Genomic DNA, 72,089 nt, shown 5'->3' with positions numbered 1-72,089 from the left:
ATACTGAGCTTCTTATTTCTCATCCTTAATCCCCTCACTCTTGCCTTTCTGTTGCTATGGACAACAGCTCCATCCTGCCAGTAAGGCTCACAATGTGCAGTAAAGTCTTCTTATTCCTCCACATCCTGACTTGGCTCTGAGTATCTCTGCTCCTTCTTTCTGTACAATTAAATACATTTCTTCTGTTGAAAGGTTAGCATATCTTCATATATCTTTCCTTCTTTGATATAACTTCTTTTCTTGCAGCCTGCTTAGGAGCTACAACACCCCACTATACCTGCCACTGCTTCCTCTCTTTTCTTCTCCACCATATGTTTTAGTATCTCATCTTTATCCCGAAGGCCCTTGCATCCCCATCTCACTCAGCAGTCCAGTCTTTTATCTTGTCACTCTTCACTCCAGAAACAGCTCCAATTTTTTCTCTGGGTTATTTTCTTTTTTTATGCCTGTCTGCAGGATTTCTGCATTGTGTTTTTGTAGCCAGTCCTACTGTTAAAGATTCCCTCTATTCTTGCATCAGAGCCTTCATGGAGAGCATTATACTTTCTGGGATTTCTGGGATGCTGGCGGATACTGGGTAAAACTTCACATGCTACCTTACCTGAGTTCTTAAAAGAGGTGCTAGTAAAAAGCCTATGTCCTGTCACCTATGCTTGTCTCTAGGACTGCAAGCTTTGCAGACAAGGACTGGTTCTGAGCATTCTCTTGTAAGTTAACTTTTCATGCCACAGAAGTAACTGTGAGAAATCTGATAACACTAAGATACAGACTATGCTTTTGATTATGTAAAATACCTGAGGAAATTTTTTTCATAATGTTAGATGGCATATCTTGCTGTGCTGAGAGAGTTTGGGATGAAAATACAGACATGGTGAACATTTCAGAATCAATGTTTTACTATCTAGTTGATGCTTTGGCAATATCCTTTAATCTCAGGGCTTTTTTTCCACTCTAAACATTCTAGAAAAGGAACAGAGAGATCTCTCACTGATATATAAGATACCTTTACACTGGGGGTGAAGTCTTCTGATATTGCTTCCCCATTGACTCTACTGTATGTGAATCTCATTGCTGATGAATCTGTTCATTAAGGAAGACGTACTGGTCTCATTTGTAGTTAATATGATGAACGCTGTGATTTCAACTTATTAAAATATTGTTTAATTTCTTTGCCTATCATTTGAAAGTAGCATGATGAGTGCATGGTGGACCCTGGTGACGACTGAGGTACAATATCCAGTTGTGTTCTGCAGTCTGGGAAAGCATTAGTGTTTTCACCATCTGTTCTCGGTTTGATTGTAGCATTTTGCCTACCACATAATATTAAAACACTGACAATCTCAAGCAAAACATGGACTGAATGTTTGTTCCCAGTCTTATCAAGCTCAAACAGAACCACTTGCATGTGGTTCTTATTTCACCATCACAAATTGAAATAATACATGTTGATTTAGCTGCAGCATTCTCCTGTTGCTATGCTTTTACCTGTAATGTGCCTGGTAAAACAGCACTTAATGAAAATTCAACTGTATAAAAAGTGCTGTATTTATATGTTCTGTTGAGGAACAAATAGAAATTTTAGCAACAACCACAAAAGGCAGCGTTGTGTGCAGCTATAGACAAGAATTAAAATGCACTGTATTTAAAAATATGTTTATACGTGTGTGTTTTATACATGTGTTATGTTATACACGTTTTATATATTATGTGTTATATAAAATATACCAGACATTTCTAATATTATGTGTATTGTGCCTCTTAAAGAAGAAAACAATAATAAAATCTTAAAGCAGTAAATAATGAAATATGTTCTTTACTACATGCTGTAATACAATTACAAAATCCTGTCTTTCTCTGCCTGGAGGGTTGCATTCCCAGAGCAGTATGGCTGTTCCTTATGGGCCAGTCATTACCTGTGAGCAATAGCTCCTTACTTCACAATGCATAAAATCTGGAGCTCACTCTCATTGAAGCATGCAGTTTATACAAACTATAAACTACTATAAACAATTTTAAGAAATTGAATGTATTTCCTACCTGCACTTTTCTTAGTTTTGGAACTATTCTTTAACCCTAGTACTTCCCAATATAAAAATGCAGAAAGGATATGATGCTTGATGTTTGCTATTACTTCTGTGAAAATCCAGATGAAAGTTAAACTCCGTATATGAGAGAGAATATATATAGTGCTTGTCATACAAACTCTGCTTGTCTGTACGTGCATTATGTTGGCTTGACCAGACAGGGATTACATGTGGGATTATACTGCCAGCTTGTGAGGAAAACTGGGAAAGAAGGACAGAGTTATTTAATCAATGCAAAATAATTTATTGTACAAACAAGCATCTCTCCTTAGTCCAGATGGCTTTTCCTTATGGAAAGGTGGTGACGTAGCCTCCCTTTTTGGCAGATGGGGTGATCAGGCTGATCTGGTTTCAGAAAATATGAAAAACAAGTCTGCAGTTGTCTTTCTGTCTTCTTTTGGCTGGTTTTGGCTTTCTATTCTTATTAGAGTGTGCACATAGAGGAGCGTAAGTATTGCTCAGTGATAGAGCTTTATGAGGAAGGGCAATCAGATGTTGGGGAGGAATTGAGTGCCAGGCTAGTAACTTTACCTTTTCTTATTACCATAATGCTTTCCAACAAATGGAAAACCAATACCTATCCTAGCACCTCCTTTTGCTTTCTTTACCACAGGCAGCAATGTCCTGTAAGAGGCAGCAGAAGACCTTTGCCAGCTCAGGAGTAGTGTGATCCTCACAGGTTGACTTCTACTCCAGGCTGTGGCTATATCCAGATCTTTTCACTCACAGCCCTTCCCTTCTTTGCCTCCAACCTTGTCCTGGGAGCAGGAAAACTGTGGTGCCTCATTCTGGATGCCTAATCACTGTGGAATGGAAAGTGTGAAAAAGTCTGTTCACACTGGTGTATTTTCAACATTATTTTGTTCATTAATCCAAAACAGCACCATAAGCTCTGAAGGAAACTAACTCCATCTCAGCCAGACCAAGTGCAATACCTTATCACTGTGGGTTTCTTTTTTTTTTTTAAGATTTACATTTGAATTTTGTCTTGGTCAAAAAAAATGAGGAGGGTTTTTATTATATTAGGAGAAAATTCCACATTTTGTGAAATATGGTCTGTCTGGATCCTGCTGTGAGGAACAGAGTTGATTGAGAGTCCTACAGCATGGAAGTATCCTTGGCTTTGTATTTCTATTGGAAACCAAAAAGACATAGGTTTGGGCATAGTCAAAGTGATGTCTGAAATGGAAGATTTGTTACCTAGTGTGCAGTAGGCCAGTCTCACATACAGAAATGGGATATTGATTTATTGTAAAGTTGCACAAATTTGGGTGCTAGGTGGCCTTCCACAAAGCTAGTACACCCCAGGATTTTTGTGACACGTTTTTATTCCTACTCTTATCACTTGACCATTACCCTGACACAGCCTCTAGCCTCTAATTGGTCAGCTAAAGTTAGGGCTAATCTTCCTGCTGGCTAGCTAGACATGCTTATTAACCATAAGTTTTCTCAAGATGCTCATATCTACAAAGACAATTTTAGTTTTGGCACTGTGATTAAGAGTTCCTCTACTTAATCAATTTAGCAGCTTCGATGGTAATCCTGATTTAAATAAAAGTATATGTTTGCTATATCTAAGGATATGCATACAAAGATTTGTATGCAAGATTCTGTGATGTTTCTTACTCTTTCACTTTTCTTGCTTCATTTATCTGAAGAATACTAAAATACAAATAAAAGCTGGTAAGTTTTGTTTACCTGCTCTGTTTGTATTGAAGGGATTTTTCTTGAAACACAAATCTCCAAATTCAGAAGGGTATGCTCAATTAGAAGGCAGATGTGGCTGGACATTAAGTGTCTAAGTATTTTGAAGGACTTGGAGCACGTAAATTTTTTTGTGCAGATTTTAAATTAAAGAATAATTGAAGAAATGAAGCTGTGTGGAAAGTAGGATAGAATGTAATACAAGATTACCAGGACAGACAGCATTAGGATGTCTTGATAGCTCATTTTACTTTTTTAGAGAAAGTTATAGGGCTCTCCTAGTGCTTTCTGCAATCACTGCATTGTCAACTCATTTCTTTTGTGTAGTGTGCTTGACATTTCTGTTTAAGTTGTTAAATTTTAGATGGATGGATGCTGTCAGGGTTTATTAATCAAGAGTTCTCGTAGTCACCCTCCTATAAGCCCTCCTATTACATGGGAAATTACTACCTGAGGAATAGAAGATGGGAATACTAACTTTGCAAGAAATACACATAGAAATGCAATACATACTATTATAAATATGCCTCACATCCCAATAACTTTTTTCTCTTCTACATGCTTATAGATGCTTTCAGGCTATTTGCTGAAGAGAGTTTTCCCCTGACTCTACAAAGCTGAATCTTCCGTGTTCCAGGAGTTGTTTCTTCCCAACTGCAATGCACTGAACTTCTGCAGAACTACAGAGGGGCTGCTGCATGTGGGATGGGGAGTGGGAGCACAGAGTGATGTGCTGCACACTGGGCAATGTCAGGGGCTGGTGGCAGGGTCCACTGTCAGTGCCAGAATCAGCAAGGAATGAGCCAGGGCCGTGGTGCAGTCAGCATGTCTGTTGAGCAGCTGAAGGAAGTGGGATCAGAGACAGGCACGTTTAAACTGTTGACTTGGGCAAGGTCAGAGTGCCCAGGCTTGAGCTGAACAAAAGGTCCTGGAATCTAGCAGTGGGAGCATGGATTGGTGTCCCTGGTGAGGCTGCTCTGCGCAATTAAAGCCTGATAGTGCCCTCAGGGCTTTCACAGTTTTCTGGCTTTTTGATTTTTTAATTCACCCATTCTGTTTTCCTCTATTTTCATCCTTCTTCCCAATGTTCACTAAGTTTGACTAGAATTTTACTCTTGCCTGCTTGAACAGGAGTAGTATAGAATCATAGAATCAAAAGGTTGGAAAAGACCTCGAAGATCATCCAGTCCAACAATCTACCTATTACCAATATTTTCCACTAATGTCTCTCAGTATAACATCTAAATGTTTCTTGAACACAAGCAGGGACAGTGACTAAACTACCTCCTGGGCAGTTCCAGTGTCTGACTATTCTTTTGGAGAAGTTTCTCCTAACGTCCATACTGAATCTCTCCTGATGCAACTTGAAGCCTTTCCCTTTAGTCCTGTCACATTAGTTACATGGGAGAAGAGGCTGACCCCAACCTCACCACCACCTCCTTTCAGGTAATTGTAGAGAGCTATAAGGCCTCTCCTGAGCCTCCTTTTCTCCAGACTGAACAATCCCCGTTCACTCAGCTCTTCATAAGACCTGTGCTCCAGACCCCTCACCAGCTTCATTGCCCTTCCAGGGCAATGGACATGTTCCAGGGCCTCAATGTCTTTCTTGCAGTGAGGGGCCCAAAAATGAACACAGTACTTGAGGTGCAGCCTCATCAGAGCTGAGTACAGAGGGATGATCACCTTCCTGCTCTTGGTGCCAGCACTATGTTTGACACAAGCCAGGATGCCATTGTCCTTCTTGGTCACCTGGGCACACTGCTGGCTCATGTTCAGCAGAGCATCAACCAATACCTCCAGGTCTATTTCTACCACACAGTCTTCCAGATACCCTGCCCCAAGCCTGTATCATATGGTTGTTGTGGCCAAAGTGCAGGACTCAGCACTTGGTCTCGTTGAACTTCATCCCACTGGTCCCCATGCATCTATCCAGCCTGTCCAGATTCTTTGTAGGCCTTCCTACCCCCAGTCAGATCAACACTTCCTGCCAGCCTAGTGTCATCTGCAGGTAACTGCAAGTTTGGTTTCATTAAGTTTCAAAGTAAGGAATACCTAGAATTAGTTTGTAAGCATACATTTTCTCTGTTCATAACTCACATTCTTTACCATATAAAATGTGTTATTGAATATTATTGGTGGAATGAGAAGTTATTTATTCATGTCTGTATTTCTCTCCGTATTGGTATGTGATCAGAAATTGCAAAACTCCATGTAAGTTTAACTATTGAAAGATATCCTAGAGAAATTTGGAGGAGTTAATTTTTTTTTTTTTTTATCCCTATTTGACTTTTGCAATCACAATGTATTTTTGTCATGCAGAGAACAGAAAGAGAAATAGCAAGAGAATAGCAAGAGAAACTTTGCTAATGAGCATTTTCTCTGTTTTAATGGATTTTCATCCATGGCAGTGTTTTTGTTCATCAAATCTTCATTATATGCAGAGTGGATATTATCTGCACTATCGATTCTTGAAACATTCATCTTAACATTCAGATATGTATCAATGCACAGAATTAGTTGGCTTGAACTAGAAACATCTATTTCTAGAAGTATATACTCTTTCTCTTTGAAGCATCTCTTGGACTAAGATACCTATAAACAGTTCTCTCAGCAGTTGACTTAATATTTCAGGCATTTTTGGGGTGATGTAGGACCAGAATGATGGTGATTTACTCAAGTTAACCAGCAAAACCATAAAAGAGAGGAAAATTGTTCAAGAGTTGTATATCTGAGAAAAAATTTCCTCTGTTTTCCAGGCACATAAGTGAAAGGGGAAATTGCTCAGGAGTGCTATTTAGGTGGTGAGTCCTGATGTTCACCAGGTCACAGAAGGACTTATAGAGGTTTATGAAGTTTCAAAATGCTACGATACGATAGACACACACATTTAAGAAATTGTAGTCAGTATTCAGGGGTCCCACAAGGACAGAGGATCAACAGAATTCTTAAATATTCTGCTTTAGTAACTCGATAGTGCATTGTTCCTTCTTGTGCTTTTTCATTGCACGCTTTGAATCCTGCTTTAAACCACATCCTTCAAGCAGTGCTGACACTGAAACAATTGCTATTTTTGATGTAGTCACACGATGCAGTGGGATGGCTCTTCAGCCACTTCTAATTGCCCTCAGAAGACATAAATATCTCTTGATCATCCATGCCACTTATACATGATGCAGCTGTAAGACATTATGTGGAAGCAGCTGTGGCTAATGAGTATTAACACCAAACAGAAGGGCAGGATCCCAGGCCTTGTAGGAACTGTGTTACACCTAGAATGCATTCATTGGTTTCATCTCAAGAGATAAGGTCTCACCAGGGTGGTCTGCATTCATGCATTCAAGTATTTTTATGTTCTTCCAGCTTCCCACACCATCAGCACAGTCAAGGTCTGATTGCCCTTCCTGTGCTTGTACCATCTGCCCTAGGTGGGCCATATTCCTGGCTCTGGCACTGCAAAATAAGAAAGACGGGTGTAGGAGAGGGCTTTAGGTGCTCCCAAATCTCTTCCTATCTCCTGTCTCTCTATTTATACTCTGTGGGACAGGATATGATATTTCAGCAACGAACAGCTTTCTGTGCCTTGTAGCAAGACACGTGAATTCTCCACAAAGATGATGCATGTGGTTTTTCAAAAATACTTTGCAAGTGTGACACTGAGGCCAAAACATATTCTCATTCTCTTTCCTCTAAAAGGAGAGTAAGTAAACAACTACACAGATATAAGCAGTGTGATGCTGAGAATCATTCCATGGCACACAAGGATAATTTAGCCACAGATATTGTCCCAAGAGTGATTATTATTCAGGCCATTTACAAGAAATCTGTTACAAGCACAGCATGTAAGTTATTTTCATTTGTAGGACGGCATGATGAGCTTTTAGAAAATAGCTCTGAACTAGACTGCATTTTCTTCTGTGAAGAAAACAGCTGTTGGATCTCAAATTTGGTACTTTAGCTTCCCACAACTTCAGCGTTTATGATTCTTACTGGTACCAGTATATGCAATTCTCTGTTTAATTGCTGAGCTGGAAATGGAAAGGGAAGTGACATCCAAGAGACATTTGTTCATTGTTTTGGGAACTGCAAGGAAATTATCTTAAAAGAAGTCTAACAAGGGATGTAGCTCTCACATAGCTTGCATTATTTGAAAAAAAAAAAACCCTTTACTTAATGAAATATTTTAATATAACACATCGCTGGCAAGGTTAATACTCATTTGGAAATCTTCACTATCAAACTGCGAGCCAGTTTATAGGAAGAGTAGAAAATTCTGGTGTGTTTTCAGAATGAAATTACAGTATCTATCATCAAGGAATTTTCAGCCAAACCCTTATGCAGTCCTGTCAGAAGGAAGGGACTGGATGTGAAAGGCTACGGAGAAACCACCTGGTTTAGGCTTGGAAACTGGTTGTAAGCACTCAAATAGTAATCGTATTTTCTACTATTCTGAAATGGCTTAGGACAGGCAGAGATTATCTTTTCTTATTAACAAGCAAGTAAATTTCACCAGTGTCAAATTCAAAGATATAACTGTAAACTAAAATACTATCCTCACATCATTTGAAATCTCGGATATTACAATATTACAACATTTTCACTGAACACTGTAGTGTAATGAATCCTCTGAGTGTTGTTGATTACAGACTTGGGATGTTATATCAAAACATTCAGCTGACAGCCAAAACCTAGAAAACAATGACAAGTCTATCCTGCATAACTGAAGAATCAGCTCATGCAAATATCTAACCTTATGTGAAAGAGACACTTATTACTGTCTTGTAAATGGTGCTGCTTTAAGAAATAGCTAATCAACAGCTGTATTATATGTCCAGAACAAAGGGCCAGAATGGATTCCAGATGCAGTGGGGGTGGGAGGTCTGAGAAAATAAAAAGCTTCTTGAATTTTGGAGAAACTAGTAGTGTCAGCACAAGTTACTGATTTTTAATTGCATTAAATGTTCAAAGTGTTTATTTATGGGTAATGAATGATTTGTTCTAATGGCACTGATCCAAACAAGCTCTTAAAGAAAGGGAAACCACATATTTTAACTCTACTGTCAAAGTTCAGAAAAAATGATTCCTTTTAACTTTGTTTTCAAACTGTACCTATCCTAAGGTATCTGCTTCCTTTTCAACAAAGTCTCCATTGCACCAAAGCTCAATTCTGCTTAAATTAATAGGGACTTCAACATTTACTAAATGAAAAAAATTAACTAAAATGTGGACACATTCATGGGGGAGTTCAACTGCAAAATTAGAGAGCCATGCTACTCTAACTTCCACCTTGACTTTGACCACTTATGAAAGCAGAAATTGGTATATTATATGCATGGGCCATAATTACCCATTCAAGCCTTTTCTTCTTGCTCTTTTCATTGAAATTGGTATGGATTTGGCAAAGGAGGAGATGGTTGATGTTCCAGCTGGCATTTTAATCACAGAATCACAGAATGCTTAAGGTTGTCAGTGTTCCATCATTCTCACAGTACAGAAGTGCTTCCTGATGTTCAGAGGAAACGTCTTGCATTCCAGTTTGTGCCAGTTGCCTCTTGTCCTGGCACTGAGTACTGCTGAAAAAAAGCATGGCCCTCTCTCCTCCATGGGGAAGAAAGAATTCTCCAATTCACTTCCCACACCTCTATCAGTGACTGACATTGTGGCAGTTTTCCACAGTTACTTCCTGATTGCACATCTGTTAGACATTTTGTTTTGATCAAGAGGATTATCAACGATCAAGCTTTATTTACCAGCAATCTGAATTTCTTTATTGAATTCACTATAGCTTAAATTCAACAGTTTGGATAGAAATATGGTTAAGGTTTTGTTCTATTCCAAAAAAAAAATAGATCCCTCAAATTCTAGTTTAGCACTGGTCTGACTCACTGAATGCAACTGCTTTCCAGCTGGCTGACAGTTGTAATATATTTGAAGCCTTCACTATTGTACTCTACTACTGGCAGGAGTTTAGCAAATATTCTAGTTGGAACCATAGCAAACTAGTTTAGCAATTCTGATAATACTCAGAGCATTCTATCTCACATCGCTGGTCTGTTGGGTCCCATGCTGCTGGGAACTCCTTCAGGATGCTGAGAGTCATTCCACAATATCACACATTAGATCAGAGAATTCCTCCTGTAGGCTACTGAATCTACTGAATCACTGATCAGGTTTCTTCAAGACTGTTCCTGAGTTTGTTCACCATTAGACATATTTCATAAGCTCAGAGAATAGGGTAATTTCATTAGATGTCTGAAGGCAGAATGAGGAAGAACTGTTAATGCTTTCTAAATATTCATGAATAAATGTGCTAAGATGTATATATAACCAATTGCTAAATATACCCTCTTGTCTGCTAGGTGTCAGACTCATTCCACAAGATCACACGTTAGACCAGAGAATTACAACCAATCATTACAAAAAATGTCTTCAACCCATGTGTTTCTGCAAGGGCTGCTCCAAAAGTAATGCCTCCTATTTTATTATGGTGTCCCACGACATCAGAGTTGGATTTTGGTGGTATGGCAGTAGAGGCTGAACCTTTCTGTCAAAGTTCTGTTACATTTTGTTGCTGTGGAGCAGATGGTAGCAGAGGGACAGTCTGACAAAATGGCTCCTGACATGGAAGGGCATACAGAGTAAAGGCGTGGAATTGAATTCCTCCATGCAGAAAAAAATGGCATCCATTGTCATACACTGATGCTTGCTGAACACTTATGGAGTCCAAACACTAAATGTCAGCACAGTGAGGTGGTGGGTGGCGCATTTTGGCAGTGGGTGACAGTGACATGAAAGACAAGCCACATCAGACAGCCATGCACATTTTTATAAACATGGCATGCAGGCTCTTGTTCACTGCTGGCAAAAACGCACAGCTAACTGTAGTGACTATGCTGAAAAAGTGTTTTGTAGCTGAGATTTGCTTTATTGGAACAAATTTTTTTCCTGAATCAGTCCCTTTCTTGAAGTCTTTCTTTCTCCTCTCTAACAGACTTGGAGAACGCTCCGGCACCTCTCCCCTAAATTAAGGACTCTCTTATCTCTTTCACAAACAGAGGTCATTTTGGCAGATATTATGTCCCATACTTGACTGACCGATGATATTGGCTCTTAATAAAAGAGTAAACATTCCCCATGCTGGGTGAATTATTTTCTTAAGAATATAATGCTGGGTGCTGCAGAGGAAGGTATGCAGGAAATTACTAAGAGTTTAGAATCTAAAGCTCTTAAAGAGATTCACGGTTCAAGGAAGTGGCTGAATATATTTGCTCTAATGCCAAAACAGTCATACAGGAAGAAATGGTAATGACTTTATTTCATCTAACAAAGACTTTTGTATAATATATATGAAGACTGTTATGCAGACGACAGAACCTACTTTTGGGTACACTATCTATGGCATATTCCATCTGTAAAGTAATGCAGTGATAATTTAATAGCTCAGCACAGTAATTCAATGGTGAACACTGTACATTAGATTGGTAAAATCTAGTTGTATTCTATGGATTTTTTTTAACGTCGAAGTGTGATTTTTTTTTTTTTAACACTTGAAAAAATCTTGTGAGATTTATTAAATCGTCGGTTCATCATTGTCTCTGTCTTCTAATAGTTATTTGCGCTGTTCATTTTGTCATCCCATCATTTTAACTTCACTTTCTGGTGAAGTGCGTTGTTCATGCTGTGCTCTGTTTGGGATTGCTAAATATTTCCTGCGTGAGCACACTATTTTGTCAACTGCACTTCAGTTTACACTGGTTAGATGCTGTGATAAGAAATCACGCTGTACTGTGGGAAAGTTGGAGCAGAATACACAAACCGTTCTTCAAAATTCTTGTCTAATTAATTCTACAGAATCTCTTTTCAGATAAATGCTGAGTCACAGTGGCAAAATGTGAGGGATGGCATATCAGAGATTTCTCCTCTGCTAACAGCGTGGGAGGGAAGAGCTGTGGCTAAGTAATGATGTGGTTCAGACACAACCTCTGCAAGACAGGAAGCTGGAGAAATTCCCTTATTTCTGTCCTTCTATTTCCCAGGACTGTTAATTGCACTTTCTTGTTATCTTCTTTGCATTTTCATTGTTTAATAATGTTTTACATATATTAGATACAACTCTCTTCTCTTTGTGATACCCTAAAATCAGCTCAACCTAACTCCAAGGTTGCATTCTCAAACGGATGAGTCACTGACCTTCTGTGATTTGTGCTTATGTCCTTGGGGCCTGAGCCTCTAGTCTTAAATCCTTTGTGGTTATCTTGTCCTGCGGTCTTTGCTTTGGTTCTGTGAAATCCAATAAGACTGTGGCATACAGTGCCAGATCTTCAAAGGAGAACAGCATCTCAAAGCTCAATATTAACATAACAAGCAAACCAGATCTCCCAGGCTCCCACCACAATCATTGTAGAGATAAACTAACTCTCCAGAAATTCCAAGTAGGAAAACTGGAATTTCATTTCCTTCTTAACTTCTTTCTGAAGGACCCCATCTCCAACTGTGGATGCTAGAAGGAGCCCAAGAAATTCAGCCTCACTCAGTTACATCAGCCCTTGAATATATTGCCCTCCATCCATCATCCCAACTCATTGCTCCACAGCCTTACTGAGGAAGCACAACTGTCTTGAGTGTGGAAGTGTGCTGCCATAAACTCCCATCCTCCCATAAACTTGTTCAGCAAAAGAATTGAACTAAGTTATTGAAAATAAGGAGAGGAACAATAAGATTTGAATAATACACTTGAATCTCAAAAAATCAAAGGAGTGAGTTTTTTTCACCTAGTAAGGTTGTAGTAGCATTGCAGTCTTCGTAAGTTTTTTTCAAGAACCACTAAAGAAAAGAGGTTTGCCTTAACTGTTCTCACCAATCATCCATTTTACTCCTGCATCTGAAAAGATTTTTTGGACAGACATTCTCTTTGAGCTCTTCTTACTTTACCCATAGCTTACTTTCTTAAAGAGCATTTATACCACTGCTGTTTATTCCTACGTTTAATTAATGAACTTGTTTCTGACTATCGTTTTTAAAAAAACTTTTTTTTTTTTTAAATTAACATTTAAAATTAATCTTTGGATCAGTTCTTGTGGGATATAATTTTATTTATTTCTTTCTAGTGGAGTAATTCTGTAAAAAAAAAGGCAGTATTCATATTATATAAAATGTACTAAGTGGATACACTATTTGCTGAACATCTGACCCAGATATCTATGGGTAACTTTTATTCCTGTGTGCTGGAGAGCCCCAAATACTTACAATCTTGTTACCTCCATTTTTAACATACTCATTCTGCTTGTGGCGTAACAAACCTGCTTTTTTTTTGTATCAAATGCCTACTGCTGTCTTTGATGGTAAAATCGCCATCAATATATTTCAGTTAGTTATATTTCATTAATTCCTATCAGCAGCTCTTCATTGCTTCCATCGTTTCTTTCTGACAGAGTGGAAGATCACTTGTACTGTGAATCAGCCTGATCTATTTAAAATGCAAGCACATCCCTACAGCTTCCTGAGAATATACAAATGGCACACTGCGCCAAAGGTCCTTCTAACCAGCGATGGGCTGTTACCAACAGCAGATGCTCGGTGAAGAGTACAAACCCAGGAAGCACGCAGTGGCATTTATGAGTGGTATTCATCTGTTTCAATCACTGAATCCATGTGCACTTGTACTATGAACTACACTATGTCACTACAGTTCTTGCAGCTTACCTGCTTGTGTGAAAGATCACCTCCTTTTATTTGTTTTGTATCTGCTGCCTACTTCTTTCATTTGAGAATAATATCGTTGTCTCTTGGATTGTTAGAAACAATTGTTCTCTATTTATTCTCTGTGTTGCCAATGGCAGTAGAGGTTGCTATTGTACTCCCTTCTTAATGGTTTATTTCTCATGCTAGCAAGTGTTTCCCACAGAACCGGTTCAGCTTCTGATAATCCCCACTGCCCTTCTCTGAGTCTGTTCTAGTGTCTGAGATGGGAGAATCATAAAAGCTGAGAGTACCCAAGGTGTGGGCACACTGCTTCCATACAGAAAAAAGTAATGTTCCCTGGTCTATTCTGTGTTCCTTTCTTTGTCATTTATAGCATTTTGTTTTCTGACTTGACCATTTGAACACTTCATTAAAATTTTCCTAAAATTCTCACTTATAACACATATCTTTTGTCTGAAAGTTAGCAGCAGTCAGGCTGTTATTTTAAATGCACGCTTTACCAGTGAGTAATTTGATCATTAATACTTTCTTCACTCTTGGTTTTTTTCCCAGTACACCTGGCCTTTGTTACCAATAACTCAGCGATGACTTTGAAAGCCTTGTTTTGCTTCAGATCATTTTCAGCAGCTGCCTGCTTCGCGTGTTGGAATTTCATATCCAATTATTTGATGTAAATCAAAGCTTCCAGGCTACTACTCAATTTAAATTCTGCTTCAAAGCCATGAGTAATTTGAAAAGAAAAAGTTAATATCCCCTTTTTGTATTCAGAGATATGTTTTAATTCAACATGGTTCTTATCACACAAAACAGTTGTATGTTTTCTACCTTAGATGATATGCATATTTTTAGAACAATGTACTCTCACCCTTTTTCTCACAAAGAAATGTACATCAGTGTTTTTTCCCTTTTAAGTTAGTCTCGATCAGATCTATGATGATTTATTTTGATCCCACATTGTGTTTCCTCATTCCTGGGAAATATTTCTTCATTATCCACTTTTCTTTCTAGGACATGTATATTGTCTGTGGAATGTACTAGATATTCATTCAGAGCTTCAAAATGTCCCGAATTTCTGGATTCTTATTTTTTTACATAATGTTGTCATCTGACAAACTACTCTCAGTCTTGTTGCATTTATTTTTTGAGATTCAGATGTCTTACTATGAAAACATTCAGAGTTCACTGCCCTGTACAACATTCTAAGCTATCTAATTCTAATTCTAATTCTAATTCTAATTCTAATTCTCCTGCAATGGCTGATTTTTGGAGCTTTTGCAAAAAATAGTAATAATTTATAGGAATCAATGGTTGCTGACTATTGCACTATAGCTTTTATTTTTTTTTTTCTTTCTTTTTTATGAGCAGGACTCCCAGAAACTCTCAGTAACAACTCAAAAGTAAACTTGTGCCTTGATTCTAGTGGAAAACTGCTTTTTAATGTTCTATGCCTGAACTCAAGATCTTATGCAGAACAACTATTCTCTTTCAGGACTTTGTGAAATAAATTGACTTTAACTCAGGGACATGCTTTCTATACCAGTGCAGAATAAAAGGAAGTACAGTAAAGTGACAGCATGAGGAGCATCTCTATTGAAATGTGACTGTTGTTGGTTAACTTTATATGGCATATTTTCCTAGAGCGGCAGTAGAAATCTATATCTTTCTTGAAAAAAAAAACACAAACACCAATGTGCAGCTGCTAAGAAATGCATTCTAGCCTTGGAATTCCAATTTGACGAAAGATTTACCTGTTGTAAACCTCATTATTTTACAAATTGCTTACTGCAACTAAAAATATCACTAACGATGCCTGTTGCGACATCAAATTGACTTCAAAAAGCCAAATAAGCTCATTATGTCTATACCAAAGACTGGCTGCATACATTATCTGTTCAAAGTCTACTAAATGACTTTTATTTTAAAAACATCCTTTCTAAAACCACGCACATTTTCTTCAGTGATGATTACATGACTAAACATACATAAAAAGTAATTATAATTTAGAATACATTTATATCTAGGTCTCTTCTCATCAAAAGCTGCTCAGATTTATTTTCTTCTGATACAACTGGTAAGGGATGAAAAAAAACCAACAAAAAAACTAATGGTATATTGGTCATCAAATACAGAGGTCTCTGAGTATATAATATGCTGCAAGTACCATTTTCCACCCAATGTGATCTGAACTGTCCAGACTAATACGATTAAATCAGAATTAGAAAGGTAATTCTGGAACCCAAGAGATGTTTCAGTTATTCACCTCAGCTCTCACAAGGACCTCTTATGCATGGTGTTTTGAGCCTGTCTATGTAATGTAAGAGATTTAAATCTCCAAAGGCTGGGGGTAAAAGTAAGTATGTGGTGCTGAAAAGAGGTTATACTAAAAAAAATTATTTCTTAGCCTTGTATAAAGTAATTTGCTGCTCACCACCTTTCTCTTCAAGGTACATTTAAAATAAAAATGTCTATAACCGCAGTGTGCAGGGAGCAAGTGTGACAGGATTTATCAGATCTAATTTCTGATAAACACTAGTGAAGATAACCCAAATTTGTAGCATTTAGTATGCTGTACTCAGTGCTTAACAAATTGTTTCTTAAACATGTGATTATCCAAAAGTTGTTAAGGCTCTCTTTTGGAGCTGTTTCGGCAATGTGAAGCAATGTTTCCTCCCATTATGCTTGGGGCTACATCTGAAGATCCAGGAATGTGGTAGTGTTTATTGTTTGACTGTATAAATATGAAATATTATTTTCTTCTTCCTTAACATTAGATTATAGAGAGTGCAGGATTACTATAAAAGATCAATGAAATTCTTTGAACAGAATTGGTAGCTCACTAAAAAGAGAGTTTAATACATACACGTGACTCATCAAAGTGGTATTTGATATGCATTTACTGCTAACGTTGCCATACTGGCAGAAATGTTAAAAACCTCATGGGTCTTGAGTATGGAAAATTTTGATTCTGCAGCATTTTTTAAATTTCAAGATCTTTTGCATCAAAGAATAAATGTGGAATAAATTCTACAATAGTAGACTTCTTGGAAAACTGCTTGAAAAATTACACTCTTTTTCTGACTTGTATCACAGGGATGTACATCAGCTGTCAGAAGTCTGAGAGATTTTCTAGCAATCTACAGGTTTGATAAAATGCTAAGACACAAGCTATATAAAATTTTAATCTTCTCACCTTTTCTGAGACATAAAAAGAAGACATGCCTTTTAAATGTTATTTTTGGGATGATATTCAGGATACGGCAGTTTTGATATCACATTTCAGGGCTGTATTGAAAGGCTTGTAAGTCATGAAGCACACACCGTACTCAGCTCTGTGCTGACAAAGCAGCTCCAGGAGTTTAAGGTGCTGAACAAGAGAAAGAGGAGCTTGACTGAAATAAGAGCTCTTTATAGACCCTGAAAAATGCCTAGTATTTCCTTATAGTAATTCATCACCTTAACAGTTTAGGAATTAAAACTAATAAATACAGACGTGAAATGGAAGCAGCATGGATGATCAGAGTTGTTCACAAGTGTACATAATGCCAAAAAAGCCATGACATGAATAAGGTGTGATTGTGAAGCGAGGGGTATTTTTCTACACTAGGCAAGACTTATAAAAGACTGTTGAAGAGACGTGGTCAAATTTTTGAGTTGAATACCTGGTTGAAACTATGCATTATATTCAGAAATTCAGAGGTAATATGCTTATGTTGACTGAAAATGGAGTTGCAAATATACAAAATATACAAATATATATGCAAATATTAAAAAAAAAAAAAAGATTTTTTTGGCGATCTTGAAACCTATTCTGAAACTCCTTTATCAAAACAGAAAGCATGGCTGCATATTTTTTGTTGTTCACAGGATTGTGTTTGGCCAGTGTATCACCGTGCACACAATTATTTGCCACAACTTGTGTAAGTACTGCATTGTGTCCTCCTCATGCTTTGGTTTCAGCCCAGACAGTGCTGTCCACACGACGATGTGTAGCTGGGGCTGAGCAAAGAGTGTGTGCCTGCAGTTGTGCCAGGTCAGTTGGCAGGGAAGTGCCACCACGATGGTGCAGGGCAGGGGATGGGCTGCACATTGGTCATGTCTGCTCTAGGGCTTTTCTCAGCTCCAGAGCAGGTAGCACAGTGCTAGAAGGGGCTCTGGTTCTGCTCCAGTCCCTTTGCAGGTGATAACTGCCTGTTGCCCTTTGCAAAACTGCCAATGTGAACTTTAAATTCATGATTTCATAGAATTTGTTGAAAAGTTGTTGCTGAATCTACCTCCTCCATTAGGTCAGTCCCAAGTTCTGCCCTGACTATAATCACCACTGGCTTCTCACTTCCTTGGGTTAACATGATTTGAGTTCAGTTGTTAACCTGATTTTCCAAGAGAAGAAATTTTATGTGGTCAGTCTCCAACCTTCAACCTCATGTTTATTGCCATAATTTTTTTATTTGCTTCCTAAATTAAGCAAATTGACAAATAAGTACAGACTGAGTTAATTGTAAGACTGTAAAAACTGGTAATTTGCTGGAGGAAGGAGAACTAAAACAACCTAATCAGTTAGTATCTGTTCTGCCTTCTGTTACTTGATGAGGTCATGAAAGCATGTTTTGCTTGACAGAAGCCAGAATGATGTGCTCTGATGTAGCTCAGGAACAGAGAGGAGTTAGGCTTTGTGCAAAGTTTTGGTGCAATGAAAGGAAATGCTCTCTCAGTTTGTGAGATCACAGAGAAATAAGGATGTAGGTGGAAATATTAGAAATGCAAAGCAAGAGAAGATAAAAAATAGAAGAAACTTGCATTTTTATTTTTTTAAGGATTGAAGTATAAATTTCCTTATCTGAAGGTAAATGACCACTGGGGGGTTTATAATGCACTTCAATAACAAAACAAAAAGGTAATCTTTATAGGGAATAGGAGCAGGGTTACACGTTGACCACTAGAGAGCAACAGATAACCAGTAGTTGTATTCTCAGTACAGCAAAATCCGAGCACTCTTCAGAGATGAAACGCTAAGAAATACATACGCAGACATTAACATCATAATATAACAGTATTCTCTTCCCACTTCTTAACAGTCCTAATGCCCTCCAATGAAAGAAAATAGCAGGAGTGAGCACTCTGGTAATCAGCAGCAACTTGCATCTGAAAGGTATCCTATAAAACATTCGCTTTGCTTACCTACTTAAATCAGGTACCGTAAATCACTGAGACCAGCTGCAGAAATGTTAAGCTGGTATCTTCTGTCTCTAAGTCTGAGCCTGAATTATGAGGGGGTGGGAAACGTTCAGAACTGAAACTTCTTTTGTTTCTATTTTAAATTCTCAATTTTGTTATTTGTGACTGCACATTTCAGAAAAGAAAGATTGAGTCTTCCTTTTCTAAGTGCTCTGAACTCTTATAATGTAGGCTATACATACTACATTATATTCTATAGTCTTACTACAGAAAATATGTTACAACACAGTATATGTTCACCCTAGAAGCCAGAATGTTCCTGTATTGCAAGTGTATGTTCAATTCTCCATATAATTCACATCTACAAAGTATGTTCAAAAAGGTCAACCAGGGAATCAGGCCCAGTCAGCATGGATTTATGAATGGTAGATCCTGTCTGACGAACCTGATCTCGTTCTATGACAAGGTGACCCACTCAGTGGATGAGGGTCAGGCTGTCGATGTGGTCTACCTGGACTTCAGTAAGGCCTTTGACACTGTCCCCCATAACATTCTTGTGGAGAAGCTGGCTGCCCATGGTGTGAATGGGTGTACGCTCCACTAGGTGAAGCACTGGCTGGATGGCCGGGCCCAAAGAGTTGTGGTCAATGGAGTTGGATCTAGATGGCGGCTGGTCACGAGCAGTGTCCCCAGGGCTCAGTACTTAAGACTTACTAAACTTAAGTGTTTAACCACTTTATTAATTATCTTGATGAGGGGATTGAGTGCATCCTCAGTAAGTTTGCAGACGACACCAAGCTGGAAGGGAGTATTGATCTGCCAGAGGGGAGAAGGACACTGCAGAAGGACCTGGACAGACTGGATCGATGGGCCAAGGCATGAGTTTCGATAGGGCCAAGTGTTGGGTCCTGCATTTTGGTCACAACAACCCCAGGCAACCCTACAGGCTTGGGGAGGTGTAGCTGGAAAGCTGCCTGATGGAATGGGACCTTGATGTTCTGCTGGACAGTCGGCTGAACATGAGGCAGCAGTGTGCCCCGGTGGCCAAGAGGGCCAATGGCATCCTGGCTTGTATCAGGAATGGTGTGGTGAGCAAGACTAGGGAAGTCATCCTGCCCCTGCACTCGGCATTGGTGAGGCCTCACCTCGAGTACTGTGTTCAGTTTTGGGCACCTCAGTTCAGAAAGGGCATTGAGATGCTGGAGCAGGTCCAGAGAAGGGCAACAAGGCTAGTGAAGGGCTTGTAAAATCAGCCCTATGAGGAGAGTCTGAGGGAGCTGGGGCTGTTTAGTCTGGGGAAGAGGCGGCTGAGGTGCTTACAGTGAGAGCGGGGTTGGTCTCTTCTCACTGATGACAGGTGACAAGATGAGGGGAAATGGCCTCAAGTTGCACCCGGGTAAGTTTAGGTTGGACGTTAGGAAACACTTCTTTACAGAAAGGGTGGTTAGGCTTTGGAATAGGCTCCCCAGGGAGGTGGTTGAGTCACCGTCCCTGGATGTGCTTAAGAGCCGTTTGGTTATGGTGCTCAGAGATATGATTTAGCAGAGGGTTGTTAGAGTTAGGGTACTATGGTTAGGCTGCGGTTGGACTTGATGATCCTTGAGGTCCCTTCCAACCTGAGCAACTCTATGATTCTATGATTCACAGAACACACATCCAAAGAAGCACTTTCCCCTCCATTTGCAGATTCAAATAGACCGTGCTGTTGCATTATCACAGCATATAGTGAAAACTTACCCATCTGACCATACATTTGATGAGAGAGGAGAATTGTTATGTGAGGGTGTTCCCATAGCTCAAGGGGAGATTCTGCATGTCTCCAAAACAGTGTCCTTTTTCATTGCCAACTTTTGTTATCACTACTGGTTTTCTCAGGTTTTCCAGTATATTTTTTTCCTGCTTTTTGGGACTTATGAGTTTAGTAATACGCAAAGCAAAACTGTTCCAAGAAAAGCTCTTAGGGCATTTATACTCTTTGTTCTCTTTCCTACTTGGCCTTCTCCAAGCACAGATATTTCATAATTTTGCAGCTGAGTAGCAAATCTATAGCTCTACAGCAGCAAATCTGTGCCACTCTGTTTGCAGCCCTCCTCAATCTACAAGCCATGATCAGCATTCTGTATCAGATAATCTTGTTACTGAGTGGAAAGAAACGCAGGTTGACAGCAGGACAATCAGCAGCAGCAGAGTTGTGGTGAATTACTGGTAGGTGGGTATCGCACAGTGACCAATAATGCAGAGGACAGTGGAGTTACGAAGAAATAATAGATGTTGCAAATGGTGGAAAGGCATAATCTCTTTGCTGCAATAACTAAAACTCACTATGAAATAAGGCACGCTACTTGCTTGCCATTACTAAGAAATGCCCCTTGCTTTAAGGTCCTCTGTGCAGGTGTCCACAAGTGCCTGAATAACACTGCGGCTACCTAGAGAGTCAGGGAGTCAAAGGACAAATAGAGAAGGAATGAATGACTTTGCAGGAGCAAGAATTCATACATCAGCAAGGAAGTCTGGTCGATGGCAAAGGAAAGAGGAGAGGAGGTGATACAGGCAACAGCTATCTTCCCTGTAGTAGCCAAACTAGGCTGAATGCAAACGAGAAAGGGGAGAAAGGATCTCATCTGACTCACTTCTTTGAAGACAGTATCTATGTGACAGTGAAAGCAAATGAAGTAGCCGTGAAATGTAGAGAAGAGAGTGAATTTAGTGTAGCTGGAGGACACTCTGGTAGACGCAATTTGACTCAAGCTTTACATAACAAAGACTTTTCTGGGTGACATTGATTAGTCTGGCCTTATCTAAATACTGAATGATCTATTTGCTTTTGCTACAGGCAATTGCCTTTCTAACCTCAGAGCAGGCCAGCCACACATATCTAAGGAAGAAAGGTGAAAGTTAATCAGTGTTGCGTATCAGACAACTGGTTCCATTTCATGGTTACCTATCACTCTAAGATCTGTTAAAGATAGAGCTAGCTAAGCTAAAAAACAAAACAAAACAAAGCAAAAAAAGAACCCCACCGTCTGACTAGCAAACTCTTTATTTCTTATTACTTGTGTTAGACTACTTTCCCTGTATTTTAGGAACGTTTCTGTTGATTTTAGTTTTCAAGAAAACTCTCTGGTAACTGTAGCCCACGTATTTATCTTCGCAGAGCAGCTGACACAAGTCGTCAAGTGCAAATTGTCCCTCCTGGCTTTCATGGCATCCACACAGATAGTTCAGTTCACAGTGTTAACTACCTCAGAAACAAACTTGGCCAAGCAAAGGTCAGGCCACTCTCATAACCTATCTGCAACACAGAACACAGTGAATGCTTATGATGCAGTAAGAACATACAATACAACTGCTGTTGGTCAGGCACACCTAGAGAATGGCAAGGCTGGGTCAAGCCCAGAAGATGCAACTTACTGGCAGTTTGTATCACACAGAAACCATGTTAAAAAAAAAAAAAAAAGAAAAAAAGAAGAAAAAAAAAAGCACGCAGCTATGAAGTCATGTATTGTAAAGCTCCGTTTTAAGGACACTGAAAGGACTCTTGATCCAATGTTAAATATGGCTTCCTCTTTAAGCAGAGTAATTAGATACTGTAGTGGCTTTAAATGGACTTTTAGGAGGTGAAGTTCCAAAATATTAAGCTTTTTTTTTTTTTTTTTTCTCTCTTCTGTTTAAATAAATTTTTTTTGTCTGATTTAAAGTTTGAGTTTTATAGGAAGCAACTGGAAACTAGCCATCAGAACGCCATGCTGCTGTCTGGCTGAGCGAAATTTAAGCCCACGTCCCATTCTAACGGAACACGACGAGTTCAGTGGGAGCGCAGAGAGATACTGTAACCAACAGACATTCGTTCAGTCTTCTGTGCCGTCAGAACCCTTTGCTACAAAGGAGAACGAAACGCAGCACGGTAGGAGCCGTGACCTCAGACCGCTCTCATGGCAAGAGGAGATGAAATGAGATCTTTAAGCGTCCTACAAGCCAGCGCAGCCCACGGTGCTATGACCCGCGCTCCCCGTCGCAGCTCGAGGTGCCCCCGCAGTGCCGCGCTCTTCCCCCCTGGGGTCCCCACCACGCCGGACCGGGGCGCGCCACGCGCCTGCGCCTCCGCCGCCGAGCGTAGAGCGCTGCTGTAGAGCTCTACACGGCGCCGCCGGCGGGAACGGCAGCGCAGCGCTGGCCAATGGGCGCTCTGCCGCCGCTGAGGTCAGTTCCGCTGCCTGGCGCTGCGCTCCGCCGAGGCTGCGGCGGCGACGAGGGGCGCGGGTGCGCCCTCGCTGGGGTAAGTAGCGCGGGGCCGTGCGGCCGCCGAGTTGGGGCAGCGGGAGAAAGCGTGCGGCTGGAGACGAGGGGCGTGCGGGCGGCCGGCCGGCAGGGTCTTCCCGGCGCCGCTGCGGGTGACGGCGCTCGTCTCGTTCTCCGAGCCAGGTAAGGTTCCTCCAGACCGCCGCCGCCGGCCGCGCACGAGCCGCCGCCCCGCCAGTCCACGGCGGGAGAACCGGGCTCCCTGCGGCGAGCGTGGGCCGCGGCGTTGCTCAGTGCTGCCCCCCGCCGGCCGCCGCCGGCACTGCGCGCTAACGCGGGCGGAGCCGCCTCTCCGCCGGCGGCGGCGGCAGAGGGCGAACGTTTGCGCGGAGTGCGGAGGATCCGCCGAGCAGCGCGCCGGGCAGCGGCTGAGCGCTGCCTCTTGGAGATACACCCCGAGCGGGGGCGGCCCCGCGTCCTCCACGGGGCGGCAGCGCGGCTGCGTGGGTGGGCGAGCCGCCCCCAAATGGGATTATTTTGTTGGTGTTGTGCGGCGGATGCTGCCGGCTCGCGGGCGCCATGAGGCAGCGGTGGAGGCGGCTGCACTGCGAGGCTGTTGTCTTGGCTTGGCGTCCTGGCTGCTCGTCCTGAAGAAGAACAGCTTTCGGGTTAGTAACCGTGTTACTGAGCAAATGGGGCGTTCTGCGCCCTGCATGTGTATGTTTAATGCTTTACAGTATTCGGACGGAAGGTCTCTTAATTAAATCCTACGTTTAATTTTGTTGCTAGAGAATGTATCATAAAAATGTATGGCATTGGTTGCTTAGGGCTATTTTCATATATAAAAGGACTTAGAATTCTTTTAAAAAATAGATCCGTGTTATCATGGAGGTAGTCTAAGTACTTTAATGCACGCTTTTAATAAAAATAAGTCTTTTTTTTTCTTCTTTTTTTCAATTAAGAAGACTGATGGTATTCCATAGGGGTTGCTGGTGTTCTATTCTGCATTGTTTCTACAATGCCAGGCTGTGGTCAAGGCCTTTTTTCCTGCAGATCCTTATGTAAGTGGCCAATTTGATCAGGAATTAAACACGGCGATGAGTTTTGCTGTTTCCATGAGTGTTTGGAGGACTGGGCACAGAGGAATACGTGCTTTCATTGAGCTCTTTAGCCCTTCCTCTGCTATTATCTGCGGTGCCATGTTTCCTTGCTTTGTTGCTTGCAGGCCTTAAAGCTTGGAGCGAGGTAATGCAAATGCTACTCAATCCTTGGGATGTACAGAAAGATTTTTAGAGAAATGGATGTCAATTCTGTGAAATAAGATGATGTGCAGCATAAATCTATAGGATGATTTTATATTGTATGAGAAATTGTACTAGCATCTTCTTGGGCACTGTCAAAAATAACTACTTTGATATAGTGATTATACATCAGGGTGCTTTGCTTGCTGTATTACAGTAAGACCATCAATCAATTGGAGTATATGTCGGAGTCTTTTATGTGTCAGATATAGATAGGCCTGTGGCCCAGAGCCTTAGAAAAGCAGACCTTGGTTTCAGTAGAGCACTGCATAACGCACTTAATATGCACTTGCCTTCTGTAGATGCCTGCAATGTTAATTAGACAATTTTTTGCCTGTGCATTAGGAAAACAGTTACTTTTAATCAATATTTTGCATAACTTCATACTGTGTTAAAAATTCTGAATGTAATTATTTTCATGAGCAGTGAAATAACTGTATATTCTATAATAAACGTGAGCTCTAAAAACCTGGTATGTGGTCTTTGCTCTTCTCCACTCCCTACGTTGACACTCCTCATTCATTTTGGTGGAAAGGCTTCATGTGAATTTCAGATATAGAGAGCACTGTGTCTGTGTGATTAGCTGTCATTTTGAAACAATGCATATTTAAGAAGAATGACAGATAAATAAACGTGGTGTATTTGAGTCACTGGTTTTTAATACAAAATCAGTTATTTTGATTAGTTTAATATGTTAGTCTAGCACTTTCCTAGTCATGAGGCCTAAAGCTGTGACTGATTATTACATGGTTGGGTCAGCAGGACAGTTAACTGCTTAACAGAGACATCCAACCAATGTTAAATGGGCAGTATATGGCATAGCATACAAATGTGGAAAGGAGATGAGATAGGTTTACGTGGAGATTTAAGTTCTTCCATAGAGATTCATACTTCCTGATTCAGCAATGCGCAGTGTCTTCCTATTCTTTATAAATCTTTCTTTTTTTAAAAAAAAAAAAAAAAAAAAGACTTGCATGGGTTTTTCAGTACCAAAGCAGGCCTTGATTGTTGGGTGCAGGCTATGAGCTTAGTATGTGAGAAGTGTACGCTTTGCTGATGCAATTTGATCACATGTGATAAAAGCATATTGCTTGTCACATCCATTTTTTTCGATAGCAGTGTATACTTTGAGCACGTGCTTGACAGGAATGAATAGGAAAGTTTGGTTTATCTTCTTTTTGTTGTCTTTTTTTTTTTTTCCCCAAAATTAAGGTCTGTGGTATTTTGAGGTATTTTCACACACATTTTCCCAATCTGTTGTTGTAAAGACAGTGATTGGAATTGATTTTTGACACTTCTAATATATTTTACTTTGTTCTTCATCTGTCCCATTCCTGCAGTAGCAATTCAGAATCCTTGTGGACTTTCAAATCTTATTTCAATGTTATCTTTGTTTTGCTCTGTGTGCCCTGGATTTGGCTGTAACTTGAAGAATACAGTATGTGTCATTTCATTAAATCTTCTGGAGCATGTCTGTGCTAATACTTTTAATTACCTCAAAAATTCTTCTGGGTATTCCTCAGGCCTCTCCCCCTCAACCATTCTTGCTGATATGAAGTGAATGGATGTTGGATTATTACACCACCTTTCTGTGTGTATGTTGTTGGTTTCATTTCTCTGAAGTAACCAGGAAAGGCAAATAAATTTCAGTCTAGTAAAAAAGGCAAATTAATTTCAGTTCAGTAAAAGACATTTTACAGTATACATTGGTTTAGCCAAAACAGCGATAAAATTGAGTGCTTTGCATCCAGTCATTTCTGCGTACTGAATAGTTAATAAGAAAAGATAGGTGGACAAAACTGTGGAGACAACAGGGGATGTCATTTCAGCAGCTGCTGATTATTTTGTTCTTTTTTTTACCACATACTGGGTCTGGATGAGATGAAGTTAAAATTTTTCAGAGCAGTGTGTCTGATGCGGTGTTTTGAAGTTGTGGCTAAAACAGCACTGATGATATGCCAGTGTTTTGGCTGTTGTTGAACAGCGTTTGCATAACGTTGAGGCTTGCCCTTTTTCTCCTTGCGGCCCTCCCCCACCTCACAGAGAGTAAGTTAGGAGTGAGCTAGAAGGCGTAGTGCTGCGACAGCTGGCTAGGATCGGTCAGAGGGGCGGTCCGTACCGTACGACGTCATGCTCTGCAGTAACAACTGGAAGGGAAGGATAGAGAAGAGGAGAGGGGGCTTGGCTTCCAAGGTGGTTGGTGCTCGCAGACAGGCTGGGCATCGATCTGCTTGTGGGAGGCTGTAAGTGATTTTCTTTACACCACTGCTTATCCTACCTCTGGCCTCTTTCCTTTATTGAATGTCTTTGTCTTGACCCATGAGTTTTCTTGCTTTTGTCCTCAAGTTCGCCCTCCTTCCTGCACAAGGAGGGGTGGGAAGTGAGCAAGCGGCTGTTTAGATGATGGTTGGGTTTAACCCTCTGCACGTCTGAAATGCATTTGCAGCACTCAACATTAAAAACCTGGTTTCTAACAACTCCATTAGAACATTATTACAACATAGCATTTTTCACAGATCTGAATAAAAGCTTATGTTTATTGTTACACCCATGTTCTCTTTTCCCCAAATGTCGAGGTACTTGAGTTGGGAAAGATTTTAAAGATTACTAACCTGTTCTTTGAATTAATTAATTAATTTTATTAAATAACTATTTAAAAGAGGTAATTCAAAGAACAGGCTAGTAATCTTTCAGTCCCTTCTTGGGCTGAGCAATCCAGATCTGCCTGGGCAACTGAAGCATTTGTCAGGTGTTTGACAACCTCTGTTACTGTCTTGTTTTTTAAAGGTAATGGATCCATTTTCATGTTGTCTTGTAAGGTGAAGTTTACAATGTTAATTAAAAAAATACAACACTTTTTTTTGTGATGTCTATAAAGTGCTCTATGCTTATGTGTTGGTCAGTTGATGTCAAGTGTAGTTTCAGTAGGAGCAAGAAGTTACAGCAAAAAAAAAAAAAAAGCGAAGACAATCTTAATTGGATTTCACCCATCCTTCCCAAATACAGTTCTAATTACTTCTTAAAGCTGTAGAAATTCTTGAAGCATTTTTGGTCTGGACACAACGCTACAGCTTATTGAGGGCTCATAGCATCTTTATCCTGAAATGAAGCAATGGATCTCCTGAACATAGACCTGTCATCAGTCTTACATGTCAACAAGATTCATCTCAAGTCTGAGAAGTGGTATTTGTAGATGGGCAGTGCAGTCTGTCCAAGATGATCAGAATTATTTGTTTTATTTTATTCTTTATGTCCTCTGTTATCCAGATTCTAATGTTATGAACATTAGATTTGAAAACGCGCGCACACACAATAACAAGACAAACAAAAAACCCCAACCCCAAACTACATGCACAAAAAACGTTCAGATCATGATCCAGTAATGTATTCTTTCCTTGTTCCTAGGAAGCTGCCCTGTGTGATTTGTTTTTCACACAGGGATGTAGCTACAGGTGTCTGCATTGCAATGAAATGAGATTACTACAGTCACAGGAACTGCCTGCTGATGAGTTGTACAGCTTTGCAGCCATCCATCTGCTAGAGACTGAAAATACAATTATCTTGTCTTTAATCAGTTTTCTAATTTCTTATTGTTGTTTGAGATTACTTCAGTATACTTGCTTTTTGCAGAGTTCCATCTCTAGGGCAGTGTTCTCACAGCAGTTAGGAATATTAGCAGATAGAGCACAGATAGATGTAAGAAAAATTTAATGGATTAGGTGCTCATTCTCAGGCATTGTAAAGATGTTCCATAGTATAAACTTCTCATTCTGTCAGTATTACAGTAATAGGATGCTACTTTGTGATCTCAGCTTTGTGAGAGGGCTTTGGAACCCAAATCAAGTCTGTCTCTGGATAGATGTGGAGAAAAACTAGCTCCCAGGTGCAGAAATGCCCATCTTCTTTAAGATGTATTAAAATGGAGCAGATCTGTGTAACAGTATGTCTTTAAGCGAGAAAATTTGAATAAGAAAGGTATTGAATTGAGTTGTTCTTGCTGTTAGCTTTAGATTTTATCTTACGTATGTCTCAAAAGCATACATTTTTTTCTGTTTTCTAAGTATCAGTGCTCTTATAGTTCTGGCAAAAGCTTTTGAAGCAGAGATCTTGTTCATGTTAAACATATAAAAGAGACGGTAAGAGTTCTAGAAGCTTTGGGGCCAAACATGCTGCACAAGTTAACAGAGTGGTTTTGCGTTGATGTTACTGTTTTACCTCTGTCTTCTCTTGCTTTGCTTATTTTACTTGATTGACACAGTTTGTACTGTCAGGTTGGAATGAATTATGTATATGGTTGTTGACATACATAGAAGTGATTGTTTTGTGTTATTAATAGGAGTGAAAGCAATTACTTTTTGCAGCTGCTGACTATTTTAACTTAATTATGTTGTTGTAGCTTATTATTTTGAGAATATGTGAAGTAGAATTTGCCTGTGATTATGTGTTAGCAAGACTGGACCTGAAACATTGATATTGTTCTTTTCTAAAGAATTTCCATCTGTACTTCAGGAATTTTTACTTAAAAGTTTTTGATTTTTAAAAGCAATCTCATAGTTTTGTTTTTCTGGTAATCCTTGTGGTCACTGAAGTCTTACCTCCTGGGATTCACAAATGAGTGGTACCTGTAATGTTTTTTTAATGTCTTTTCTGTGCTGCCACTATATTTTTGGATCACATAATTACTCATTTTCAAGCATTGTAAAGGTGTTTTGTAGTTTAAAGTTCTCAATCTGGTAGTATTGTAGTAATTGGATGCTGCTGTATGATCTTGGATCTATGAGAGCTGTCCTTAAAACTATCCTTAACTGTATATTCTGTCCTTGACTGTATATAGAACTGAAAGCAAATTCTATTGCTGAGTTCCGTTATGAAGTGTCCTCCTTGTTGGGCTTAAATACATCTTCTTAAATGTAAAGTCCTTATGACATGGAAGAAATAGCATATGCTCTGTAGGTTTTGATAAATATCAGATCAGTTTGTGAATTTGTGAGTATTGACAATGAGCAAATACTAAGGGATTATTTAACTGATCATGTTTTACTTAGAGTTAATGATTCTTTGTGCATAGTAGAACCGTCTTAATATATTAACAGATTTGCACAGTGTAATTCGGCCATAGTTTGCTAATAGTTGACTAGTTCAATGATTAGTAAATCATAACTGACTTTTCTTCTGCTCTCTATTCTTTAGTGCTGCAAGTTGATTGAATAAAATTAAGAACGTGGAGTATAATATGGATGCAATTCCTTGATCACCATTTCTTCCAAAGAGCATATTTTGCGGATTGGTGGACTGAGCGAGTAATTGATAAGCTGCATGCACCAGACTAACATCAGGAAAACATTCTGTTGCTGCTGTTTGACGAAGCTGGTGCAGATTTGCATCTTCTGAAATGCAGTTGAAAAAAATGAGGGAAATTCTACCAAGATTGTACCCTGGCCAAGTTAATGGTAAAAATAATTCCTTAACTACATCCCCAAAGCAATCGTTTGAAGATAAAACAAATCCATCAAATGGTGATGATAATCAGAACTACTGTTACCAGGGGACTGAGGCTGAGAATAGTAAGCTCTCATTGATAAGCTGTATGAAATGCAGAACTATTCAGAAAATTTCAAAGCAAGATTTAGAAAAGCATAAGAAAGTTGGGTGGACTGAAGACAAAAACTTCATCTGCAAGATGTGCAGTCATATTACACCGCCTGCTTTCCATTTTGTCCCTGAAGGTGCCAATGCTGTGGACTTCGAAAAACATGATAAAACTTATCCAAGGAAAAAACAGAAAGCATTTAAAGTTAAAAACTTTTTGCCCGGTAAATACTACTGTGATAAATGTAGATTTTCAACAAAGGATCCTTTGCAGTATAAAAAGCATGTAAGTCAACATGAAGAAATTAAATTTATTTGTTCCTATTGTAATTATATATCCTACACCAAAGGTGAATTCCAGAGACATTTGGTGAAGCACACTGGAACTTTTCCGTATCAGTGTGAATACTGTGAATATGGTGCTGTTAGGCATGATTATATAGTGAAACATACAAGAAGAGTGCATGAAGCGCCCAAAAAACGGCTGTCAAATACTGGCTTAAAACGTCAGCAAAAGAAGTCTTGCTTACCAAGTCAAAGCACTTTATTTGAAAAGCAGAAATATGAAGAAATTACTTTTCAGAATGAACTTTCAAATTCGTCTTCAAATATCACTTGTGAGATTCCAGATAAAGTGACTAAAATAATCTCTTCATCTCATGATATAGGTAGCATCAATACAGCTTCAATGCAGAATAAAGCAATATTGGAGCCATCTGAAATAAGCATGTGTGAGAATCAGAGTGTGGAAGTTGAGGTTTATTCTCCAAAAATGGAGCCTTTACAACCTGGAATGCCTTTAACTGTAATTGCGCCATCTGAACTTGTAGTTCCTTCTAACTGTTTAGCTCAGATAGTAGAAATTAAGATAGTGAATGGAGCTCAACAGCTGGTTCTTAAACTGATTCCTATGAAAGAAGCAGCTTGCAGGCCTGTAAACTGTGCTGAACTGGGACTTGAGAATCAAGGTACAGAGCGAAGTGCAGAAGGAAAAAAAACATCTGTATCTTCAAATGAATTACTAACCATGGAAGTGAATGTAGACAAGTTATCCAGTATTAATAATCAGCTTAATTTAGACAGTAAGTATGACAAGAATTCTGAATGCCTTTATTCATCCGATTCTCAGTACTCAGACTGCAACTCTGCATCAATTCAGAAAGAGGATTCATCAAAATTATGCCTTCATTTGGTGAAAGGTATTGATGTGCATTCAGGTGTTATAGAACTTTGTTCTCAGTCTTTGGTGACTAATAGTACTGAAAAAAAAAGTGGTCTTAAATCACCCAAGTGGGAAGTGGATGGAAAAAATAACTTGCATTACGATTTGTATTGTTACGAAGAAGGTGTGGATAGATCTCGTCCAAAGTATGCCGCTGTTTCTGAAGATAAAAGTTCCAAGAACAATTCAGTAAAGACTACTCAGGAGGGGAAAAGTTTCTACTCTTCTGCTGTCCTTAAACAAAAAGATATGTTTCCGCTAAAGAGGGATGACAAAGAATGTAGGAGTCTGATAGTCAACTCTGCAGAAATGCATTTAGCTGCTAAGGGTTTTGATAGAAAATCTGTTATATGTTCTGAAGCAGAAAAAAACTTTCATGTTACTAAAACTTCACCTTGGGAGAACATGACTTTTAGCTTTAGCAAAGTGAAGAAAGCCGAGACTGTAAATCAAAAAAATAATCTTCTTCTGGAATCACTAGAATTACAGAAAATGGAGAATAAGAACAATCCTTTTGAGGGACCTGTTATTTCATCTGTATTTTCTCTTAGCTCTGGGACTGAAAATGTTCCAGAGGGCATCAGATGGGATGATACAACACGCAATAAGAAGTCAACAACGTTGCTGTGTAGAAAAATTGCTCAGCTTATGTCTGCTGCTGAATCTAACATGAAATCTATGCCATTGAGATGCCAAGCTTCTAGTAAAAAGATGCATTTCCCTCAGGAAAATTCAGCAAGCTGTGAGAGAGTTGCTTCTGCCACTGAATTGGAACAAGCTATGTCTTTCCCTCAAGTGCATGGTGGAAATAATGTAACTGGTAGTGATGAACACAGTAATGAGCAGCTACTTACATTTGCAAGAACATCTAAAAGCAGGATGACTAAAAATTCCAATGTTGCTTCTCCAGTGTTTATCCCCAAAGGGACAATGCTGAGAGTGCTCAATGCTACTAGCAGTCAAAACTCCAGAGGAATAGAAAAAATGAGTGAAGCTTCAGCTCCTTCTGCGTATTGCAATGAGATGCTTCTGCCTCGTCCGGTTCCTGTCAGTGTTTCTGAGAAACTTAGCAGTAATTTGCCGTGTTTGCCTAATCAGAGTGATCCAAATACTCAGTCCCGAAATATATCGCTCAGGCAAAGACCAAAGCGAGAGATGAATGCTAAAACTAGTAGCAAGCAAACTGTTATATCATATCAGAAAAATGGCGATGTAAGCAAGCAAAGCAAACACTATTCAAAAAGTCAGCAAGGACACAAAAATAAGGTAAAACAAGCAGGTTTCAGGGAACTTCCAAAGAGAAAAACAAGAACACAGTCAGAAACCAGTTCAGGTTCTGACATGTCGTATCTATTGACAGCAAGACGTCTTCGGCTTGTCCCTCTGAGGATGAATCAGTTGATTAAATGCCCTCGTCGTAACCAGCCAGTTGTGGTGCTAAACCATCCTGATGTTGATACCCCAGAGATAATTAATGTAATGAAGACTATCAACAAATATAAAGGTCATGTCCTGAAAGTAGTTCTCTCAGAAAGGACAAGTAGTTGTCTTGGTGTCAAACGTTACCGAAAGCGTCTTACTCTTCAGAATGCTGAGACAGGAAGCCAAGCAAAAAAGCAGAGTATGCTAAAAATGAAACTGAAAAAGACCCATAAAAACAACTACCAGGTGGTGGAAGCCTCACCAGCTGAAGCACTTCAGTGTGTGTTTAAGTGCTGGTTTTGTGGAAGAGTATATGCGGACCAAGAAGAATGGATAAGTCATGGACAGAGGCACTTGATAGAGGCAACCAAGGGTTGGGATGTTCTTTCGCTTCCAGTAACAAAGCATTAATTGAGAGACTAGTTTTGTCTGTTTGTTTTTACTCTTAATTTCAATGAGTGCCGTTAATTTCCTTGGAAAACAAGATAAGAAAAACTGCTTTACTTTGCAAGAGAATCTGTACTGTTACAAAGCAGAAAGGAGAGCAGAGCTGTTGAGTTATTGAGAAGCTTACGCTGAGAACTAAGCACTACTTTGCACTCCCATGTTTGAAACTTTTATTGGAGGTCAGCTTCATCTTTTCCATAAGACAAATTTGAAAAGAATTTGCTATGCAAACATTTTTCTTGTTGCCATTATCTGTTCTAGGATTCTGTGCTGTACCTGGTTTCTGCTGGGTCTGTACAAATAAAATCCTAGACTATGATATCTAACATGGTTTAATTTGTTTTATTACAGCATAGTATTTCAGAGATTAGGCATACATGTAATGAACAGCACCTTCAAATCCTCTGTGGGCTGCAAGTGTATATCACAGGTTTTAGTGGCAATTCAGGCACAAAATATAGGAAGTAAAACTTAAATTCAAGCACTCATTTTCAGTGGAAGAAAACCACTGACTTTAAAGGAATAAAAGGCTGTAAATGAGAAATCTGTGAGATGAGAGTTACTCCCACTAGGTAAAATAGCACTAAAATGCTTAATTTTTTCTAGTACTTAGTTTTTACCTAGCTTGTGTTGCATAGATGTGAGAAAAAAGAGCACAACCATGCCAGCCTTTTGAACTGCTTTTGCTGAGCAGTCAGGGTTGGTTGGAGGACACATTAAACTTGGACTGAGAGGAGAGGAACTTTTCTGTGTGGTCTCAGACTTCAGAACTCTAATGCTGGATGTGTATTGTAAGTTTGAACCGGAACTACTGTTTTGAAACACTGGTAGTTCCTAGCTCTTCATTTTCACTATTGGTGCATTTTTGTAAACAGTTTAACTAAGCTGGGAATATTTTTCTATATACTCTGGTGGATTATTCATTGTTTTGATAAAGTATGTATGGTATCTGTATTGAAATGTAAATATTTTAAGACTTCAAAGTACGACAAAGCTAAACAGTTAAAAGGTTGCTTTCCAATAATTTTGCAATACTGTTAAAATTGTTCAGAGACTTGGTGCTTTAAGTGAGACCTTCTTCATCAGACATTGGAAAATTTTATATCATTTGTATCATAGGCTAATGTATTCCACAGAACAAACTTCCTTTTCTCTGTTTTGTCAGTAATAATGAAAGGACAGTTCTCATTTTTGTATTCAAATGGAATTATATTTTTTTAGATGGGTACACTAGAGGGTTTTTTCACTTCATGTACTTTTATGCCAAACCTAACAGTACTATTTACATTTTTTATTCTGAAAACAGTTTCCATTTTAAAACTCTGGCATATCACATACAATAAATATTAGAACTGTTAACATAAGAAAAATATGGCTAAAATCCCTCCTTTGTTAAACTCTTTCAGTCCAGGTTACTGTCCGTATTAATTTTGTTTTTGTAGAAGCTACAAAATAAATGGCTTTGAATTTGCTTCTTAAGAGTTGTTGCTGGCAAAATAAGAACATTCTTTATGAAAGCTGTACTCTGTGTGTGTGTGTGTGGAAAAAATGTTGCTGCTCAGCGTTATAAACTAGGTGGGTTAAGTATACTAATAACGTGTGTCTTTAGTAAGCAAGTTTGCTGTTTTGGTGAGCATCTACGAAGCTTTTTGTGTCTCTGACATCGTCTGCTGTCTGAATTGTTAAGCTGTTCTTTTTTATTGTGGGTTTAACTTAGAAAAAAATATTTTTCTTTTAATGTAAAATCCTTTCGTAAGTTAAATTGTATGGTGACTATAAAAGCCTGAAAGCAGATTATGTCATGCCTCATTTCCTTTTTGAGTTCTGCCAAACTCAGCAGAACTCCCATGGTTAGATAGTGGTCATGTCAAAATAGTTTCCTCCAAGTTTGATAGTCCCAGTGGTTTGAGAGAAGTAAGTACAATGAATGTTCTTTTGTGTTATGATGCAGCGTGGAGAAATGAAAAGGTTGCAAGGAAGTTGGCAACCAACTGCTCAGATTAGTTTGGTTCTAGTTTGTGCCACTGCACAGCACAGTGCATCATAAGTTGGGTTGGAATCTCATGGTCTGGGCTTTAATGTTTTAATTCTTCCAATTACCCAGTCAAAGTGAGAAAAGATGTTCATTGAGGCTTACAGTCAGTACTTTCCTTTCACATTCATGGTAAAACTTTCCAAAACTTAAATTGTATGAATAGATATTGCATTTTTTGCTGGAAAAATACTTCACCATTTCGTCTGCTTTGATACATTCTGGAACATTTTTAGGTAAGTTGGAAACTTTTCTACTGTTTCTGCCGATGGTTTTTATCTGTATCCTTGCACGTGGTAAGACTTTGGAGGGGCTATTTCTTTAATGGTCCTAATGTGTGTGTTTGAGCATTCAAATGTGGAATACAAATAGTTGCTGCTTGAGCTAAAGGTTATATGTTAAGCAATAGACCTTTCGTCATTAAAGGTGTCCTTAGGATTTGGTCCAATACTTTGGATCATCAGCTGACACCCATTGATTTCAGTGGCTGCCAAGCAGGGATTTTTATTGTGCAGATACACACACATACAGGATTAAAGTGTTAAACAGCGAATACCCAAGTAGTGTCTTACGTGTATTTTTAAAGGAAAGAATGCACTTTTTTAATACAGAATATTTTATTGGGTTTTGCTACTGAATGAGCTTCAGTGACACTCAAGTAAGCAAGACTGAGTTTGATTTTCATCTTGTGTTAGGTACAAAGTAAGATAAGCAAATTGCTCAACCACTGTCAGAGTATCAGGAGTCAGTCTCTTAATGCTTGTATGTGAGTTAATACAATGACATATGCTTTACCTGTGTCCTCAGTTTTATTACATCTTCTAGATAAAAACATATTGCAAGAATTCAAAATTGGAGCTATAATACAAGTTGGAGAGAAGATTTAGTAGAACATACAGAAGTCTTTGTAATATGGAGAGCTGATCACTCAAAGGTTAACCTGGCTTCTTACACATTTAAATAATTGTTCTATTTATATTTATTCAAAAGTTGGTGATGTTAAGGTAAGATGCGTCGTTTGCACAGCTTTAATGGATGTGTAAGGTAGCATTGTACTCTTTGGGCTCCTGTTTTATCCTTTCCATCAATGAGTGTGATGGGAACATATTTATAGAAGTCAATTATATCTTTCACAGAATTAAATTTCTGAGGGAAAAAGAAAAAATGAAATTAGTGGTCGAAAAATTTAAGTGATACATATCTCTGTCTATAAAATCAAAACAATAGCTATTGACAGTGTTAGAAATAGGCAATATTTTGAATAAAATTATGATCAGACTATCATAAGACAAAAAGCACCAGAATTTAACTCTCATTTATTGTTTTTGTTGCATGTGATTAAAGAACAGCTGTCTGCTTGGAGCAAAAAGGGAGCATGTCTAACCCTGGGAACACAGTATCACTTGTGAAAGTTTGTAATGGCAGGTGCAATGATAATTTTTTGATCTTTTCACTAAAATTTTACCTTGTCAACATTTAGTTAGTAGTACAGGAAACATTGCTAGTTTATCTGTCCTTTGATTTATTTATTTATTTCCCCCCCCCAATGCTCAGTTTACCAAGTAAGTGAATATAAAATCCCTTTAAAGGACAGTTTTAGTTTTATTCACTGGTGTTGAAAACAATGACATCCTTTAATCCTGTTCTTAAAATGATGGCTTTGTTCAAGGTCCTTAAACTGAGTCAGACTGGAACTGAAAGCTGCCCTCACCTGCCCTACTGGTGAAACTCCATCCTTGATTCTGCCATTCTGATGGTTCGCAATCCTTTACTTTTCTACTTTTCAGGCAGTGTTGTAGTCATCATCCTGTGTCTTTCAGTTTAAGTAGTACACCTCTCTCTGTATACCTTCTAAACTTTTGCACATGAAACAAATTTGACTTCTAATTTTAACTATGGAGGTAAGTGATTGATTTTTACTATCACCATTACAAAATTCATCTTGAATTCATGGGTTCATTGTTATTAAATTGCTACAACTGTACACAACAATGTAAGTAAACTATTAGTTTATTACTTTGAAAGAAATGCTTATTATATCACATTTGCTCTATTTACAGTCATATTGTATGCATGATGATATCTCTTGGAAATCACTGTCACTTCCACCTCATCCACACCCAGTTTAGAGCAAGAGGATTGGGTGTCATTTGGTGTAACTGCTCTTGTAGTATTTTATGACAAAAGTTATTCTGCTTCAAAGAACATGAGCTAATTATTGTTATTTTTTTTTTTTTTTCATGTTTACTTGTATAGTTTTTTTCCATTTAGCATTTTTCCATTTTTTGTTGTGAAGAGATTTAAACATGAGCAAAGGTTTGAGTTGTTTAGCTCTGTCATGGGAACCGTGTACATCAAGACCAGTAGTGTTACAGCTATCTGTGGATCTTTAATAAAGAAAACAAACTGGCTGGAGGGGGGGAGGGGGATGGGAAGTAAATGATGTTCAGAACAGCAATTTTGAATGTAAGTGCTTAAATTTCATATTAAATGTCCCGCTTGTGGATCTGATCTTTGCAGCCTTTTGTGATTTGATCTGGAGCAAGCTTAGTACAATGTAAGAAATCTGGCTACATTGCTAGTAAAAGATGCTAACAGAATTAAAATTGGTTTTTGTTGTCTTTGCTTGTATTCATTCCTGCTTGATGCTAACTTATCTGCAAGGAATTTCAGCAAACTGCTTCTGATCACTATTACATTGGCATAGAAGTAAAAGCATTCTAAAATAAAAATCTGATAATCAGAGAATTATTTTCTACCTTACAGGCCCCTTATAAAGGGCTATAAGAGCAGAGGGGCATTAAGAGTTAGTGATGCTCTTCTGGAAGTTGAATTCAGTGTGTTTGTTTTTTTTTTTTTTTAAAAAAAAAAAAACAAACAAACAAAAAACAAACCAAAAAACAACATCATGATACAAAATGCAACCTGTATGTGAAAAATCCAGAGGGGAAAAACTTGAGTATTTATATTCAGTGTCTAAGAATACAAGCTTTCAGTGAATGGAAATAGACTAAATGTGCTGCAGAATATCAGTAAGACAGAACCTTCTTCATGACATAAAAATCATGTGAGCACTGAGGCACTGGCACAGGCTGCCCCAGAAGCTGTATATGCCCCATCCCTGGGGGTGTTCAAGGCCATGTTGGATGGGGTCCTGAGCAGCCTGATCTGGTGGTTGGCAACCTTGCCCACAGCACGAGGTTGGAACTCGTGTTGGTTGGATGTTCTTTAAGGTTCCTTCCAACCCAAGCCATTCTATGATTAACTGTATACTTCAAATCCTTGTTCTCAGATTGCAGTTTTCCAATTTTAGTTTCAGTCCAGACCCACTGTTCAAGATGCTCTCTTTTCTGTGCATAAGATGAAACAAACAAGAGAGTCATTCGTTATGGTATTTCCTGAGATGGTGAGATTGTGCTCTGCTTCCTTTTAGTTTAGTAAAAATCCCTTCCCCCCAGTTGGTTTTTATATTCATGTAATTTTTTAGTTCCCTTAATTGTCAAGTCTGCTCAAATGACAAACGGATTGCATTTTTATCTTTATTCCATATTTCAGTTTCATTCAGTTTTTTTAAATCCCTTGTTTCTAATCTGAGGCTTTTTCATCTGGGCAGTTACAGGAAGACTGAACAACATAAAAGTCATGGAAAGCTAAACTCTCAGTCTCTTAATTTATAATAAAACTCCAGGAAGTTATCTGTGAGGCTCAGTTCAGAACCGTAGACAGTATTTCACAGCAGACTGCACTGCAGTATGCCACAGTAATGATACCAGCAGTACAATTTATTCTGACCTCCTGCCTCCCAAACTGTTTGTGTACAGTAAAGATTTTGGTTTATTATTCATTATTAAAGCAATCTTGCTGAAAAACAACTTGCTAGTTAACTTGCATCTCATATGCCTGAAAGCTCGTGATTTCTCCCATGATTTCCATGAAGAGTTGAACTGTAAATCTTGGACCTGTTAAATGACTGAAATTAGTTTGGGTAGGTTTTGAATTCAGATCTTTGTTAGCTTTTGACTTGTCTGGACATGTCTGGTGAGGATGGAGTTAATTTCCTTCATAGCAGGTCGTGTGGTGCAGTGTTTTTAGATGGTAACACACGGATGCTTTAGCTCCTGCTGACCAGTAGATAGCGTCTAGGCTTTGTGTTTCTCACTCCACCCCCCACGCAATGAATAGATCAGTGGGTGAGCAAGACGCTGAGAGAACGCAAGGGGCAGATGACCTGGGCTAACCGGCGGGGTATTCTGTGCTGTGTGATGTCATATTCAGCAATAAAAACGGGCGTGGATGGGGTGTAAGGAGCTGAGCCATCTTTTCCTCGGCTCACCCATGGGAGGTGCTGAGTGATTGCTTTTGCATCACTTCCTTTGTGTTTTTTTTTTTTTTCTCTTCCGCTTCTCCTTTGTTTCTTAAAATACTTTTATCTTGATCTTTGTCTTGTTTTGCCTTTACTCTTCCTTTCCTTTCCCCCATGCCATGTGGTGTTCGGCTGCAGGATGATTTTAAAAGTACTAACATATATAAAAAGGATGTAATTGAAGATTCAGCTATGTGGGCTTTACCGTTTCACCTTATTGGGATATGTTTATTTACATATCTAACAACCTTTGTAGCGGTTTCTTGTTCTGCTTTTCTGTGTAGCTGAATTTAATGCTCAGCTGAGTAATTTTTTATTTTTTCTTTATCACATCTTTATAAGATGACTGTTTAGTTTTTTTCTTGTGTGGAAGACATGCAGATAGAGATTTTGATACTTAAGCACGTAGACAAGATAAGAACTAGTTTCATCATATAATTGAATATAATTGAGTTTAGCTGTGAAAAAGCACTACTAATGTAAAGGAATTGCTGACTGAAAGTTAACCATCTTTGAAAGACTGATTAGAGGGGAAAATAACACTCCTACATTTTTTTCATGGCTTCTGAATATCCATGACTGCTTTTGTCCTCTTTCTTAATTTCTTTTTAATATTGATTTACAGTTTGTTATATGAGTGACAGATGATTAGAGAATCTGGCTATGCACTAATAACAGCAGCAGGCCAAACTGTCAGATATACGGAGTTGTATATCTTCTAATATTTCTGCTTATCTTAAATGTACCAGACTACAGAATAAGCTACAGTGATAGGTAGAACAATACATACCTGGAAAGGGAGGACTTTTCCCCTTTACTTTGCAGGTGTTAGAGTAGGTAGAAAAATCAGAAGTACTTAGGAAACATTCATGTTGTTTTAAATCAGAGCATGTTATGTAAAATTTGATTTTAAATTATTAACTTGAGGTTTCTTGAAACACTGAGATGCAATTCAAATGCTGGTATTGTAAAACAAATTTTAATGAAGCATAACAAGTATGTTATATGAGAAGTTTGTAACTGTCTTTGATGTTAAGAACTTGAATAGTGTGACACAGAAGCAGTAGACTAAAACATAAGCAGGGATTTTACTTACATCGTCTCCTCTGAGCCCTGTTCCCAGTGCGTACTGTTGACTGTCTTCCAGAAAACGTACTTTAATGTTGTATACTCTTCTTCCATAATAGACAACCAAAACATATGGTTCGGTGTTTGATTTCTTTGAACAATCTCTAATCAAGAAAGTCTCATCCTGTATAACACAAATTATTGTAGCAGTTATACTGCACACTGTGGTAAAAAGTATATCATAACATTTACCCGTAACTGCTGATTGGATTAAAATCTTGCAGAATTAGTTAATTGTAACAGTGCGATACTGTACAGTTGGAAGAAAAGCTATTTTTTAAGTGAAATTTAATGTAAAAAAAAAAAGCAATGTAAAAAAGTATTTTCTTTATATGTAATTCAGCTCTGTGTTAGTAATTTCCATAAGTCGTATATAATTAGCCAATAGTTTGACTGATAACAGTGAAGAATCATGTGCTGCCATATTGTACATTGTTAAGCTGAAGTCTGTCACACTCTAGTAAATGATCTTAAAGTGAAAATGGGATATTGAAAGTCAAGTTGCTTAAAAGAGAGGAGTTAATGAGTGACTAAGTAGGAAGAGAGTAAAGGCATTATAATTCATTGGTTTTCTATTTGCTTTCAAAGACAGTGTATGGATGAAACAGCTGTTTATGATACAAGGATATGGTCTTTTAATGCTTGATATGACCTTAGAGTTCTAAACTGTAGAGAGTCTTACTCTGATCTAATACATGTTTACACTGTTGGGGTAATCTCAAAGCGTAATACAACTTTTACACAATTGTTACAACAATTTCAATTGTAGTGAGTTTCTTTTAGAACGTGGAATAATAAAATGATACCCACAAAATGTAACAGTGAGAACTAATATTGCTAATAACAGAGAAATAATATTGAAAGGTAGTTTTGGCCATTTACAGGTGTGTTTGGAGCTGACACCCCTGCAGAATCTGTCAACAGGCAGTTCATAGTCATAAAGTTCAGTATGTAGGTAAACATTTGCATGACTGCAAATGTTTTAGCAATTTCACTCAGCACAGTGAGGCCTCTCATGTGCCTAAGGAGTTCATGAACCTAAATGTTATCTAGAAAATGTTTCAGATTCTGTGATCTGTCTAAGTAGGTCATTCTTGTAGAAAGAAAAATGTTAACAGTGATGGAATGAAGACATCCCCATATTATTTCATGCAAGCAATTTTGTATCATGCCAACATGATATTTCTCATTTATGCAGAAGAAGTGCAGAGGAAAGGAAAATAAAACATCAGCTTTTCAAAATTACTATTTCTTTAGTTTATTGCCCTGAGTGGGTACTCACATATATGGTTCCATATTTTTAACTGTGAGAGTGTTAGAGAATACCGTTTAAAAAAAAAAAAAAAAAATCAACAAAGCTAAGAACTTCAGAGAATTCCAAGCATTACCCAAGTTTTAGGTTTTATGTGAATAATAACAAATTAATGTCACTTTAGTAGGAGCTGCAGGAGTTGCTGACCAGAACTGCCAACTGCACCAGCAGTAGGGAACTTTTTTTTTTTTTTTTTTTTTTTTTTTTTTTAAGGATATGCAGTAAATGAAGAAACCAAGAGATAATATCAATCAAGGAATGCTGTTAATAATGTTAGTGTATCTGATTCTGTGCTTGCTGAAATCAGTAGTAAAGCTCATGGAAATGTCTACATTTGTGACGTGCATGTTCTGTAGAATTTCTTTCTGGTGGATCTGGTGTATCTGCCCTTCACCTTCTGCCTCCAGCAGCATTCTGCTCACCCTGCTCCCTCCACGCTGTGCCTTTCAAAGCTGGAAATTAACAATGACTGCAAAACAGCAAGTTAAGTGGATGCTTTTATGACAAGAAGTTAATTAAAAAGTAAAATCGTGTCCTTAACCTCGTCAGTAATGTCTGATGCGTTAATCAGTGGACGAGTTAGTAGTGTATATATGTTGGCAACATTTTGAACTCTGTATTATATATCAAAGTTAGTATGGATTATATGGCTAATTTACAAAAAAACCTGAGCTGCTCTGGACAGTTTTAGGATGTTTTCTCTAAAAGTTTACACCATGAGTTTCAGGATAAATTGTACTCACAGTGTTCTCCTCCAGCAGCGCTGCCTCCGCTTCGTGGCGATCGTATTCTCCCACGTACCATTCATATTTGTTTAAGTCCTTAATTTTAAGACATAATAATCAGTGTATAGAAATGAACCACAGCTGCAGAAGCAAATGTCAGTAAAAACAGATTATATCTAATTTGCATTTAAAGCAACTTTATGGCAGTTTATTAAAATAATTATAATGCATCTATATCATGAAATCATTTTGGAAAATCTGTTTCAAAATAAACATCTAAATTGTTATCAGCTCATGCTGGATTGTTTTCGGGTGTGTTGAAAGCTCATGGATTTCAGGCTATTTAATTTCTTAGAGAAATGTTTTCAGTAGGCAGCATTTCTTAGATGTGTGCATGCTATAGATTGATAATCCTGTTTTCTAAAAATCCTTTCTCTCCATTAAGTAAAGTATTCTTTACCTTTTTGGTGGGTTGGGCAATATATTCCATTTCCTCTTTTACAAGTGAATGTTTCGGTTTATTTTCACATGTTGTATAGCGTATGGGAGGCGGTGACCTCTTGACTGACACATTCTCTGCATTTACAGTGGACCCTGTGAAAATAAATGTAGAAGGAAAAGAATTGTATTGCTTTTAGTTTGATCTTAATTTTACTCTATGAATTTTATACAATGGAATAGCATTTGTGGTTTGGTAACCTTTGAAATTTAGAACTGTTTGTTATGATGGCCCTTAGGTCAGCATAGGCAGCAGCAATGATATCAGATTCATGCCTCAAGAAATATAATGTTTTCTGATGATCTTTAAGGTCTCTTCCAACCAATGATAGGAGCAATCCTATCATTCTATGAGCATAGCGAAATATTAAATATAAATTATTAATAAAATATCAAATATTACATAGCATAATTAATGGGGGACGTATATGTTCATATGTAATTCTGCTCTGCTTTTACCCATCTGAGGATGTTCAGACAGATGAAAAATGTCTTCCCAAAGCAAGCGATCTGTAGTCTGTATGTTTAATGCTGCCTTCAGCTGAGTATCACCTGGGATCTGTGCAAGCGTGCAAGGCAAGGTGGGAGCATCAAGTGTGGGGTGATGTGGGAAAGCTTGGACTGACTGAGGCAGGTGAGGCAGCAGAGGAAACAACCTTAGAAAAGACTCCAGGTGTATGGTTAGGATGCATTTTGCAGATGCACACCATGAGAAGAAAATGGTTAATTGTAGCGTAAAAGCCTATCCTGCCTTATAACAGAAGGCCTTTCTGTTTCTTACATGCAGCGCTATTTGGAGAAATGACTTAATGACTGTTGTAAATGAGAAGAATGTAATAATTGATGGCTTCCATCTTTTCCTTCTGGTTTGTGTCATAAGAGATAGCACTGCTTGCCAAAATGATATTCTTATTTATTGTTCATGTTTTATCAGTATATTATTCTTCTACCTATACATAAAATATGATAGCATATGAAGGGAGTTCAGAAACTTTTTCATACAGAACAGTAATAATTGTAATTGTTTCATGTTTTTGTGTTGTATGTACCATGTTCTGGCTTACAGCGCCATTACATTTGTCTCTAAGTCTGTAAACAATGTCCACTGATGTCAGTAAGAAAAAAGCAATGTTTTTTACATATTGATTCACATTCAGAGGGCAATTGATCTGCTCAGAAATGAAATTATGAGCCGATTGTGTAAAGGGTTTGGAGCCAAGCATCTACATTTTCTTTCTGTGATCAGATTGAATTGTTAAAGTCCTTATATGCTGCTATTAGGTTTATTATACCTTGAAGCTGTCATTTGTATTCACATTTCATTTTTTGTGACTGTCCCCAAATACTTTATTTTTAAAAGAGACTTCACGGTTAGTTCTACGTTTGTGATATGTTCTGTAGAATTTCTTTCTGGTGTATCTTAAATTGTAGGGTGAGAAGTAGATGGAGATGCTCACCAAGAAATTAAAGAATGGTTACATTTTTTGCAGGTAATAATTTGTTTTTAGCAACAAAAACTAAAAATATCAGTGTGAAAGAAATATGTGCTTACATATGGTTAAAAAAAATAAGGTTTTTGCATATATCTAATAAAATCAATACTGTATTTATGAAATATTTTTAAAATTTCAAATGTGGACTTTAAAGAAAATTGTAGGATAGCAGGGGGGTATGGGCACTTGTTTGTTCTGTCCCTGTTGCTTCACAAGGGCAGTGTTTGTACAGAGGGAAAAGGAGTTGTGCCTGACTGAATGACCAAGAGGAGCAGTGGAAGTTTCTGAACCTGAAATTGGTACAGGGCACTTAAGAAAAAGAATCAATATCAGTATGCAGAAGAGAGGAATGAGAGGCTATTGAGAACAGCTGGAAACAGAGGTAAAGGGAGGTTTTTAGTAGATGTGCAGGGCGGGGAACAGATGGAGTTGCGCTGCCAGAGCAGCTAACATGTCAGGAGACAGAAGTGGCTCAGTGCAGGGCCACCACCATTGTAGAGCTGGAGCTTGTGACAGGAAGCTGAGGGAGGTGGGCATCTTTGACCTGGGACTAGCTGAGGTTGAGGTAAATCCTACTTCGAACAAATGATATGGCCTTTACGTGCTGCCTGGTTGTAGTGGAAATGCTAAGTCATGGCTTGAGCCAGTGATTGAGCACCTGGTAGGAAGGCAGGGCCAACCCAGGGGAGCTCAGGTGCATGCAATGAACCTGATGACTAGAAGGGGGTAGAGCCAGAATCCACCCCTTCCCAGACTTCATTTAAGGGTTGGCAGTGGGGGCAAGGATGTTTGGGTGGAGGATCCCTGCCTGTCTGAGGCCTTCTAAAGGTAAGCAGATCCTTTCCTTTGCTTCGGTGTCTACAGCTCTGCATTTTGGCTTATCCTCACTTGCTGCAGCCTGGAACTTTGCTACCCTGCTATTGTTGCTGTGCTTTCCATCACTTTAGTGTTGCACTGGTATTTATCTACTTACAGCATAAATTCAGATTGTGCAATTCAGGCTGTCAGAATAGCTTGAAAGCTTCTGTTTTTGATAGGGCATTTGCAGAGGCAGTTGAGGGAGAGTATGAAAGTACAGTAAGTGCTGACAATGATAGCAGGAGGTTAACCTGCACAGATGTGTCTGCCTCTGAGTCCCCAAAACCCCTGGGTCTCCCAGGGCACAAACTCTCAAAGAATTGCTTTTAAAAACCGAAATACAGTATGGGTGAACCTGACTGGTGTACTTCAAATGACATTTGACAGTAGCAGCAACAAAAACAAAACAAAACAAACAAAAAGCACCCAAAGCAAAACAAAAAGGATCATATTATTTATATGTACTCCTTCTACAGTATACATCTTCGTCATTCAATTTCATAATGAAAGGCCAATATTTGAGAGAATTTCCCTTCTAGCATCTTTTCACTTCATCATATATTTATGCAAAAAATAAAAATTGCAGATTCATATCGTATCAGAATCATAAGTTTTTTTCTTTTGCTTGCATAATTCTTACCATAAAGTTGGGTTAATGAATGATTTTTGTTTTTGAGAAGTCTGTAAGCAGATGCTGTTTGTTTAAATCTTATTTACTTCCTTTATGAAAATGCTTTTTAAAGCAATGGAAAGTATGTTGATAAGGAGAGATGAAACATAGAAATTTGGGGCCAAAAGGATTAAATAAAAAGAAGCTTTTTATTTATTTATTTATTTAGTAGAGATAGGTTAGCATGCAGCAGGTCCAATGAGATGCAACAGCAAAAAGCTAACACCTCTTTTAAGGATGTTTGTGGAAATATCATCTTCGAGAATAACGAGACAGAGTGGAGAAACCATTCCTGGGCACATCTAGCTCAGGGAATTGCAGACAGCACAGGGACAATGACGGGAGTGACATTGCCATGGTTACCGGACACGCCACCCCAGGGGCCGGGGCTGGGCACAACCATCACTGCTGGCTCCCAAGCCTGTTTGTTCCTTCACAGAATGCTATGCAGTTCAGTAAGTCATCTATTTCTAGCCATAATATGCTGACAGAACTGTCCCATAATGCTACGTGCAAGTCCCTCCCTCTAGGAATCTGTAGAATTCCCAAAGCAGTTTTCACAAAGAGAAGATCCATGCGTTCACTTAAAGTCATCAAAACAATAGCAGCTGCCGAATAACATCCCCAACATCTGCAGCTTCCAGTCAGCTGACCACAGCTCTGACTGAGGAGGAAGCCTGTGCTGCTTAGTGCCCTTTCTTCATATCTCTTTGCTTGCCCAGCTATTTGCGTTCTGCTCCCATCCCCATCATTGTTCAGCAGCTCCCCCCAGTCTCCTTGTTTTTCTGAGGTCCCAGATGAGGCATTTCTGAACTTGAGCCATGCACACAGTATGGCCAGTAAGTTCTACTGGTTCTTATTGATTATGCCATTGTTTTGTTTTGTCTTTTTAAACAAAAACAATCACTCCCCTTGTGCTGGGACTTCTGGAGTGATTAAAGGCCTGGAGCATCTTCCATATGAGAAAAGGCTGAGATAAATATCTAAAATGCAGGAGTCAAGGTAATAGGGGTGGATCCTAATGGGTAGCAAGCAGCAATAGAACAAGGGATAATGAATGGAAACTGGAATATGAGAATTCCAATACTAATCCAAGGAATAACTTTACTGACAGAGTGATGGAGCACTGGAATAGGCTGCCCACAGTGACTGTAGAGTCTCCTCCTCTGGAGAGTGTGAGCCCTGCTGCAGGGAACTGCTTTAGCAGGAGGTTGGACTCATTGATCTGTTGTAAGTCCCTTCCAGCTCCTATGATTCTGTGACTATGTGCATAAAAAATGCCCAGTGCAGACACACACACGCACAGACCCATAGAGCTGGTGCTTAATGTGTCACCATAACTGTGATTAGCATTTCTCCATTCCTGGTTTAGTTTTCAAAGTGATCTCTGGTTCTTACCTGAGCTGCAAATGTTTTTGGAGCTCTGCGTGTATTGAAAGCTAGGAGAAAGCAATGAAAGGAATGTCAGAAAAATATTTCTCTCAGTGGCAATTGCTTAAGAGTAAGATCACAGAGCAATGCACAGCTGTGCTGCCCCAAAATATTCTTTAATCCTTCAACACATTGATGTTTTATACACTTCTGGTTTCAGGTGCTGATTTTGTGTTTAACAGCTTTTGGCTGATTTCTCTTGCATTGATTTCTCTTCTATTAATTTCTCCAGCCACTTTTTGAAGTTACATACCTTTTTTGACCCTGGCAAGTCTTTGCAAGAGTTTCATGTTATATTATGATGTTTTGTGGTAGTATTATTTAGAACTGGGAAGTACAGTGGTCAGATAACTTCTCATAACAGAGCCACTGGTACAGTACTAGGGGTCTTTTGTGCTGCCACGTTTACTACAGGTAATTATTTTATCTTGGAGAAGTACTATTGTCATCAAGAAGGATAGATGAGAGGTTCTGTTCAATCATTCTGCTGCATTTGTCTACTTAAGGAGGGCAATAAATCATAGACACGTTTCCTATACTTTATCCTATACTTTTATATTTTATTGAGTGCTTTGGGAGGGGTGTGGTGGATTTAGATCGAACAACACGTTTACAAAAGATTTATGTAAGCTAAAAAAGTAGGAGAATTGTAGCAGATTTCTATGGAATAGTAATTGGCCTTAAGAAGGCCATGCATATATTCTTCATATATAAAAATAGAAAATAGAATGTAGTGGAAATGCTGAGGCTGGAGGTGGAAGAGTGACTTCATATGGTATGTTTAACACTCTTTCTTGAAAACTTAGGCAAAAATATAATACAGTAGTATGCTAATAAAGATAACAATTCAAGCATAGCCTGAAAGAACTTCCAGAGGATGGTTACTCTTGTGCTTCAGGTAAAAACATAGTGTGTCACTCCATGGCATCAAGAAGTGTTATAATCCTGCTTTTATTACGTAGTGAAGTAAAATTTTTTAGCTGCAAAAAATGTAGGTCTTGAAGCTTCTAGTATAATGAAATTCTTACCTGGTTTTAGGAAGATACTTTGCTTTATACTGTTGATCTTGTACGATCAATTCAAGTTTCTTTTTTGTATCTGTGTCAATTAATAAAACGTGTAAGAATTTCTTATTTCCTCTTACATGTAACTTTAACATTATTTAGCAACTATTGTGAAAAAGAATTAAGTTAACCAAGTTCATATATGAGGGGAAGCAGTTCAATGGAGAAATAGGCTACAATTAGCTTAATTTAAATCAGTCAACTCATTATTTCCTTGAGAAACATTATTGTAGTACTGAATGTTACATGGTGATGCTGGACATCACAGGTTTTGCTGGTACTGTATATAATTAACAGAATGGTAAAGAACAGAATGCTATACTAGAAATGTATGGAGAGTTTATAAATCCCTTTTGTAGAGTGGGACAGATAATGAATTATCAATGCAGTCAGTACTGTTTGTACCTGAAAATCAGGAAACTGCACCTTAATTCACAAAATGAACTGGTTGCCAGAAGAAATTATGAACTCATTGACAGGGAGGTGTAAACAGCATCATGATTAATTAGCCTGTGTCTGTCTTTGAGGTATTGTCAAGTAAAAAAAAAAAAAATATTTTTTTCCTGGACCTTCATGCATACATACAAACTGAGTGACATAAGGTGTTCTTTTAAAAGCTTTGTGTGCATTTAAAGAATTTATGTATTTTTAAAACACTATTTTAAAACAAAACCAAACCACCACCCATTGTTTTATTTGTAGCTTCCAAAAAATCTTTCTTTCAAAATTCTCAGCCTCACATCTCTCAGGAGAGAGTCAAGATGGAGAGAAAGGAGATGATATATTGGCAGATTAGAATTGTGCCCAGCTTTTTAACCTTTCAGGATATTCCTCTCTCATATTTTTAAGGTTCCAATATTATTTTTTTTTCCCCTAGGACCTTAAGAATTTGATTTGCTTGGAACGAGTATGTTGCTTGGCTTCCCCGGATAGGTGTAGCAAATGTTGAGTTAAATTCCTTTTTCTGCTCAACTCCCACAAGCGTACAGATCAGTCTAAATCTCTTTGTTCTCAGCAGATGTATATCAATGGGATGTCTAATACTAGTTTGAATATAGGGCCAGGCTGTATGATCCTATATAGCAGGATATATGTCAGTTTCCTGTACTGATTACCTCAGATGGAGTTTTAATGATAGAATACTTTGGTCTTGTAATACAAAAGAAAGAAAACAAAATAATATTGTATAATTAAATACTAACCTTTATCTCTTCCAGATGCCTATATAAAATGATAACACAGTAAATATTTTTCTTTTAATTGCCAACTTGAATTACCACAACAAATCCAAATATCTTTTCAATTTAAAACATTTTATAGACATTCAACTATGAGCACCTGATCACTTTGTCAGAAATTCAGGCTGAATTCTCATCTCAGTCCACTGGCAACAATGAGAAATGAATGTTCAGGGGTATAAATGAACTTAGGGTTTATTGCAATGATCGCCATTTCATGATTGCTTTCGCACGTCAGTTTAACTAACAATATGGTTCCTCATCGATTTGGTATGAAATCAAGAGATTTTGATTGACTGGAGACATGCTATCCGAAGATTAAAATCAGTTATTTCTTTTCAGAGTCCTTAACTGATAGTGTAATTACTTTTGCTGTCGTGGCAGATACTTCATTCAAAATCACTGTGTGAAGAGTCTAAATACAGCATACTATATTGCAAAGAAATGAATGACAGATAGGTATCTAGAGACCAGAGTTTGGTGCATTTTCACTATATTTCTGTAGTATTTTGATTCACATGGGAATGGTAACTATTTTGGTTTCTAATTCGTTAGAAGAATATAATTCATAAATATTAAAGAGAAGGTTTTTTTGCTCTGTGTAGATGTTGCTGCTTTAGTTTTCCCAAAAACTTATCTTCCCGTTAATGTTTCTGCATTTCTTAGAAATTAGTTTGACCATTCAGGTTGGAAGGGATCGTCTAGACCAAACTTCTATTCAAAGCACAAGATGGTTGGTGAAGTCAGAGCTTTGCTCAGCTCAGTGTTACAGACATCCAGAACATAGTCTTCATTGCTTCCCTGGGTCACCTATTCCAGCATCCTCATAGTTACCCTCTTAATTTTTTTGTTTTCCTTTTTTCTAGTTTTCCCCTCTCAATCAGCCTGACCTGCAGTTTGGTGTCCAAGAACTTGGCAAGGGTGCATCCCGTCTCCTCCTCTAGATCGTGCTGAAACTATTTATATCTTAGGAGCAATATGAATGGGAGGTGAACCCATTCAAATCCAATTTTATTGTCTTTTCTGTGTTATGAGATATACAGTATTTCTCCTTAAGATGTAGCCAAACTATGAGCTTGTTAGGAGCTGCAGTATTTGCACAGCTGTATTGCGACCAGCCAGAAATATTAATTACAGATGTAAGATGTTTATTGTTCTTGGGAGTGTTTTTTTTTTTTGTTTCTGTAATTAATCAGTATCTGGGACATGGCAAAGCTTTTGTGTTAAAATATTATCTTTCTTGGTAATATTGTTTGGCTTTAAATGTGAATTACAGTATTGCAATCAAAGCATGTTTTTAATAGCCTCTCAAAGCATAGGAGTTTCAAACCATTGCAGGAGTGAGGTTCTGGGGCAGCCCTCTGGTTGGGACTGTGCAGAATTAAAATTCAAATCATTTTGAAGTTAGACTAGCTTATAGGTTTGTGATACTGCATCTGTGTTAGGAAATGGCTATATTTAGCTGGTGTAGAGGTTCCTTTATTTCCTGTTCTCCCTTGCAGTGAGATAAAAAGAACGTTATAGCAGTGTATTATGCCTTTAAGTGAGTTCATGGCTTTGCGTCTCAGTTTCTGCCCTCTGTCCATAGGCTGCTTAGAGGTGTGGGCGGTGAGGGAGAGCTTTCTGCTGGCAGCCTCTGTTGGAAAGGAGAGCCCAGAGATTCTTCTTTAGCATTACTGGCCTTGAAAGCACTCAAGTGACTCTCCATTTTGCACAGCTTTCATAGACATCTGCAGCATTTGGCACTGATGAGATGCACTTTTATTTGGCTACTTGGGAAGGTTGCTTAACACTGTGTGTGCTTTTATTTCTGTAAGGAACTTCAGGATCTTAACTGTCGTTCATAGCACAGCAGTTTTGAAAGTACTATATACATAAAGATATATTTATGACCGAAAATAATTTGGTTATTATAGTGTTTTTACCTACCAGGCTAAGTCATGACTGAAATACTGTTACATCGAAGTTGTGCAGCCCTGAAAAGTGTATGGTTTTGGCAGCAATAATGTATACAAAGATGATTACTTACTTCATTCAGGTCTCTAAAAGATAGATGCCTGGAAAAGAAAGAATTGTATGTAAAAATTTCATTATCATAAAATAAAAATGACTGGGAACTTAAATACTTTAAATACTTTACATCATTCCTGAAAATTAACAGCCCTTGGCATTTTATTACTGCTATAGAAATTCAGAGGCTGGTTATTTTTTGACATAAATTATTTGCAGGAAAAGGTTATAGACTTCCATAAAGAAGAACAGCATCCACAGTATTAATTATGGCAAACGAGAGAAGTCCCATTTAGGATTTATTCTGAGAGGAGAGATATGAACAGTTATAAGCTTTATTCTGTATCCTGCTTCTTATTCTAAAAGTATTATTACAAACTTTAAAGTCAAGTAGAAGCAGTGTTTTTTTTTAAGACTGAGGATTTTCAAAAATGAAACATTCACAGTGGCAGAAAGTGTAGATACAAAGAGATGCAAACCAGGAACTCAAGACGCAAGCTGGTAAAGAGAAGTGGAGAATGCTCCTTCTGGTCCCAAATCAAGTTGGTAGTTAGGCATTTTTATGCTGTATTCTGATATGCCTGGTCAACAAGGATACCTTTCCATCCTCAGAGGGGATCACCAGAAAATATTCTGCCCCTCAAAAGGGGCAGCATATCAAATCTGACCTATTTTATTGGATGTCCTAAGTTTGATGAACGCATATAGCGTGTATTTCATAATAAAAGAGATTGAGGTCTAGATTTTAGAAGTTTTTTAGGAACATGAGATATGGATAAGCACCTAGTAATTTTCCAAAGGCTCCAGGTTTCTGAAAATTCAATGATTTACTAAATCATCCAAAGAGAATGCAAAAGGAAGAAAGTATATAAAAAGCACTGGGAGTTATGTTTCAAGACTTCTTCAGTGAGGAGGGGTCTCTTCTTTTTACCCGTGCTGAAAGCATAAGCATGGTGTGTTAAAAAACAAGAGATTTGGGATCTGTTGGAGGGAAATTTCTGCAAGGGTAGGAGAAAGGAGAGGACATGTTTCAGGTTTGGATAGATGCTTTTGTGTTAACGTGCGATTTGTTAGCTTGGTCTCTGAGGTCATTTTATGACAAGCAGAAGACTCTGCTTAGAATGTTGGGTGCCTAGTAAAGTTAAGCTGCAGTCCCTACATGTGTTTTCTCCCTACCAAGCTATGACTGGATTGGTGATGGGTGACAAGTATTTCGAGTGAAGTGCTTATGTGGGAAATATGCGAAGTGCCTTCCCAGATCATGTGTGGTCTTAGTCTGTGCTGCCCCTCTCCTACCTCTGAGACTGAAAAATCTGTTACAATTCACATATCTATGCTTTAGAAAAATTTTGGTATTTATAACTGCAATGCGGAATCTTGTGGTTATGATTTTTTTTCTGCCTCCTTTCACTTCTAGAATAAGAAATTACTTGTATTTATATTAAAGAGTTTGGCTTTGTAATAGGACCTTTCAAGTCCAAGTGCTTTGCCTACTGATGCTGGCAAGTGCAGCCTGTAGTAGTTCTCACAGCATTCGATTTATGTGCTGCCCTACCAAGGGGAGGGATCAGCCATGGGATTTGGAACTTCTCAATTATAGGTCAGGTCATACATCTGAATATGAAGCTACTTCATATTAACAAAATGTCTTAACAACCAACAGCTTTAACCTAATCCATGAAAGAATTTAAGTGCCATTCAGGAAAAATAAAGCATACTCAGAGCTAGCTCTTTAAGTATATACTTGAAGTAAATTTCTTCATGGATTTGTTAGCTTTTTTTTTTTTTTTCTTTCTTTCCTCGTGGGATTTGTATTATAGGATTTTGACTCTGGTGACCTTTGTAAAAATGAAGCGGAATTCCACCTTGATGAACTGAAACTGAATGTATTTGCAGAAGGTTGGGTAGAACTGACATGGCACAGTTGTGCCCCAAATTCTGGCTGCAGTAGGTTTTTAGAGAGGCACTGTGCATTATATCCAACTGCCCCTGGATGTGTATCAGTTCTGTTCTCAGCGTGTCCACCGCCTGCCTCATTTATGTACATATATTTTGGTCACATGGAAGTGCACATGTATCTGTCTACAGGGCAGTGAGCAGCACATATTCATTTTCATGTAGCTCAATATATTATACGAAAATAGCAGTCAGTCTCGTAACTTGACATACACATGCTCTATCATACAGCTGAGCACAACTGCTGGACTCAGCCTCTATCCATGCTCTCCAAATGCTGTATGACCATGTGTGTTGTATGATGTAGGAGAAGCTGGGGGGATTCTGGCATAAAAGATTGATGTGGCGGCTGGAGCAAGATTTCTGGCTACAGATTTATCATCTCTTTTGCTGAATGTAATATCCTTGGGATATGAAGGTATTTCTGTATCTCTCTGGTACAGTCAGGGTGTTTCCCCATACTTGGCTTTCCATTACCAGCTGTGCTGAGCAAATGCAATTACTTTTACTTAGAAGTGATTGCCAAACCTCTAAATATGAGTGAAAAAAAAAAAAAGGACTTTAATCGAAGTGTTCATGAGAGTTCCACCTACTTTTCCACTCCTTTACCTCTTTACCATTATTTTGGCAGTTTTTTCTTTAAGAAATGCTGGTATCATATTATGCTAAATACCACTTCTCTTGATTATTCACAGCTGTCTAAATAATCAACAGCTATTTTCTTAAATATAGGCAGAAGTGCGATGGAGAAGTCTGGTGGTTTTGACAGGGAGAGTGTTTTAATTCTCAGGAAATTAGCATGAATAAATGTAGCAGTACCTTGTGGGCTTTGCTGATACTGGAGAAGTATGAGACTGGCTGGGTGTTTCCCTGGTGTGGAGGACATGGCTGCTTATCTTCGGTGCTGGAGGAAGTGGATGATACTGTTTTGGCAGTGTCTTCAGAGGCCTGAAAGTGCCAAGGGAGAATTGGAAGAACTTTTAGGGAATGAAGGAGGTGCAAAGACTGCGTTGTAAGTGCAAGTGCAAAAGGGAAAATGCTGGGATTTTCCAAGAGTATTTCAATGTATTTGTGCTGAGCTTGATTCAATAGCAATTATAATTTTAGATAATGTTCTACATTTGCAAGAATGTGCTGTACTGTGTTCTATGCCACTTAGCACTGCTTTCATGCTCTTCTCCAGTACATGCCAGCTCTTCAGTGCTGATATCTCTGGGTGGGTAAGGCCCCGCTGGGAAATGCCCTCCAGCTTAAGTAATATAGAATCATAGAATGGTTTGGGTTGGAAGGAACCTTTAAGGTCATCTAGTTTCAATCCCCCTGCTATAGGTGGGGACGCCTCCCTCTAGACCAGGATGTTCACAATTCCATCCAGCCTGGCCTTTAACATGTCCAGGGTGGAAGTGTTGACAACCTCTCTGGACAAACTGTTCCAGTGTCTTCCCACCCTCACAGTAAAGAATTTCTTCCTGATATCTTGACTAAATCTATCCTCTTCCAGTTTGAAGTCATTTTCTTGCAGTGTTCAAGAGGCGTCTGGATGATGTGCTGCATGATATGGTTTAGTGCTAGTGGTGGCAATGGTGATGAGGAGACGGTTGGACTAGATGATGTTATAGGTCGTTTCCAACCTTGTGATTCTATGATTTTCTTGTCCTGTCACAATATGCCCTTATAAAAAGGGCATATTGTGCTTTCCCGTAGGCCCCTTCAAGTACTGGAAGGCTGCTACAAGGTTCCCCTAAAGTCTTCTCTCCAGGCTGAAAAGTCCCAACTCTCTCAGCCTGTCCTGACAGGGGAGGTACTCCAGCCCTCTGAACTTTGTGGCCCTCCTCTGGACCTGCTCCAACACCTCAATGTCATTCTTGTGTTGGGGGCCCCAGAACTGGAATGTTCTATAGTTCTGATCATATTTTAAACCTGCTTACATATCCTACTGCGTTCAATACAGGCATTGAGGAACAAACGTAGCAGTTTGGGATTACCTTTCTAAATTGTTTTATTTGTAGCAACTATAATTGTTTGAGAGTGGAAAAAAAAAAAAAAACATAAAAAAATGTTAGCTTTTTTTTTTTGTTGGCATATGATAGAAAAATTTTTTCATACATGTTCATGGAATAGAACTTGGTCTGTCTACTGTGGGGAGTAAATAACTGCAGTTGATTTCTATTAACATGATTTGAACTTTATTTAAAAAAAAAAAAAAAAAAAACAACAGAAAGATTTAAAAGACAGTGGAGATTATATGGTATTGTGAGTAGAATCTAAGGAAATTGGATAAATGAAGAGTTTCCCGGTCCCCCAACAATTTGTGGCTGGATTGGACCTGATTCCAGATTTCTGGACATCCTATATTGGGAAAAGCATGTAAGCTATTTCTGAACTGATCTTACCGTGGGGGAGGCAAGGGTTTCTAGAAAAGAAAAAACAAAAATGTGTTTGAGCTTTTCTCCCTTGTTTTACCAGCAGAAATATAAGTAGTTCAGATAAAGCAGGCATATCTGTGTCAACAGGCAAAGTTTTATGTACTCCACAACACATAACATAGGTTTAAATATGCCTCTTTAAAATCACTGAAGAGTAAAAGATGCCATTGTAAACCATGAATACAAATTAGTGAGGTAACATAGGCCTGCAGACTTCTCATCCTTCAGTTAGTGCTAGCAAAACTGGAGTGTGCTTTTTACAAATACATTCCACAGCGTAACAGCCAGTGCAAATGTAATTGGTCAGAGACTGCTTACCTGGAGTCCGTGTGTTTTCACTCTTTCTCCTAAGATAATTATTAATAATTGTTAATTGAGCACTGTCTACATATAGCTTTATCCCAGAACTGTTATTACTGGCAGCCCGCCCTCACCCACCAGCTCATTGCCACCACATTCATCCTGCAAACATATCCACATCTCCACCATTTTTCCTGCTTCCTAATGGTTGGCATTAATTAACATCAACCTATTTGCAGGGGCTGGAAGGTTCAGTGGTTCAGTGAGAGATTGTTTGTGGGAGTGAAGGCTGAGGCTGCTGGAGATGGGGATGAGCGTGCACTTTGTGTTGGCCAGACTGGGCTCTGAATTTTAATGTAAGCGCAGTGAGTTTTGTTCTGTATTTTATTTTGTCTTTTCTGAGGGTGGATTCACAGATAGATTGAAATGCAATTTAAGATTCCTTCTAACAGTTTGTACCTCTCTCGAATTAAATACTAGACTACGTATACTTAGATAATTGTGGCAATCCTGGAAATATTGAGAATCTTTTTGTACTGCAGCCAGGTGAATCTTTCTAAATGACATTCATTTCATAAGGGACATAACTATTACCTGAAGTTAAAATAGGAAAAAACAAGTATGTTTTATTACCTCAACTTAAAATATAAAATAGAGCAGATAAAATTATCTTCATGCTACTTGATAAAACTGCATGAAGTTTGGTTTTGTACCTAGCTTTCAAAGTGCCATATTTGAAGCTGATATTTATTCAGATATTTTGTAAAGTTAAGTATTGTTCTGAGACTTTATTGTGTGCTGATTATTTGTGTTGGTTTTTTTTGCTTGTTTTGATAAAAAAATATCTGTTTTCTGTTGTTGCTCTTTCTGAGTTTACAATTATTTGACTGATTTTAAATGCATATGGGACATCCTGCTAGTTAAAATAAAATGCATAGATAAGATTTTTACTGTATTTGCAGTAGAGTTTGGTTTGTTAAATATTTTTAGAAGTTTTATGTACAGACATCCTAAGTAATGTGAAAAATGGTGAAGTAGAGCCTGGATTCCCCCTCAGGTAAGCCATAGCAAATTGCTCTGAACTAAAATAATGGCATCTTAAGTATTTAGCAATTGGAAAAATTAGCTATTGGAAAAAAAAGTTTTTGTGCTATTTATGCCATCTGGTGGCAAAGCCGCTTAATAGCACTTTGTATGAAAATAAATGTTAGGATATTTAACAACAGGGTAGTTACTTAAAAATAATAAATTATCCACAGGCATTATTGGCTCAGGAAGTACTCAAATATATGTGGGCTCCATCCTCAAATTGCAGAATTCAAGTTAGCTGCCTGCACAGTCCTTACTTATCTCTCTTGATATCGGCACTTACCTTGTGCTGGCAGACAAACAATGAAGCCAACTTCAATTCAACATGGAATTTGAGGCTTTATCAAAGCTGGCCAGCTGTCAGATGTACCTATATCATTAATTTCTGCAGATTTTGAAGGTGGCCTGCTCTTATTTCAGCTTTTGTACAAACTATATCGCTATTTGCTCACAAGATTCAGTTTTTCATTTTGTGAACTTCATACTGCTTAATTTCTTATAATCTGTGGGAATTATTTGGTTCAATCCTTTGAGTATGGAACAAAGGGGAAAAAAAGCCAAACAACCTTATATTGCATGGGATTCTTTGCGTTACTTTTCTGGCTTGTCAGATGTCTGAAAATTTACAGTGAACATGGTGATCATATTTTCCTGGGTTGCTAATTGCATTCTTTCTGACTGTGGTTTGGATATGGTTCAAAGATTTGAAATGATAAATGAAAAGCCATAATTCTCTTTCAAGGTGAATTGAACATCTAATTCTTCAGTTGTTGACATTGTGAGATATTGCTATATCTTAAGTATACCAAAAATGTAGAAAAATGTATAGAAATAAAGTGTTTAGAAATATACTTTTAATAGAAACTTATTCTTGATTAAAATTGTAAAGAATTAAAGAATAGTTGCAGACCTCATTAAATTCCTAAGACTCAGACAGCAGCCAGTATGCAATTCAATCTCAAGAAACAAAACAGAACAAACAAAAAATGAAAGGCATATTTACAATTCAAAAATGTAGAAATTTGAAGCTAATTTAAAGTTAATGGCAAAGGAGCGGAGAAGCAAATTTACATCAGGTAATTCTATAGATTTAGTGTGTTCTGAACAGAAGAATATTGTTGGGTAGCTTTTGTAAATATGTTGGTCGCTCTGAAAGTAATGCCTTCTACTTATTTCCATGGAAATGACATCAGGTACATTGAGCTCAATTTGATAGAGCAAATTCTCTTCAAAATACTATTTTGCAACACACTATCGTTAGCTATGCATTTTTGCTAGCGATGAACAGGAGCCTGCATGCCGTGCACCATCAGAGGTGACCTGCTCCTGCTGTTGCCACTGTTGAAACGCACCACCCACCTCCTCACTGTGCTCACGTTCGCTGTTTGGTCTCCGTAAATATTCAGCAAGCATTGAGGAATGTCAATGAGTGCCATTTTTGTCTGCATGGAAGAGTTCAGTGGCACATCTTTTCTTCATGTGCTCTTCAGATGCCATTTTGTTAGACTGCCCCTCTGCTGCCATCGGTCACACGACAACAAAATGTAATGGAATATTGGTGGGAAGGCTCAGCCTCTACTGCCATCCCGACAACATTTGCCTCTGATGCTGTGGGCTGTTATAATAAAACAGGAGGCATTATTTTTGGAGCAGCCCTTATACATTTCTATTGAGAAATTGAGGTTCTGGATTAAAGTATATCTACTTTTTTTAGACAATTACCTTAGTATTGAGTTGTTGAAATAGTGCTTGAAATTTAGCAGCAGGATTATTTGGGAAAGTGGCTGCTGTTCTGAAAACAGTTTTTTCTATCATCTGCAATGTCTACGTATGTATCAAAGCTAAATATGGAAGCTCTGTTTTCTGATTGAACAACTAGATAGACTTTTTAATTATACCTTCAACATTTGACACGTTCCTCGCCTCTAGAGCAGACGTATGTTTCTGTAAATAAAATCAAATGAAGGTGTGATGTTAGGCATCATACTTGAAACTGTAGCTGGTAAAAACAGTGCTATTCTTGACTGAGATGCTGCAAATAGTAGATCCGCTCTTGACCTCAGGCATCAACAAAAGAAGGTGAGCTGAGAGAATGTTGTTGCATAGCAAAACAGGATCCTACGTGACCTTTCAAAAATCAAATTGTTCATGGCTTAGACTTCAACTGGAGTGCATGTAGCTTTATGTTACATGTTACAGAATAGAGGAAATGCGTTTGCAGACAGAGCTTATAGTCTTTACTTACAGGCAAGTACTGAGTGGGCTGAGGTGGGTGACTGCTTGTGTGGGTAGTACCTGAAGTCTTCAGACAATGTTTATCTGTAAGAGGAAGAAAAAGCAATCTTGAGTAATTCTTTCTTTTGAAAGATGCTGTCTTTCAAGATGAAGAAATTTTAATGTTTACAACATGGTTTTGATGTCAGGCATTGCCGTTCTTATAGCATTTTCATTTTGCCTTTCTTTCCATATTACTTTAGTAGAGGCATTGATCACCTACCTCACAGTGGTAATAAATAAATAAATAAATAAACCTTTATTAGCTGGTACACAGTTAAGCTGTGAGCAGATCTGTGAATTTGCTCATTATCTTGAATGAATTGCTGGGGCTTAGTGTAAGGTGGAGGGGTTTGCCCTTCATAGAACTTTTAATTTTACTTTAGCTTCTAATAAATACTGCACTCATGGCCCACTAGAAGAAATACATGAAGTGTGAACTGGCATGTGTTCTCAAGTCATTAACTGTATCTCAAGGGCATTTTTATTTTTCTAGGTAAGATGGCAAAATGGGATGGTATATGAATTTTTGCCTTTTTCAAGTACATTTCAAAACCTTTCTTCACACCTGTATCATATCATACTTACTGGGCATAACATGAAGGTAAAAAAGCAGCATTTTGTTTAATTTGGTTTCTTTTTTTTTTTTTTTCCCCTCCCCTCAGGACAGTCTTGCAAAAACAATAAAGATGCTGTTTGTGGACTGAAAGTGTTTTCTACTAACCAAGATAAAAAGAGTATGAGTTACTTTAGATTTCCAAGTAAAATACCTAAAAGAGTCTTTGTATGTTACATAGAGTATCTGGTTCTTCAGAATGTCTGTGATCAAATAAAACGTCATGCTTGCTTGGCAGGAGAGACACCATGGCGTGAGGCTCATCCCCTGAGTTCTAGGTGTATTTACTCCTGTGATTCCCCCAAATGCAGGAGATTTGACTGCATAATATGTGGTACTGGGGAACTGTGGTTTGTCTGTTTGTTTGTTTAATTTTACCAGGGAGACCTTACAGCTCCCTGCAATTCCCTGAAAGGAGGTTGTAGTGAGGTGAGAGATGGCCTCTTCTCCAAGATGACTGCAACTGGATGAGAGGTAATGGCCTCAAGTTGCACCTGGGGAGATTTAAGTTGGATATTAGAGAATAAAACCTTTCAGAAAAGGTGGTGAGGCACTGAAACGAGCTGCCAGAGAGGTGGTGGAGTCACCGTCCCTGGGGGTGCTCAAGAAATGTGGAGATATGGCACTGAGCGGTGTGGTTAGTAGGACATGGTGGAGATGGGTTTGTAGTTGGACTAGATGATCTTAGAGGTCTTTCAACCTTAATGTTTCTGGGGTTTTATGATCAAATACACTCCTACAAAAAACAATGGAAAATCTTAATGGTATTTGATGTGAACTGGAGAGAACTTCCATATGTATATGTTGATCCTGTATGTTCAGATATTTTTGGCTTCTGCTTTCCATTCTTCCTCATCTAAAATTTTTCTCAATTTTAGAGTTATTTTAGATCTTTGTAATATGTTAATTCTGGACATAGGTATCTGGGATGATATTTAGCTTCTGTAGGCTGGATATTATTTGGTTATGTATATTTGGGCATTAAATTTGATTTCAGATTGCTTTAGTAACCCAACACGTGACTAATGCAACTATCTTGTAAGGTTAAGAATGCTTGAGAAATACATTCTAAGTACTTTCTTATTATTGATGTTACAAGTGTCAGAAAATGCCTTTGACAAGCCTGCTACATTTGTTCATCTGCAAATTATAATCTGAAGGAAACTTTCAAATGTTTCTAGTGTGTTTTCCATCTCAAAGTTTTCTAGGCTTAAGTAACAGTGTGCTTTCCTGTAGTGGTTGTGGGTTTGACCAGTCAGATTTTGAAGATTTAATATGAAATGAGATCATAGAATGAGATCATGAAGGCAATACCACAATGAAAAGAAATCAGAGATTATTAATTTAACATAATTTAATGGGAAAGAAGGGTAAGTTTTGAATATGCAGTTGAAGATAAAGCTCTTCTCTTGTCCCTTCCCATTAGTCTTTTATTTTTCAATTAAACTATATCATTAAAAAAAATATATATAGAAAAAGCAATAGAAAATCTGAATGGAAACACAAAAAATGTGTACTGTTCCTATTTATGTCTATGTGTGGCTCACTTCCAGCAGACAGAAAAAGTTACCTGCATATACGGAATCCTGTTGAGGTTTGGGAGGAAGGATTCTCAAATCTTGGACAGCCTCCAGAGTGGAAGAACTTACTGTCTCATAAACATCTTCATCCGCATCAGATAGTTTGGAGGATGATTTTAACTCATCCTGTCCCCTCTTTGTGAAATGTTTGTCCTACATAGAAGGGCGGGATATATACAGATAATGCAAACAAGTTTAAGTTCAAGATTAACTTAATATTTGGAAATACCTGAGGTCTGGAACCAGGTATTTTGGTACACAGGACATTTTCTGGTGGAAATTGATAGGTTGGAAAATAATTGAGAAAGTGTTTTGAGGATCTAAACTTTGAATTTGATTAATGAAATAGCCATTTTGTTATCTACAAGAATATATTAACTAGTTCATCGCATATTTCATGGTTTAAAATAAAAACATGAACTGTTTCTGAGAATTCGTACTAGAAAATTAACGATCCAAGAGACTCAAGATGTCTCTAGATGTGCCTATCCTCTTGTTCCAGAAAGAAAGAAAATTTCTTTCTGGTGTTCTGCGCTGCCCTTCGTGCTCACCATTTACATGCTGGGGCAATGCTGCTGGTTTCTATAAGGGGAAATGCACAGGCAGCACAGACTTGAGATTACTGTTGTGTGATCTCAACTGAAGGTACCCAAAGTTCAGTAAAGAATGTTTTACTACCAGAGACAGTGTAGGTGTATCCACCCACTGTGTGCTTGCAGCTTCCCTGTTCTTTGTTTTAATCTGCTCTTAAATATCGTGCTAATGGGGAATCAATATCTTCCCAAGGTGTTGTCTTCCACTAGCTACCTGTCCTTTCGGTTAATGCTTCTTCTCGAGTGCTACAAATTATACCAGTTTGTGTCACCCTCTAAAGGCACACACAAATAATTGATTATTAACCACTTTATTTCAACTTTTATTATACTCCATGTTTATAATTATATTTTCTTTTAGTCTCTTCACTCCTAGACTAAGCAAGAACAATTCCTTAAAGCCTTTTCTGAGCTCTCAGCCAACTTGAAGGATTTTGATCCTTCTATCTCCAGTATTACTTTTCCGTCAACTCTTCAAGGCTATGCACAGCTTCATGAAAACATCAGGGAGATGTCCAAGAATATACTGTTTTTGATGATACATTTCAGGGTAACGTTTGTCTTTCTATAACTGCAGATGTTAATTTAAAAAAAAATACCACTATACTCTGCACACACCCTGCATGACACATGGGTTTTGCAGGGTATTCTGCTGGGTAACTACTTCCAGTTCAGTAGCAGAACTCTAGGAAGTACAGTGAGGGTTGATATCTTTTTCAAACAATTGAAAATATTACAAATATTTATAGATTTTTACAGTTTGCTTGTGAAATTCTCTTCTGGGAAATGCCAAAGACCTAACAAAATTTAAGATACATCACATCTACTGCTTTCTTTTTTCCCAGCGTTGTATTTCTTCTAAAAAGAAAATTATGTTCGATGAATCATTGTCCCTGTTCACATTAGCAGTATTTTTTAAATAATTAGACATATTTTTTCATAAAATGCTTCCAAACTCCAATAGCCTCTCCAGGTATCCAGTACACCCTCAGGATCTGCTATAAAAATAATAATAATAATAATAAAAATTGAAGTTGCCCCTGTTTCTCCCTGTTGCTTTAGGAACATTTTAGAATGATCCCAAAGATAATCAATTAATGTCTCAGAAATTACTTCGCATTCTTTTTTAGATGCTTTAGTATAAGTCAATGCTGTCCTAGCAGTTCTTTTCCTGTACTGTTCTGTGCCATTACTGCCTTCTAGTTGGTATTAATTCCATGTAGTATCTGACTGTAATTAATTAACCTTTCTGAAGCAGCCAAAATATTGATTATATCAGTGTTCTTCACTCATCCTTTATTTGTTCAGCTTGCTCTTGAAGCAACAGATCTGTGCTCTCTTTTCCTCTTTCTCTAACTTGTAAGGTATTTGCAGTCTTTTCTTATACGTCTGAGATCTGAAACTCGAGCTTTTGCGCAGAAGTGGAAGGATGTTTAAAATATGTACTGTTATCTTTTCAGCTTTTATTTGCATTAGTTACTTATTAAACCTCGAGGCTTACGATTTTTGTGCTTGTTCATCTTGACTCCTGCTACTTTTGCATGACCTTACAATAAAGGAGTATTTCAGATACATACTGTAAACAGAGAATTAGGTCAATCCAATTAGCTCCCACTAATACAAAGTAAAAGTTGTTCTACGTACTTAAAAAAAAAAAAAATTCCCTTTATTAACACTGAGGACTATGTTTTCTGCTACCGGTGTTGTAGCTAGAACACACATTTAGGAGTGAAAGAGAGAAAAATTTAGGAGGAACGGATACTTACAGTACAATATGTATTAGCAGGAACCTTCCTTCTTTCATTTTCTATATGAAATAGAGAAAAAATGTCAGCAGATATCATTCTGTAGAAAAGGATACAATAACTAGTAGCTTACATGAAGGAGTAAAACTCTGTCATCAGCGCAGTATTTTAAAGATAAGTGGTTTAAACAAATGACAATCCACCCATGAGTTTGTTGACCTGTGCAGAGCATGAATAAGTAACTCTGTAGCTATTCACAACCATTAGCTTGTCTGAGCCCACTCACAGAAACCACTCGGGGGGCTCATGCTTGAGCTCCTCCTTGGTTTTTTGAGTTTTGCTGCCTGGTGCAGAACTGCATGGTTTGCTGCTGTTAAGCTCAGGGATCATGGTCTGGAAATCCCTGTTCTGCATAGAAAAATATCTTGTCCTTTTAATGGTACAAGAAAGTCTGACCTCCTGCTTTCAAGATGGAACTAGAAAAAGAGTTGTGCTGATGTCTTTGGTGTAATAGCACAGTATCTGCAGCTCTTGCCCAGGAGATCGGAGTCCTGGTTTCAGTTTGGGAAGCTTCAAATCCACAATTCCCAAAATCAAGAGCAACAGTATCAGGCTGCAAACTGTTGCAACTGGTAGCTGTTTGCCAATGGATGTTATGATATCAAGAAAAGCACACTGCAGATCCAAGGGGACGATGAATAAGAAAGTGCATTTGTTTGAGTTCTTAGTTTAGCCCTTAACTTGATTTACACTTTTAATCTGGGGACTGGTGAATGCAAAACAGCCACGGTATGTACGTACCCAGCAAGTGCCCTTGTCTGGACTGTTGAACAAACCCTTGCACAGCCTGTCTTTAGCCTCACAGATCTTGTATCTGTGGCTGCATAATAGTCCGGTTTCAAAAGCTGAGCATTAAAGTTCTTCTGTCAGTAGTAACTTATAACACGCTCCTTTTCTAGTTCAGTGCTGAAAGTAGATTGTCAGATTATCTTGTGCTGCCCTAGTAACCTGTCTTCCAACGATGTTCTCAAGGAAACCAGTCTACATACACAGCCTCTTTAAAATTATTGAAGTGTTTTTTTTTTAAGGTTTCAATAATGTATGAGCCTGTTATTGCAGAGTATTGTATGCCCCAGCAGATGGCATTCAATGTTCATTTATACAACACAGACAGTGTTTTAATCTCTTACACAGAGGGTCATGAATGAGAGGCAGAGTTATTCATGTGAATTAGTTGTCTGATTTTCTGTTTAGTTATGCTGATGTGGATCAGAAATAAGCCCAATTAAATCAATGGCACTGAGGAAAAGTGATGTAGATAAGAGGATAATTAGACGGGGCCAATATAACAATGAAAAGACAGTCACAGTCTTTAAATAGTTGTCCTTTTACTTCTGTTAATAAAAAATGTGATTCTATCTTCCACAGTGAACAACAGAATTGAAAAATAGTGGTAAACATTAAAGCTATTAAGCCACATGTTTCATGACTTAACTCTAAGAGGGGGCAGATGTGAGACTTCAGGATGATTTATTGATATTTAATGTCAGTTTACAAACTGATGTCCAGGTTAGTCTATAATCTATTCTATTACCTAGCAGTCACCACAGCTTGGAGGAACTGCTGCCCTCCCTCTCCTTTTCTTTTGAGAACGTGTGCTTTGCACAATGCCAGTGAAGGAAGAAGTAGAGCTGCTGGTATCCTGTGGATATTCCTTTTACATGAGATGAATTCCCAGATATTTACTTTGAGTTCGCTACAGAGTGCACACCAGATTGAATTTGCTCCTCCTGTAATTTAAGAATGTCATTTTGATAGTAAGAATGAATGTTTCATTTTGTCACCTATGCTAGAAATATTGGGCCATAGACATGCTAGAGATACTGCAATGCAAAATGCTGGCTAGGTAGTGAAACGCTATGAAAGAGACTCACCGCTTAGGAAGAGATGATTTCCGTTATTTACTATATATGCATTCTAAGTGGATGGGGCCCTGGGCAATCTGATCTAGTATTTGATCTAGTCGCTGGTAACCCTGCCTGTGGCAGGGGAGTTGGAACTTTATGATTCTTGAGGTTTGTTCCAATCCATGCCATTCTATGATTTTATCATTCTAGAACTTCAAATCCCCTGACTTCCTGTTGTATAGGTATGAAAGAGGACAGAATCACTGAATCATGGAATGGTTTGTGTTGCAAGGGGCCTTAAAGATTACCTAGTCAGATGCTACTTACTAGAGACTTTTCCAAATAGACCTTCTTGCCCAGAGCCCCATCCATACTGGCTTTGAATACCTCCAGGCATAGGGGATTGTTAGCTTCACTGGACAATTGGTTCCCTCATAATGAAGAATTTCTTCCTCTTTTCCAATCTAAATCTACATGCTTTCATTTCAAAGCTCCTGCCCCTTATTCTGTTATTACAGGTCCTTATAAGAAGTCTCTCTTCATTGTTCTTTAGGCTCCTTTAGTTATTAAAAAAACCCCTGGAAGGTCTCCCTGCAGCCTTCTTTTCTCTATCCTGAACAATTACTACTCTTTTAGCAGTTTTTCATATTTTTACCAGATAGTTTGCAATCAAGGGGATGTTCTCCATCAGTATTTTTTCAGCGAAATATGACAATTTACAGCTGGTGGGACTTTTCTCAAGCTATAGAAACTGAACACCTCCAGCTCAGTATTAAAATTTCTTATGCTACAGCCTCAGTAAAACTAATAGATAGAGTGTGTCAGTTGCAACAATAGTAAGGAGTTATATTTCTATGGCATATGTGTGGGTGTGCTTCTGCCAGCTGACAGAATGTCTGATGCAAAAGGACAAAAGAGAAGAAATGATTTTTTAATTAATTTGCAATGAAATAGAATTGCGTGTATTTTGTGTCAAACTTACTTTTTATTGGTGACCTAAAAAAAGGCTGTTCAAAAGGGTGACAGGTTAACAATTTCTGCTTGAAAAGCCAATATCAGACTTGCATCCCTTATTTAAATGAAAAAGCAGAAGGTAAATTGTTTCTGTAGACTTCGATGAGTCTATGAGTGCGCTGTGGGTTTTTTTCAGTCATTTTTGTGGTGTTTCAGCAAGTGACAGAAAGTGATAAAATGTTGTGGGTTATATTTCAATGAATCTCATGATTCTTACAGTGTCTCTTAGCCCTTCAGTAGAAAAAAAAATGTAGCTGAAAAATGGTAAGGAAGAATCTGCATAGGAGTTTTCAGTGTCAATATTTCTGGTCCGAAGTACAGTGTAAAAATGTCAGTATTTTCCTCTGACCTCTAGAGATGTTAGGTAAGACAAGCAAAACCTTCATAAATCATATGACTATGATTCCAGAACCAAGGAAGAGACTAGGCAGTCTTCTCTTCAGAGTCTGTGAAAAGCATGTGTAAAAAATGTCACTTTTGTGAGCTTTTGTGGTATGGCTAGTTATCTATCTATACAGAATAAAAGATATACTGCTAGATTGTTGAGTTATATTTTTCCAGAACTGCTATTTTTTTTTCAGCCTTAAATCTAAATCTTATGTATTATATTGCATCCATTTGAGAAAACTTCACATAACACAATAAACATAGTGTACCAAATAAATTTATCTGGATGGTTGTGCCCCCATTTAGTTAGATAATTTATGTACTTTGCATTAGACATCTCTAAGCTCAGCCAAAGTTGTGAAACACTGCCATTTTTCAAGTGCTCGAATAGGATCTGTGCTTAAGAAGTAAATGGGATTCAAATACATGCTTAGTGCTGACCATAACTGCCATGGAATGAGATTCAGAGCTCCTATGTCATTGTCCCATTGCTTTGGAACAGCAAAAAAACAGATTGTTTTAAAAGCGGTGTATCCTTTTAAATTCCCTCAATTGCATTCTAAAAATTATCAGCCAGTGTGAGGATTTTGGTTTCCAGCAGGATGACCACTTGTATTCAACTTGTTTCAATGTATAACATCACGAAACCAACATTTTTTGGAGCAGCCTGGAACTAAATGTCTTCTTACTTTCTTCACTAGCAGATATCCAAGAACTTAGCTTTCTTTTCCTTCTTTTCTTGCAACTTATTTTTGCTTTTTTTGGGGGGGGGTTGGGGGGGGGGGAAGAGAAGGGGGGGAGTTATTTGTTTGTTTTGTTTTGTTTTGTTTTTTTGTTTTATGATGTTAAATTATTTTGGCCCTTCTTAATTAGGAGCTATTATTGACTGAGTAATTATTATATCAAAAAGATATGCTTTAGTACTTCTTTTTTCAATACTAAAAGAATTTTACCTTTTGGATGTATTTCCAGATGCATTTCTGCAAACAAACTTGGGCAAGAACTAAGGACATAAAAAAAGATCCACTTAAATATTAGAAATTACCATTGATCTATGAAAATTTTCAGACAGTGTAACTTAGCTGAACAAGTGCAAGCTGCAAGTGCAATAATTTAAACTTGAAAAACAATTTGTTAGATACAGCAATTCAGCATTTTTGGCAATCTCTTACAGCCTCAAATTTGGATAAGTAGAACTCTACTGATACTACAAATATCAATTATAGACATGGATATTGCAACAATCTTATTAATGCTTTTACATCTTCAGAACATAATTTGAGGGATGATTTTACTTAGGGAAATAGGATCTAAATGTCTTTTAGCATGTGGCTGTGCCACTGCACATGGCTCCTTTCCCCTTTTGCCAACTCCCATGGGTATCACAATTTCCCCCAACCCTGTCATGATATTATTCCATCTTGCTTTAGGATGGAACTCAGCTAGTAGGAATATGTGGGATACGCTGAGTTCAGAAGAAACACGTTGACAGGTCTTGATTTAACCCTGTTGTCAAGGATGATAGTTCTCTCACTATCACCCTCTTTTGTTACTGGTCCTTGGCCCCATGTCAGCCTGACCAGCAGCATAAACAGATAATTGCAGTACTATAACTCAATATTCAGAAACAACAACTATTTCTCAGTGAATATGCAGCCAGGGTTTGCATTAGGATTGTATTAACACACTCTTGTTTTACCTAATTTCTGAAGGCCCTTGGAATTACCCAAAGTTTGTGAAACAACGAAGTTTCAAGTGCCCCACTATTCTAATTACAACAAAATTTCTGTTAGCAGCAGCTTTCGAACACAATGAAGCTGAGTGGTTTCCTGTTTAGTGAGCAGTCTGTAAACCACAGTAGATTCATTTGGTCTTTGCTGTTTGCTGCTTAGAGCATGGCCACATTAATAATAAAAATTCTATTGAAGTTACTTATTGGCACCTTAAACAGCAATTTGCTTACCTATTTTTTGGCAAAGTTTTCCTCCTCCCATTTGAATTTGTTGGGTGCTGTATCATTGTTTTCCTGTTAGTTCTGCCACAATTGAACAAAGCTTACTGTTAGCAAGCAGTAGTAAGTGGAAAAGAAATGTGAATTTAAAATGAAATTATCAATTCTGGGAAAAATGTATGTAAATGATTCCCATCTACACCCCAAACGTGATTTTCTTTCTTGTAGATATCAAAGTAACAAAGACCTGTTCTTTTGGCCCCCTCCTTCTGTTGCTCTTGAGTTTAACTTTGAAACCTAATTTACTCATTTAAAATAATATTGATCTGAAACAGAGGATTTCCACTTTTACCTCTTAACTACTGGAAACATCAATGTTAGCAGCAAAGGAAGATTATCTTGCCAAATAATACCCATAGATTGTCAAGATGGTCATGTTTTCTTGAACTCTTGGGCTTAGTCCCAAATTCATCTAAATTCATAGATTCTATACACAGTATTGCCAAATAAAGATTTTTTCCTTATATATATATGCTCAAAAATTCTTAAAATAGAAGTTCTTAATATGTGAATGCATGCACATTTTGTAATTCTCAGCGTAAAAATACTAATGGCCACAAATGCAAAGACAGAAATGCTAGAGGAGAAGACATGATTTTATTTAGTATAAGAAATAATTTTGAGCATTGGCTATAATTGAATTCTGAACTTTGTGTATTTCTTAGTTTGCCAGGCAAGACCTTTAGAAGCTTTATCCCTAGCCACCAGAAGTATAAATGGTTAAATTTTGCTGCTGAGTTATCTCTGTAGAACCAGAATCAGAAATACAATCAGTTAACTGATTTCTATCAGCTATATCCTCTTTGTAATTTATGTATAATCTTTTTTTTTCTTTTAAGAGAACCATTTCATTCTTTGCAAAATTCTTCCACGTTCGTTTTAATGAAGTGCGTATTGCAAATGCAAACCTCTACTGCATGTAAGCATCATGATTACAATGAACACAATTTTTGTGCAGCATTCCTCCCTAACTCTTCTGTGTGGTTAATTTTCTATTGCACCTGAAAAGTGACCTTCTGCAAGTTCTGCCTAGCCTACAGTGGGGGAACTATTTTGATCTGCTTCATATGGCTTTGCCTGTATGTGGGATGCAGCACTGAGGCTGAATACCTCTTTTGATGGCTGCATCTGTAGTCCTTCAGAACTGCAGACATTTTAAAAGTAACTAATAGCATAAAGTATAGGATTTATCAGCTCACTATGGGTTCAGAATGTAGTAAAATACCTACCTTGCCTAAAAAGATTTCAAAAAGTCCTCCACCACTTATTGCTTTAAGGTATTTCTAAGCAATATCTTAAAGTTTCTATGTCTACAGTGCCAAAACATTTTGCCTGCATCGCATTTTCTTCTTTCTCTTGTCAACACCACTGTTAACACTGTCACGGGCATGACATTTCTCCCTCCTTCTGCAAAAGGCAACGAGAAAGCTTCACCTCATGTAACTTAAGAGGCTATGTTTTAGAATTTTTTCCAATTATTAAACATTTCAGACCGATCAGATACCAAACCTAAATTGTCTCTAACAGTGCAGTTTAGCGGCACAGAGGGAGCAGCAAATCCTATTTAGCTCAAGGTTCAGTTTATGGTTCAGTATATGGCAAGAAGATATACTGAGGAGAAAATGTAGGCTGGGCTTCCCATTATGTGATTTTTCACTAATATTTAATGGCAGACAAACTGTTACGGAGCATGTAAAGAAATCCAAATAACATTTACATTAATGTAAATTGAATTCCTCTCAATGGATTCTGTTGCAATAAACTATGATTAATACATGATGAATTGATGTATAAATGTTTGTGTTTCCAAATTTCAGAATTTCCCAAAGTCATGAAATGCGTAGCTGTATTATGCCATCTGGAAGTTTATTTACTTCAGAGCATTTAAGGCGTTTATTACTAGGGTAAATTTTACTTGCCAGGAGTGAAAAATGGCTAAATCAATAAATGAATGGTAAAAAGAGGAGGAAAAAAAAAAAAAAAAAAGTCCTTTTCTTCCTGCTTTTATTCTCTCTTGTCTTCTGTTTTAATAGTGAAATAACAACAAAAGTAACTATCATGTTCAGGGTCTTTCCTCTGCCTGCAGTACTCTACATGAAGCAGCTCAGTGTTGCTTGATATTTTATTCCATAAATTATGTGTTCCAAACACTCTACCATACTTCTGTGTTAAACCCTTCTTCATGAGAGATTGTAAATACCATCATTTGGCCCAAAGTATTCAGAAGCAATTCCCTATTGGTTAAACATTATTGCAGTTATCTGTTTTTGTAGTTACTTATTTTTATAGCTATTTGCATATTTATTTGGTTTGGCAGAAATTTTTGAGAGCGCTTCTCATAAAATGGATCCTCATTGTGCTGGATGATTCACCCTCATAAAGTCAAAGAATGCATAAAATGAGAAAAGAGGTGGATACCGCCTACAAGTGGAGTACAAAATAAGCTGAAGGTAGAAAAAGTTGGGCTTAAAGGAAAGGAATAAAATATGG

At 38.0% G+C, this 72,089-nt stretch overlaps 2 protein-coding genes across 2 annotated transcripts; one reads left to right on the top strand and one right to left on the bottom strand.

The window, feature by feature from the left end:
* Positions 1-29,591: 29,591 nt before the first annotated feature.
* Positions 29,592-32,843, top strand: ZNF518B (zinc finger protein 518B; the record flags this gene model as incomplete). The annotated part of the gene is made up of 1 exon (XM_079534679.1): positions 29,592-32,843. One exon carries the CDS (start codon positions 29,592-29,594, stop codon positions 32,841-32,843), a length of 3,252 nt encoding a protein of 1,083 aa, XP_079390805.1.
* A 3,067-nt stretch (positions 32,844-35,910) lies between these two features.
* On the bottom strand, positions 35,911-69,607 carry CLNK (cytokine dependent hematopoietic cell linker; the record flags this gene model as incomplete). The annotated part of the gene is made up of 17 exons (XM_079534901.1): positions 35,911-36,057; positions 40,371-40,526; positions 42,458-42,535; positions 42,900-43,033; positions 47,357-47,397; positions 48,418-48,487; positions 49,656-49,674; positions 51,721-51,748; positions 54,477-54,605; positions 56,051-56,070; positions 56,402-56,430; positions 59,371-59,416; positions 59,718-59,791; positions 61,933-62,095; positions 64,302-64,342; positions 68,542-68,591; positions 69,552-69,607. The coding sequence occupies 17 exons, from the start codon at positions 69,605-69,607 to the stop codon at positions 35,911-35,913; spliced, it is 1,281 nt and encodes a 426-aa protein (XP_079391027.1).
* Between the last annotated feature and the right edge of the window lie 2,482 nt (positions 69,608-72,089).

This window comes from Tetrao urogallus (genome assembly GCF_951394365.1).
Source record: "Tetrao urogallus genome assembly, chromosome: 4".
NCBI classification, from domain to species: domain Eukaryota; kingdom Metazoa; phylum Chordata; class Aves; order Galliformes; family Phasianidae; genus Tetrao; species Tetrao urogallus.
The sequence above is the reverse complement of the archived record's forward strand: the minus strand, read 5'-3'. Positions and strand labels throughout refer to the sequence as shown.